The sequence below is a fragment of the Mixophyes fleayi genome, chromosome 6 (genome assembly GCF_038048845.1).
Source record: "Mixophyes fleayi isolate aMixFle1 chromosome 6, aMixFle1.hap1, whole genome shotgun sequence".
NCBI lineage: Eukaryota > Metazoa > Chordata > Amphibia > Anura > Limnodynastidae > Mixophyes > Mixophyes fleayi.
In genome coordinates this window covers 141,378,141-141,439,088 of record NC_134407.1, presented here as the reverse complement: position 1 = coordinate 141,439,088, position 60,948 = coordinate 141,378,141, and the positions used below count along the sequence as shown (strand labels likewise).

Genomic DNA, 60,948 nt, shown 5'->3' with positions numbered 1-60,948 from the left:
TTCCCTCTATATCCCCCATTGCAGCAATGACCATGCATGCTCTGATTTGTATCACTTGGGGCTAGATTTACTAAACGGCGGATTTGAAAAAGTGGAGATATTGCCTATAGCAACCAATCAGATTCTAGGTTTCATTTTGCAGAATGCACTAAATAAATGAAAGCTAGAATCTGGTTGGTTGCTATAGGCAACATCTCCACTTTTTCAAACCCGCAGTTTAGTAAATATACTCCTTGGAGTCTGACAATTCCATGTAATTGCTTTTCAATACTCTTCCAAGTGTTTTGTTTTGTTATATATGCCTGGTTCCTTGATTTGTTCTGTTATCTTTCATTTTTATTTTGTAAAACCTAATAAAAACTGTTTACTCAAAAAATAAATAATTGCATCTACTTATGTAGGTACATTTGCACCATACTTGCCCACTTTTAAAACCTCCCCTCCGGGAGATCCCGGTGATCAGTGCAGGAGAGGCATGGAGACGACTCTGCATCACCATGCCCCCACCCATTGCTATGAAATGCCGATAATCCCGACACTGCCAAGCGGGGGGTACCCGGGAGGATGCCTACTCTTCCGGGAGTCCAGGAGGACTCCCTGAATTTCCTTTTAGTACAGAGCTCAGGGTGTGATATGGGGGCTCTTCATGCATGGGGGTTCTGCCTTGGAGGGGGTCTCATCTCTGACCCCTGTATAGACAGCAACCCCTGCATCTATAGTAGTTCTGCTGCTGGCCCCTAGTTCATTTCTTGAAGCACAAGAAATGAACTGGAAACCCCACTGTAAAGATGAAAAAACTCAAATAAGGGAACCTTATAATGTCCTGCTGCATGATCTCAGTTCTGTCTGTTCCCTTTAGTGGTTTAAGGCATCTAAAGACAAGACAACTATGTATAGGTGAGAGGTCCATTGTTTTTCAATTCTCTAGTCTTATGATTCTTTGTTCCATCTAAAGGCTACTCCCTCTCTACAGCTACGAAACACGTTATAGAGATTTCAAATCACTTGAATGAAAAGAGTGCCATCTTGTGGGGATTTTTTTCTTTTTAGATGACTACAACTAGCGATATTAATCATACATTTTTAATACTTAATCCACTTCAAACCTGGATCTCAAGACTAAAACATCTATACGAATAAAGTCTCTGCACATTTATTACTTATTACTAGCTTATAAATTTATTTAATTAATAATAGGAGAATAGTAATAAAATTGCTGCAATACAACATTTCTAAAAATGTCTAACAAAGCATCATGTCCCCAACAAAAAGGTACAAATGTTTGTGTACCAAGCGCTCAACTTGTCCTTACTGGTATTATGAAAAAAGCTCCCTAATATTCTGCCTGAAACTACTGTAGCTCACAGACTAGAGATACCACCTTTCTGAATGCATGACCATGGCAGTCTAATTAGTACAGTCTTTTATTCTACAACTTACAAATAATGGGCCTGATTCATCAAGGCATGCAAACTGAGCGCAACCTGCATTTAGTAAAAAGCACACGAATTTCAGCTTTGCACATGCCCAAATTCATCAAGGCACAAATATGTGTGCTGTTGAAATTTAGTGTAAGCCTGCTGAGCACTTCTACAGAAAATACTGCACAATATGTCCAAAAGCACCCACAGAAAAAAAACAACAAAATATATATATATTATGAAATTCATGAAATACATTTATTAGGATGCTGCTAATGTCTCACATGTAATAGCATGCATACAAGACTGTCATCACTAGTGATCAGGACTTAGACTAGGCCTGTAGCTGGAGCAAGAGATACGGCAGAAAAACATGTAACGCTTATAACTTTGATTCGCACATGGCTCCATGTGTTTGAGTTTGGCACACCCCTACTGTACACTGACTATGGCAAAATGCCTCTCCCCCGCCCTGTTCACTCCGCAAAATCGTAGGCTGTAGTAAGTGTCCTCTGCGTTCGAAGACAGAGCAGACAGGGCTACGTTTACTGGCTTATGATTTGTGACTGGCAGTGTGATTTAGTGAGCAATACGCTCAAAATCTGCAGATACGTGCCTTGATGAATCAGGCTCACTGAGGACAGAGAGGGTTATTTACTAACATTGCATTTAAATGCAAATTTGCACTAAAGCATGCCAACTAATTAAAAAGAGCTTATATCTGACTAGGGATAGACAATGAAAGATAATGTCTGACTGGTCACTTTGGCTTTAGTGCAAATTTACACCAAATTGCAATGTTAGCAAATAGCCCTCAGAGGCTGCAGGCACTAGTTCTGGCTGGTAAATAGCTGCCTTCTGTTCCCTGGTTTCTTGGACACTCCCAGGTTTTACAGATTTGTTCCTGTAAATGTTATTCCCTTGAAATATCCATATTTACAATATAGACCAACCACACAGTACAATTCCTTTTACACTGTACATAAGATATAATTTCCATGACTTATTTATATTCTCTGGGTTTTATTAAATTAATATTTACTGATGCCGGCATCGTTTCTTTCGGTGGGGTAATAGGCCAGGTTCTATGTTGGCGAGGGCCTTGCGTAAGCAACAAGCTAAGGCGTATATTGCCTCGATTAAGGATGGGAAGGACCGAGACTGTAAGCTGACCTCGGACATAGCCAGTGCTTTCCACACTTACTACACCAAATTGTATAACCTTGAGACCCAGGTGGGCTGCGCGGACGGCTACACTCATTCAGCTCAGATCTCGACATATCTAAAGGAGGTAGGTTTTCCTACTCTTTCAAGGGTGGACAGTAACATGCTAGAACAGCCTTTCACTGAGGGGGAGCTGAGGGAGGCAATTAAATCTACACCTGGGGGCAAGAGCCCAGGCCCTGATGGCTTTACCATTGCTTACTACAAGACTTTTAAAGACAAGTTGATACCACTGATGGTGTCGGCCTTTAATGCAATTTCCAGAGATGTTTTTTTCTCCTCCCAGAGTTTGGAAGCGCACATAACTGTGATCCCTAAGGAAGGAAAGGACCCCTCTTAATGCGCAAGCTATAGGCCTATCTATTTGCTTAATGTGGATCTTAAGCTGTATGCGAAACTTATTGCAAATAGATTAAAAAATACTACTCCCAGAGACTGTTCACTCAGATCAAGTTGGTTTTGTCCCAGGTCGAGAGGCACGGGACAACACCACCAAGGTGATAGATCTGATTCATCTGGCCTCTCAATCAGTAACACCGTCAATGCTTTTGTCCACTGATGCAGAGAAGGCTTTTGATCGCGTAAGTTTGCCTTTCATGAAAGGGATCCTCGAGCACCTGGGACTACGTCCGGTTGGTCTGCACAGAATCCTGGCACTGTATCGACAACCTACGGCTCGGATTAAAATAAACGGAGATTTGTCTGAGCCAGTCGTGATGAACAACGGCACTAGACAGGGCTGCCCGCTCTCTCCACTTATTTTTGTGTTGTGTATGAAGGCGTTGGCAAGAGCTATCAGGGCCAACCCAAATATCTCGGGTCTACAGGTTGGAGAGAAAGAACATAAACTTGCATTATTCGCAGACGATCTTCTAGCCATTATCTCCAATCCAGTTGTTTCTTTACCCAATTTGGTTAGTGAGTTTCAAAAGTTTGGCGTGTTATCTAATTTTAAAATTAACTATAGTAAATCTGTGGCTTTGAACATTAAGACCCCAGCCACAGTGGTAGAGGGGCTGAAACTCGCCTTCCCCTTCATTTGGCACCCATCTCAATTAAAATATCTAGAGGTGATAATTCCTAGTGACCTCACATGCCTTTATGACCTCAATTTCAGACCACTTTTGGGTAGGATTCAAACAGACTTAAGGGAGTGGCAGAGTAAGAACTTTACTTGGATGGGTCGGGTCAATATAATCAAAATGAATGTCCTTCCCCGTCTCTTATATCTCATACAGACCTTACCAATTCATGTTCCGAACTCTTGGTTTCAGTGCATCTAACGAACGGTGCGCGATTTTGTATGGTGTGGGAGACGCCCTAGATTTAAGCATGAGATACTATTTAGACGTAGACACTTGGGGGGCTTGCAACTCCCGCACTTCTCTTCTAACTATGATGCAGCAGTATTGGTCAGAATAATGGAGATGTCTGGTCAGGTTGGTTCGAAACAATGGGTGGAAATCGAGTCATCTTCTCTGGAATCCCCTGCTGCCACATTGCTCTGGCTATCCAGTATTCCAAAGATTACTCATCCTACTTTAGGTCCCACATTAGCGAAATGGGCTAAGCTTAGATCTCTCTCCTGTATCTCCTCTCCAATCTCCCCACTAACCCCATTATGTAATAACCCAATGTTCCCTCCGGGGACTACCCCGCTAGCTTTTAAATAGTGGTCTCAGGCAAGGATCCAGCGTGTCGGCCAGTTGGTGAGTGCTCCTTTACATAGATCAAATCCAAATGGGAGTTGCCCAATGCAGAGATCTGGAGATACTTACAGATTAAGCACTTTCTATCACAGGGCCTCCCAAAACAACACACTTCTAGGAGTTTAACGGTTTTTGAATCTCTGTGTCTCAGGTCACCCTGCCTTGCACATTCCCTCTCAACTATATATAAGCTTTTGGTAGAACATCTATTCGTGTCCCCTCTGAAATTTACAACAGAGTGGGAGAGAGATCTAGGAGTTGAGTTACAAGAGGCCGACTGGTCCAAGATTTTTTGGGCATCTCACGCTTGTTCTCCCAATGTTTCAATTCTAGAAACTCACAATAAGGTAATTACCAGGTGCTACAGATGCCCGGCTCATCTGGCCAGGGTCTTCCGTGGGGTGCCCGACACTTGTTGGAGATGTAACCGGGGTGTTGGTTCTCTTCTGCATATCTGGTGGGACTGCCCCATGCTGCAAACGTTTTGGTCCCGGGTGGTGAGCATCACGCGGAAGCTGCTGGGTAAAGACATACCCAACACTCCGGTGTTCTGGCTGTTAAATAAAGTTGATATGCCCCTATCACTTTTTAAAAAATCTCTCTTAAAATTTATTATCTCAGCAGCAAAGGCAGTAATTCTAGTGAAATGAAGATCTACCATGCCTCCGAGTATTCGGTACTGGTCTAATAGATTGGAACACTATAGGCTCATGGATGAGATGCACCTGTCAACCACAGACTCGTTTGAAATGTATTATGCTATCTGGGGCCCATGGCTAAACCTTTTAGACTCTCCTGAGTCCCCGATCTCAAATTTGACTGATTGAGTGGTTTTGTTCCCACTTTTGCACCCGAAGATTGGCTTGGTTGGGTGGTCCATCTGGATTTGTGTTGTACCAGGCAGATTCACAACCTACTAGAGCTTTAAACTAAATTGAAGTGTTAAGTGAGGATTTTTGCTACACCCCCTCCCCCCAAATGTGGTTTCCCCTTTCCCTTTGTCTTTGTCTGTATGTTATTTGTAATATTGTTACTAGTAGATTTGTGTATGGTATGGCATATCTCTTTTACAGGTCTTTGAGTGCATTTTTGGACTGGAGCCAGGATGTCATTCTTTCAGTTTCAATAGCCTACCATGCAAATTTGTTGATTGTGCATCTATAACCTGTCTGTGTCTACAAAAACCCAATAAAAATTTAATTTAAAAAAATAAATTAATTAATATTTACTTGAGGAAGTGCACAAACATTAAATTAAAATCAAGTTAGCAAATATATCAAGTACATTATAGTGCAGTAAGATTCAGCTAGACCATTGGTGGGCAACAGATGGCCTTGGTGCCACCAGAGGATCCCAGCTCCTTCATCTGTCAAGCACAGCTCTGAACAATTCTCTGCTTGATGCACATGCATGTGGTTGCAATTTGTGGCAAGTGGGGGTCGGGGGGCATGTAGATGGACTGAAGGGCATGAAGTGGCATCTTGTGACAAGTTGGGAGGTCTGAGTGGCATGTGGAAGGTCCGAGTGGCATGCTGAGCATTTTGTAGCAAGTGGAGACTACGTGGTATAGGGGGTCACTTTGGGAGAAGGTGAGGTCTAAGTGGCACGTAGGGGCATTTTGGACCTCATGCTGCATCAGCCACCCGGATCATGGGGAGGTAAATTAAGGACCACTACGGGAGAATCCACCACCCCTCTGGGGTACACATCGAACCACAGTGGGGACTCTTTGAAAAGTAAGTCTGTGCAGTGCACTGCATTAAACGAAGAACAATGACTTTGTACTATTAAAGTTTGAATTTTTTTTTATCTGTATCATCGACCAGATTGCTGGATTGATTATGACATATGTTCTCTGAGCTTTCACTCGAATAGTAACATTGGCACATCCTTTTGAACTGTAACTGAACTTTGGATCAGTGTCCTACACTAAGGACTTGCTCTTTTATAAATGAACACTATATTTGGCCAGGATCCATTTTCGAATATTAAGGTTATGACTGTTTGACCTTGTTTATATGTGTTGTTATTGTATTTTTAACCTGTTAATTTATAAACATTTTATCAATTTACATACCATAGTGTATACTATTATCTTTTCACTTTGGGAAATATTACTTTCTTTCTAGTGTTTTTGGGAGACTTTCTGGAATTCACTCCCTCCCTATTCTTTTCCCTTATGGCAGCAGAATATCTCATATCCTATATAGAGCTGCGCTGATCATGCTACTATTTGTTTTTTACCATTGGGAGAAGGGAAGGTCTAAGTGGCTTGTGGGGAAATTTTGGGAAAAGGGTGGTCTAAATAGCATGTGGGGGGATTTTGAGATGAGTGACTGGTTGATGTGGAGGTGCTAAGGGCAGGTCCTTGAGGTTTATCAGTATCATCACTGACCTAGATAGTATTTTACACGTGTGTACGTGACGTGCTTAAATGGACATGCCCAGCTGCAATGTGTCACTGGAAATTATATTGACAACTATGACAATCCAAGCACTTGTGCAGTTTAAAACATAGTGATACATGGACATCACTGATCTGAAAATAATTACAAAGGGCTACCACCAATTTGTATATATTTTATGAATTGTATCACTATTCAGCATAAAGAAATGAAAAATGGAACCTGAGTATGTTCTTGCATGGTGTCGGACAGCTATAAATGTGATTATCAGTGTTTTTTTGTGTTTTCTTACCCTATATCCATTTAAAGAATGCATACATCCACTGCACAGTATAGAAACCTAGAACTTATACCTAAAAATTAGAGACTATGCCTCCGTTAAGGTCCACCATATAACTTATATGGTAGTACCAATAAACAGAAACCTCAAGTGTCTGGTATTATCCTGCCAAGCAGCACAGTATATAATTAGCACATAGTAGTAGTAATATACCCAGTTGTAATATTATATGCATATTAGTACTAATATTGCCAGTAATATGCTTATCAGTAGAAATATGGCCAATATGCATATCAATAGTAATACAGTCAGTAATAGTGTGTATGTTTAAGTCTGTCTGCAGACTTATTGTCTGTTGCCCTTCTCTACGATGAGAGAGGAGGAACATGGAACTAGCGTAGGGCTAGTGTAGCCCATGTACGTAAGAGCAATCCACGCACCTTACGTAGCATGCACAGGTGGAAGTGCAGATAGTAAAATGAGCACTAGTGCCGCTAGCCTTAGCGCCTCAGAGCGTGGGAATTTCCCAGTCTATAAATATTAATGCAATACCGTGAATATTATGAACAATTATTACTTTTTAATCCCTGGAATTCCTAGCACACCATCAGGAGAGTCCTCCCTGCATGATATGAATTAAGTGAGAAGTTAATAAGGGTTGTATGTGGGGGTGTTTTTACACTGCATCTGTGGAGAGTTTTTTCCAGCAGGTCCCGGCAAGCTGAGAGAGAGTACAAGGTCCTCTGCTGCTATACTTTTTTTCTAGGAAAACTAATAAACTCCTTTGGATTTCAGTATCATCTCTATGCGGATTACCCATATGTAACTATCCTTTCTTGATCTCTTGACATGTCTTGGATGTCCTCTCACCAACTCAAACTCAATCTTTTCATAACAGTTAATAATATTCCCATCCACCAACAGAAGTTACCTGCCTGACATTTCTATTTCTGTTGACAACATGACAATAAATCCTTTTCCACAAGCTCGCTGCCTAGGTGTGATTCTGTCAGAACTCTTCTTTGTTCCCCACATCTATATCTACATCCTGTTACATACATCTGAAAAACATTTCCATAATACGCACATATCTCACACAAGATGCATAAGCTTTAATGCATGCAGTCATCATCTCCTGTATTGACTATTGCAATACCATCCTTATTGGTCTTCCCCGAATCAGACTCTCACCCTTACAAACTGTTTTGTATGTAGTGGCTAGATTGATTTTCCTTGCAAATCGTTCTTTCACTGTTGAGTCGCTCTATCAGTCTCTAAATTGGTTCCCTGTGTATTACCTAATCCAATATAAAATATGGCTGCCATTCTTGCTTACAGGACTTTTTCGAGCTGCATCCACTTTGTGGAATGTCCTTCCTAGCACAATAAGACTTTCCTCTTCAAACCTTCAATCATTCACTGAAAACACAACTTTTCTTGCAAGCTTATAAAATTACTCAACCACCATCTTAACCTCCCTAGGGTAATCTATTACCACCCTTTTCACAGTTCACACAAGACAACAACTCTATGACCCCCTGACCAACACTGCTGTCTGACTATATCATATAGCCCACTAAGCACTTTTAACCATCGCAATCTGGCTGGACCAAAATGCAATATGTAACACTTTTGTATCAAACTCCCATTGTTCAATAGATTGTAAGCTTGCGAGCAGGGCCTTCTTACTGCTCTGTATATCTGTATTACCCAATATAGTTTTATTACTGTGTTTGTTCCCAATTGTGAAGCGCTGAGGAATATGCTGGCGCTATATAAATAAATGTTAATGATAATGAATGGTTTAGGACTCCTTGGGCCGGAGAAATATATCAAGATTGCGAATGGTAGCAGGGAGTTAGGACCTCATGATTACACAAAGGTAGCAGAATGTCAGTAACTCAGTACTGCAGACGGAAAGGAGAGTGTCAGGAACTCAGGACTGGAAATCACATGTGTACATCGATAGCACAGTGTCTGGAAATCACGATTTCACACAGATATCAGTGTCAGGAAATCACGACTGCACATGTATAGCAGAGTATCAGGAACTCACAATTTCACACAGACAGCAGGATACCAGGAACTTAGGATTGCACACTAGTAACAGAATGCTATGAACTCAGGATTGAAAACTTGGTAACAAGGTGCCAGAAACCCACGATAGCAGGAACACAAATAAAATGAGGACCAAATCACAGGAACGATAAATGTGTGACAGCATAAGTTCACCAATGATCTGGCCAACATTGCAAGGATAGGCAGAGTTCTGAAGACAAAAGAAGAAAGACTGGAAAATGCCTGTAGTAAGTGGGATTCAGATAGGGTTTTTAGTCACAGCATAAAAGATGTTGCAAATGTACTAGAGGAAATACATAAGTTAAAGGGAAATATTAAAAAACTAGAATATAGACTGGAATTTACCAAGCTGTCTTTATAATGAACAAAGATAATCTTCGCCCGGCAGACACCTAGAGGCCTGATTTTGGACTGCCATGCATTACTGCATAAGCTGAGCAAGTGCCTGTTGACACCTGCTAAAGAGAAAGCACTTGGTCCGTTGATAGGATTTCATTTTACTTTAACAGTGTGTATAGTAACACACTAAAAGCTGCACACCTCCAAATGGATATGTGAAATAGTGGGGGTAAGCAGTACACACATTGTAAAAATATATTTTATTACACAAATTTACATTTTATTACATAAATAAAACACCTGCCAACTTGACTCCTTTTCACAGCATGAATGGCAATAAATTGTGCAGTGGTAAAGATAGTGGGTCCGATTCATCAAGGAAAGGAAAGCAAAAAAATGAGTAGCTTTGCACCTTGGCAAAACCATGTTGCATTGGAGGTGGAGGCAATATTAAAATGTGATCACAGATCTATAGTTGGGGTAAAGCCTATATCAACTTTAAATTTCATTGTAAAAATAAAGCTATTGAAAAAACTACATGAAAAAACAGCCAGTATTTATCTTTTGTGCAAAATAATAAACTAATTTGCACCCCTTGCATTGTAACATGGTTTTGTCCAGGAGAAAATTTACTCAGCTTTTTAACTTTTTTTTACAATCCTTAATGAATAAGGTCCAAAGTATTTAAAGCTGCAATCCCATAAAAAAAAAAAAAATTTTTAATATAAATCACTGTCGCAGGCTTTAAGTATCTTGGTATTTGTCACTTTTCCTGGGTTTGTTTCTTCAGGGTGCTTTTAATGATTTATAATACTGTAGTGTCATGTACTACCATGGCAACCACAATCACATGGCACATGTAGTGAGCAGAGAGGCTTTGGAACACCTCTTTGAGCTCTGTCTGCTACAAAATCCACCCCCACCCCCGTCTACCTTCACATGACATGCTGAGATCTGTGAACATGTGGGTGCCTGATAACCACACTTTAGACTTTATAGAGAGAATTTGAAAAGGAGATAAAGATCTGTAGAAAGCTAAGATAAACAAATATCAGTTGCATGTTTAAACAGTACTTAAATTGCTATGTAAAGGAAAAAAATAAACCCATGAGAAATTGCTGCTTTAAATATCTATTAATTTGTCCCTAGAGCTGCCCCCTGGCCGGTATTTTACTGACTTAATCGGTAAAACTAGGACTCAATAATTGGGCAGAAACATAATATATAAAATGGTCAGTATATTTTTCCCCCAAAAAAAGTAACCATACCCTTTCCCATGCTTGGTGCAGAGTGCAGGGGTTGTGACCATGTACTTCACATCATCGCTGTGATTTGCGGCATAATATAGTGTTAAATATGATTTTTTGTTAAGGCCTCATAAGGCCTTTGTTCAGCAATTTATTGTAACTTGCATAGAAATATTATTTGCTAAAAGAGATTATTAATTTTTCTGCTGATTTGCAGTTTTACAAGATGTAAGCCCATGGCCTTGAGGCTAAGATGACATAGAGAACACCTGAAGAATATATCAAGATATGAGAACAATAAGTAGCTTCATGTTCAGCTCGTAGTGTGGGAGCTGTGCCCTTGTGGCATATAGGAGATAAACCTCCAGCTCCCCTTGAGATAAGAACAAGACTCATCTGTCCGTAGAAGGGGGAGAAAGTAAACACCTCAAGAATACATGAGAAAGTTATACAGTAACGCTTCTCATAGACTAATGGTATAGACCAGTGGTTCCCAAACTTTTGCAGTTCGCGGCACCCTTAGAGTCTCCAAATTTTTTCAAGGCACCCCTCCAAAATAATTACTGAGCAGTCCTGTTTTAGAAGTAGTTGGGTCAAAAAATTGTAATAAGTATCTAGGTCACGACAGAAATACTTATTTAGTTGTATGCAAAAATGCCCCTCTGCATCCAGACACTCTGCCCCCTCTGCAACCAGGCACACTGCCCCCTCTGCAACCAGGCACACTGCCCCCTCTGCAACCAGGCACACTGCCCCCTCTGCATCCAGGCACACTGCCCTCTCTCACGTTGCCCCCTCTGCCCTCTGTCCCCTCCTCTGCCCTCTGTCACCCTCCTCTGCCCTCTCTCACGCTGTCACCCTCCTCCTCTGCCCTCTGTCCTCCTCCTCTGCCAACTGTCCCCCTCCTCTGCTCTCTGTCCCCCTCCTCTGCCATCTGCCCTCCTCCTCTGCTCTCTGTCCTCCTCCTCTGCCCCCCTCCTCTGCCATCTGACCCCCTCCTCTGCCATCTGACCCCTCCTCTGCTCTCTGTCCCCCTCCTCTGCCATCTGTCCCCCTCCTCTGCCATCTGACCCCCTCCTCTGCCATCTGTCCCCTCCTCTGCCATATGCCCTCCTCCTCTGCCATTTGACCCCCTCCTCTGCCATCTGCCCCCTCCTCTGCCCTCTGTCCCCCTCCTCTGCCATCTGTCCCCCTCCCCTCTGCCATATGCCCTCCTCCTCTGCTCTCTGTCCCCCTCCTCTGCCATCTGCCCTCCTCCTCTGCTCTCTGTCCCCCTCCTCTGACATCTGCCCCCCTTCTCTGCCATCTGTTCCCCTCCTCTGCTCTCTGTCCCCCTCCTCTGCTATCTGCCCTCCTCCTCTGCTCTCTGTCCTCCTCCTCTGCCCTCTGACCCCCTCCTCTGCCATCTGACCCCTCCTCTGCTCTCTGTCCCCCTCCTCTGTCATCTGTCCTCCTCCTCTGCTCTCTGTCCCCCTCCTCTGCCATATGCCCTCCTCCTCTGCTCTCTGTCCCCCTCCTCTGCCATCTGCCCTCCTCCTCCTCTGCTCTCTGTCCCCCTCCTCTGCCATCTGCCCTCTTCCTCTGCTCTCTGTCCCCCTCCTCTGCCATCTGTCCCCCTCCTCTGCCATCTGCCCCCCTCCTCTGCCATCTGCCCTCCTCCTCTGCCATCTGCCCTCCTCCTCTGCTCTCTGTCCCCCACCTCTGCCCCGCGCCAGCTATAGAAAAAAAGAAAGCAAACAGAAACTTACCAATCCGCGCGGCGCTAGGACCCTGCAGCCTCCTCTCATGCGCAGCTGTCACTGACGTCGATATTCAGTGACAGCTGCGGGAGAGAGGAGGCTGCAGGGTCCTAGCGCCGCGCGGATTGGTAAGTTTCTGTTTGCTTTCTTTTTTCTAGGGCTGGCCCGTGGCACCCCAGTGACAGCGCCGCGGCACCCCTGGGTGCCGCGGCGCACACTTTGGGAACCGCCGGTATAGACTATGCTTATGATGTAGGATTCATTTATTCAGTAGGCTATAAAAACTTGTATCTTTGTATCAATAAATCAGAGAATATTCCTTGCATACAGAACTTGGTCTGTCAATTCTCTCCAGCTGATTGAAGCGCTTCCACATATACTTGACACCACAGGCAAACTTGGATCAGAATTTTAGATCTAACAACAGCAAGGGACAGGGCCAAGATAACATGAAACATTGTGGATTGCGTACTTAAGCCCCACCACCACCCACTTAACTATGGAAGTGGACATGATGCAGGGGTTGCTCTGCTTTCCCGAAGGACCTCCTAGAAATTCGAGTCTCACGGACATTCCAGAAGAGTAGGCAACTATGCCCTTCCCTTACATTCAACACTGGCACCACAGGTGCTGCCATTTTCTAAGCGCACCGTAAGGGTGGTGCCAACAGGCGAGATTCAAAATGTTGTCAGTGGTGAGTGTGCAGTGAAAGCGGTACCTGGTTGGATCACTGTGGCTTTCAACACACACTCACCATTGCGCGGGGGCTTAGCCCAAGGAGGGGCCAGAAAACACGAATATCTGCTGCATTAGATGACAAGTCCATTTTTACTTTTGACATTCTTTATTCTAATTCAGACCAGGATACTGTATGCACAATTAAATATATACAGAAGCAGACTTTTATAACACCTTGAAAAGGAGTAAGGTTGGCAGGTCCATACAGAACAGCCTCAGGTTATTATTAAAATATAGATATGTTAGCATAAGCAGGTACCCGAGCTGCGGGATGTAAATGCCGAATTTCCGCTGTACCTGTTGGACTGTGACAAAGAGCCAGTTGCCCTGGGAACGTTGTGTGCAGTGTCCCTGTTTCCGGGGGAAGGTAATCTCGCTACACACAAAGATGGCAGCGAGGCAAGAGGAAGCGGTGCGTGAGTTTGTGTTGGTGACCGGCGCGGAGGAGGAGCGTGCTTCTTTCTTTCTGGAATCCGCGGGCTGGGACCTTCAGGTACAGGGGGCCAGATGCGGTGAGGCCGGGGACACCGGGGGCTGGTCAGCGCGGTCTGCCCGGGAAGGAGAATGCACAGTCATCCCGGCTGTCCCACCCGTGATACATCCACAGCCCCTCCCTTAGCCTCCACATGACACTGGGGTATTTCCACATTCCTTCATTCATCCCGGTATTTTAGAGCCAGCCTGTCATTTACCTTATACTATGTAGCAGAGCTAGGTAACCCGTGGAACAGTTGCTATTGTGGAACTATAAGTCCCAGCATGTTCGGACAGCTCTACAACAGCTGATATACCATAGGCTGTCTAACCGTGCGTCTAGTTGTTTAACTCCTCACAGGACTAATGTGAACACACTCCTCCTCATTCATCACACTTACTATTACTCATTTCTGCTGAACCCTCCCTTCACTTACCACTAACTTGTACCTCATCCAAGTCCTAAACACAGTGCTGTCCAACAAGATACCAAACCTAGATCTTAGGACCAACCTGCTGCCAGACCAAGTGCCCTGCATCATGCTGAATATCCCACCCAAAAGTCACTGATGATTTGAGGAAATTGAGATCAAACAAAACCAAGAACCTTTTACATGTCTGAAATGCAAAACAACCCACCCCCAGAATATAGCTCTCTAACCTTTCAGATCCCAAACACAGTCTCCCACATCAAAAAGCATTTCCCTGTCTTTTTTTACACCTACCTGCTGTCTTTTCCTGGCTGTTTGCCACCTGTCACACAAACACCACACCCATAGTCACTTGTAAATTCTATATTCCCTGTTACTGCTAGACTTAAAGTCTTAGAGCCTGCATATGTTACATCAGCAGAAGTGTTTGTATTTCTGTTTTTTGACGCTTGGTGTAATTGTAGATTATGTTGGGTATTGCATTTTAATGTGCGTATTATGGTGGGGCCATTGTAATTGTACTTGCACACTTCTAAGTCCCCATGCATTTTTTGCTCTGTGTGCCTGGTTTCTTCTCATTACTAGAACTGTCAGGTTGCTATGCAGTAGCATGGATTGTACCTCCCTCAGTTTGACTAGCAATTGATGAAAAGCCCCCATGTAAAATGCACTTTGCACAGTGATAAGGTTACAGTGCAATCTAGTGATTAGCAATGTGATTGTTGTACTAAGGGATGGCAGTTGAAAGCACGTAACTAACCCCTGTGCCTGAGTGCCAAGTATAATTCTTACCCAGGTCCTTCCACATATTACAACAGAATAAACTTAATCTTCTTAAAAGAAGCCCTTCACGTTTACTGTATTCTTTGTTTAGTTAGCTCTGGCAAGTTACTACGAGGATGGAGGCGATGATGAAGACATAGTGACACTACCGCAGCCTCCTTCGGGATCTACTTCTCGTGGCTCTGGGCCCAGGTAAGAGTTGGACAGGAACACCTTGCGTAGTGTCGGATTTTGCATAGGACCTTCTTTTTAAATGGATTTTGTCATTCTGCTTACTTGAGGTTTGTGATGATCTCCACATGTGAAATTCTTTGCCATATCTTGGGCTGATTTACTGCCAGAAACGGGGTTTATTATCATTCATGCCAGTTAATGCCCTATTGTTACTTCTTGCAAAATTGATAGTTGTTTAAAGAGGACCTGTCAGCTTGAGGAAAGTTATTTATTTATTTTAATCATGTCTGCTCTAATGACTTAGAGCTAGAGTTACTAAACTGCGGGTTTGAAAAAGTGGAGATGTTGCCTATAGCAACCAATCAGATTCTAGCTGTCATTTTGTAGAATGTACTAAACAAATAACAGCTAGAATCTGATTGGTTGCCATAGGCAACATCTCCACATTTTCAAACCTGCCGTTTAGTAAATCTAGCCCCTAGTGTGGTTGTAATAATAGTGGAAGCTGTTTTCCCACAATCCCTTATGTCCCAGCAGTGAGCATCTCCATATTGGTTACATACCAGCTGAGCAGCTAATGTATAGTAATAATTATTTACCTGCTCGGACCTATCCGCTCTGCCTCCATGGACAAACTCTTGCATATGCCCATGTAAATCTGTAAAAGGTGCTAGTATCACTCTCCCAAGTAAATAATTTTTTTGTTTATGGGAAGTGACAGGCTGTGGCATCACAGAGGATCCATTCAGTACTTGGTAGAAAGCAGGGAATACAAGCATATTGGCGTTCTTTTTGTTTATTTGCCTTTCTTTGCATTATTTACTCTTTTATCACTGGGTTAAGGGTTAAAATAAATATTAGCTGCTGACTGGTCCTCTTTAATGACCGATTAGGAATAAATAACATATCTTTTTGGGGCTCCCAGATAAATAAACAGTGGTATAGTGTGCATCACCAAAGTTGACTGATCTTTCTGACTTTACCTTCCTGTTTTTCTCAGTGATCACAGAGTGACATCTTTCAGAGACTTGGTGCATGCACAGGAAGAAGAGGAAGAGGAGGAAGAAGGACAAAGGTCAGATTTAACTTTTTGTTTTTCATTGTAATTAGCTATGGAAGATAGAAGAGGATGATATGAAATACAGAGTACTAGAAGAAGGGTTGTATGTTGAAGACTAGAGAATGGGATGGATGCATATTTTTTTATTATCATTATTATTATGGTACCATACCACAAAACTCTGCAGTGCTATACAGTGGGGGAATAGATCATAGTACATAAAGTATAGGCAAAATGTCAAATAAGCCAAGGCAAAATATAGAACGTTCAAGAAGCGTAAGCGCAGTATTGCAAGAAATTAACCATAATACTGTACACAAGAATTAATAGATGAGTAGTCTTGGCAAGATTCGTACAAAACTTGTAAGATGGTTGATATGATTCACAGGTGGACAAAGTTGTAGCAGACAAGAAGATAGGTTGAGAGCAGCGTGCCTTGCTTGTGAGAACTAACAATCTAATGGGGAGGGACAGATTGTTAACCCATTTAGGTATGTCAGATCTACGATGACTCCAGCTTACCCGATACACTAACACACATTTAGCCCCGCTTACTAAACCGGGTACCAGGCATATGACAGAGGTCTTGGGTAAGAGACCTGTGGTCCAGTCAATTAGGGCAAGGGTTTAGATACAATTTTAATTTTATGTACGTCTCAAAAAAAATAGAATAGCTCATTATGTAAGAAAAACTGTTTATTAATGTTACATTTTAAAAGTCCTACACGATTTCAGACCCTCAGAGCTTTATTTAGAGCTGTAATGAGTCTTTGTGCAGGGTTGTTTAGAGAAGTGACCTTTTGTGGTTGCATTACTGCTTTATTAATAATCCAATGCACTATTCTGCGGTCTGATAAAGGTTACTAATTATTACTGATATATCTTGAGGGCACTGATACCGTTGCATAATGGCACTCCCTATGTACATATTTGGTGCAGGTGCTTGTAAAAAAAAATTTTTTGAACAAATAAAGGAATGGTATTTTTTAATATGCTATGATGGCTGTTGGTTTTATCTCTCTGTTTCTAAAGAACACCTGTCATTAACCAAACAGCTTGTTAAAGGAGAGGTCATTTTATCAAAATCTGGGGAAGAAATGTTTTTTTTGCATTTCGTCATGAATATTGGTGACCACCCAACCCAGAATAATAGTTTACAGATTACACAATGTCCCCTTATCTCAGTTTATCTGTTTTAAAAATAGACTGTAAGCTGTCAGGAACTGTTTATTTGTTGCTATAATATTTATTCATTTGAAATATCAATGTTGGGGGTTCAGAAGAGCAAATAAGGGAAGGGATAGGGGCAGATTCACAGTGAAAAAAATAAAACATGAACATATCAAGTGCAAAGAGCTGTAAGAAGAGTCCACATTATTGAATATAAACTAATAATATTGGTAATAACAGCTACATTTTAGGTGTACAGTGCTTAAACCCTCTGTTGGGCCACCTGGATATTTCACCTAAAGGCCCTATAAGAAGAGCCTGTGGAGAGGGAGAAGCAGTGTCTCCATTTTATAGCAGAATCAACCCCAGATTTATTTTTTTCAGGAAAATTGGGGGGTTTTCGTAATTAATCACATACCCATTTCAGCTCCTTCCCACTGAATGGGATCTGTGGAGTAGTGCTAGAGAGGAGTCCTGTGGAATAAGGGTCCCTGTTAACTTTGACATCAATTGGAATGTTGTAGAACAAAGTGGGGTGATCTTTGGGCAGTACCAAAAATAAAAGGTAACCCAACTTTATTTATACAGTTTCTCCAACAAAAGGGAAGGAGGGTAGGAAACATCCTGTGTAATTTTAAGTGGATCAAGGTACGCTCTTCTATAGTGTTTTGTCTTGGTCTCCACATGGTTGGAGCAATTAGCTAACATCATTCCTCCATCTACATGGAGATGCCCAATTCTTCTTCGTAGTGGGTTATACAAGAATGCTTGATTTCAGAGAGACTGTTCAGAAACATGTACCATCTCAAGATTGAACCTTTACGAGGAGGTTTGAAAATGAATGCATCAATGAGTGGAAAAGATAAGGTGGGTGTAAGCTGGCTAGGGTGAATAGCAGTTGCTATTTATTGTCCGGTTTGGAAGAATTTATAGAAATCTTTATTACGTAGTTGAAAGTATATCCTCTGCTCTGAGAAATGTTTCATAATAGAGCCGGAATATAGATCACTGGTTGCAAATACCAGCCTCCACTCACTCCTTCAGGATCAAATCAAGCATCCAATGGAAGCATTCTGGGAGGAAACAGAACAGTATTTTTCCCCGTTACAGTGGCATCCCTGGCCTTAAACTATAATTGACAATAGTGAAATTGTCATGTCGGAACAAGCATAGGTTTTTGGGAAGACCTAAGTCTCCTGGTGTCTGCCTTTTTAAATAGTTTGGTTATTTTCTATAAGGGAAGGGAGGAGGGGGGTGATTCTATCACCAGTCAAGTTAGCATATATCTTTAAACCCATGTGAAGTAATTCAATGACCCTAGAATTTTGGCGTAAGTAAAATGGTCACAATCTGAGCCTCCAAAATTCCCAAAGGAAAAGAGGAGATGGACAGGCAGTCATTATGGTGGCTCAGTGGTTAGCACTTTTGCCTCACAACACTGGGGTCATGAGTTAAATTCTGAACCATGGCCTTATCTGTGTGGAGTTTGTATGTTCTCCCCGTGTTTGTGTGGGTTTCCTCAGGGTACTCCGGTTTCCTCCCACACTCCAAAAACATACTGGTAGGTTAATTGGCTGCTATCAAAATTGACCCTAGTCTCTGTCTGTCTATATTAGGGAATTTAGACTGTAAGCTCCAATGGGGCAGGGACTAATGTGAGTGAGTTCTCTGTACAGCGCTGCGGAATTAGTGACGCTATATAAATAGCTGATGATGATGAAGGGAAGATACTTTTTATTTTACTATAAATGTTATGGCTACGTCGTTGATAAATGATGAGCTCAGCAGTGAATTTACTGCTACACTGTTTAATAGACAATAAAGTCTCCTATGCAGAAGCATAAGAAAAATACGAGTTCTCTGTACAGCGCTGCTGAATTAGTGGCGCTATATAAATGATGATTATAGAGCCCAGCTGGTCTGTGATCTTTGGCATGGGCTTGTGAAGGTGTTGGAGGTGCCAACCGATAATGAGGCTTCACAGGGGGTAAAGATTTAAAAGCTGGTATGACTTCAGCTCATGAACAAGGGCCACTGACTGAGCATAATATGGATGGAGATATACGTAACAATTGAAAAGCTTCTTGAAACTTACTGATACCACTGCGGTGGTCCTCTCGCAGGTTTCACAAGGAAAGGAAATGGCAAAAAGTTGGCTTTATTTGTGTGGTTAGTCTCGCCAACGCCCCCTAGAGTCATGGATTGATTGGATGCAGGAACCGGCTTGTTGATTGTCTGTCTTATACATACTTTATGCCTCCTTGCTCCTCTCTACAATGTCCAAAGAATTATATAATGTCCTGCACAGAGCTAGGATATACCTCAGAATATACAGAAATCACAGTCTACATATATGAGGGGGTGCTCCCTACCATAATAGAGCATAACAAGGAATAAGAGAAAGAAGGGATTGGAAGCACTCCTATCCACATGGAAAGGAAATTCAATAATCACCATTAAATAGTTCAGGGCAAGAAGCCTTTATTAATAAATGAAAAACATATCCATCTAGATGATGGTATACAACCTCATTGGTAAAAAAGTGAAATATTTAAAAAACAGATAGAATATGGTGAAAAAAAGATAGAGCAATGTGTGTTAAAATTAGGGATAGTGGAGCCAGGTAATATGAAATTATATGTCTCTAGGTGTCCATATCTGATAGTAGGACAGAGTGGAAACATATATAATAACCTGATATAAGCGCCCCAGATGACCGTGGCAGACACCTAAGAATGCCTGATTAAAGTATATATAAAGCGCTCCTGCCAGGGATATCCTACATTGACAACCCCATGTTAAATAATGAATAGTAGTGATTGGCAAAATCACAAGTGAAAAAATATATATCACAAGTCTGTATATGCCATAGAGTTATATCAAAGGTCCCTTATTAATAACACCATTGATATAATACCATCAATGTGAATGTATGGACTAGTATTACATATGCCCTGAATTCCCTAGTTAAGTATATATCAGGCGCCTAATAAATACCGAGCAACAAGCACACAGTCAGAAAAATCTCAGAGCGCTAGCGGCACCACCGCTCGCTGGCTCCACTTCCGGGTATGACGTCACTGTTGACGTCAGTTACCCATAACCTCAACGTACGTTTCACTTTTAGAACAAGCTTTATCAAGAGGAGCCGATTGTAGCAAAAGACAGGTCTTTTATCACGAGGACATCCAATCAGATGTCTAGAAGATGACTGACATATAAAATAGCCAATGATTGTATCAATATGGAATGATCCTATTATATCTATACAGCGTTTCACATTATCCAGTCTAAATTAGACAAAGACTTATATTAAAACAACTATATTACTATCGCTAAACTACAAATAGGATTGGTAAGTTAATATATGATATTAGATCATGGGAGAGTTTATTAGAAATGTAGGGAGTAATAGAACTCTATATTTGTATTGATGAGAATTATTAATTGTATATTAGCCAAATATTGGGAAAAATCCCAAAGTTCTTAAGGGCTAAAAAATGATAAACTAATGAATTTGAAAAATAATTTAATAAAGAAGGAATTATGGATATCAATGAACAAAAATATGGTCACCATAGACAATAAATATAGTGTGTTAGCATTATAGTATGTAAAAGATAAAGGTAAGTATGGATCTTGGGAATATTAATATATAATAGACACACTATATCAAATATTTATCATGAAATTAGATTCATGATATATGTGTATGATAATCCACTATTAAGATAGATATTGAAAATATAATATATATAATATATAACTGGTTCTCAGAAAGCAAATAGATTCATATGAATTCAGGTATCCTAATAAATAAAGTTTAGTCTCGTACCTGAAAATGCACATACAATAGTTGAAAAATATATAAATATTAAATAATATGTAAAGAATGGAGATGAGTATTACAATATCAGTATATGCAAATCACATTAAAAAGATGTAAACTGATAAACGAGCCCCATCAGCATTTTACTGACCAGATTAGATATAATACCATGTTTGATTTATAAAGTTGGATATTATAATTATTCGATGAACATGTAAGGTTCAAGGTTAAAAATAGAAGGAGCAGAATATAAGTATAAGCAAGACATAGAGGGGATATACACATATACTTCTCAAAAAAGAGAGAGAGAGAGAGAGAGAGAAAAAGTTCTATAGGTCGATATAATGGGTGCCTAGGGAACCTGAATGTTATATTGGTTACCCTAAAAAGCAAGCATAATTGGTATATTCATTCAAACCGTGAGGTATAAGGGAGTCAAAAAGGAAAATCCATCTGCTTTCTCTCTGAAGTAGTTGTCTGTTCATATCCCCTCCCCTTATGCCCAAATGTATCTGTTCTATTGCAAAGGCTTGTAATCCATAAGCATTGCCACCATGTTCCTTCAGGAAATGCCTGGCTACTGAGGTAAGTTGTTTAAATTTATCTCTGTCAGATTTGGCATTCCTTATAGTTCCTACGTGTTCGAGAATGCGTGTTTTCATAATTCTGCTAGTCATGCCAATGTAGTATTTATTGCACGGACATTTAAGGGCATAGATGACACCCTTAGAATTGCAATTAAGAAATTTATCTATTTTATGATTATCTCCAAATTTGTCCTTAAAATCCCTAGTTTTAATCATATAGTCACAACCTTTACAATTACCACATTTGAAAAATCCTTGGGTAATAGAAGATGTCTTCTTGATGTTACTGAAGTGACTATCAACTAGCTTATCTCTTAAGTTCTTAGATCTACGCCAGGTTAGATTAACATTGTCGTCCAAGACTGATTTAAGAATATCATTATTCAATAAAATTGACCAATGTTTCTGTATTATCTGACGAATATCTCTCCATTCTTGACAAAAATTGCCAATAAATCGAATCTTGTTGGACTGAGGTTTTGATAGTTTCGGATATAAAAGATGGTCCCGATCTTTAATTTTTGCTTCATAAAAAGCTCTTTTTATAATTCGTTTACTATAACCTCTCTCAGATAGTCTCTTTCGAAGTTCATCTGATCTTATTACAAAATCGTGCATATCAGTACAATTGCGTCTAATACGCAAGAATTCACCTTTGGGTATGTTTTTCACAACTGGTGGATAGTGAGAGCTCGTGTTATGCAATATACTGTTTGTAGCAGTTTGCTTTCTGTACAAATCCGTTTCTATCCTACCTCCCAGTCCTTTTTTAATTGTGATGTCAAGGAAATTAATTCTTTCCAAACTCATCTCATAGGTTAATTTTAGATTATTGTCATTAGTATTAAGTGTTGTGATGAATTCCTCGAAATCTAAGTTGTTACCGTTCCACAGAATGAAAATGTCGTCTATATAACGGACCCACATGATGATGTGATCAGAAAATCTTTTAAGATTGTCATTAAAGACAGTCTCTTTTTCCCATTGTCCTAGATAGAGATTAGCAAACGTTGGTGCGCATGCCGCGCCCATTGCGGTTCCCCGCGTTTGTAGATAGAAGCGATCCTCAAAAACAAAGAAATTTTTAGTTAGAATGAATCTTAACAGGTCAAGTAAAAAATTGCTGAATAATAAATCTTGATTGTCCTGTAGAAAATATCTCACCGCCTGTATACCTGTATCATGGCCAATGCTAGTATAGAGACCTTCTACATCACATGCTATCAACCAGGTATCAGAGTCAATTGAAATACCATCCAACAACTTTAAAACATCAGTAGTATCCCTTACGTATGAGGGTAGGCAGTTAACATATTTTCTTAAATGTGTATCCAAAAAAATACTGGCTTGTTCCGTTAAACTGCCCATCCCAGATACAATGGGTCTGCCTGGTGGTACCTTTTTATTTTTGTGAATTTTGGGCAGGAGATATATGGTAGCAGTTTTAGGATTATTGACCTGTAAGAATTCATATTCACATTTGTTGATAATATGTGACTCCAACGCATTCTTAATGATGGTGTTATATATTTTGTGGAAATCATCCAAGGGGTTGGAAAAAAGGCGGCGATAACAATTAGTGTCATTTAGTTGGCGATACATCTCACGTTTGTACATATCGACTGGCCAAATGACAACATTGCCACCTTTATCCGATGGTTTTATAACCACATCACTCCAAAGTTCCATTTCTTTCAAACATAAGTATTCTTCTTTGGTTATATTTTTGTTGATAAAATGTGGACCACTAGTCTTTAATTTATCAAGATCTTGTGATACAAGTTTTTCAAAAACTGATATTTCTGGGCAGACAATATCTTTAGGGAAAAAGGTAGATTTTTTCTTACAAATTGGTCTTTCAATAGTGGTAGGAATATGTACTTCTAAATTCTGTTCATCCATAAGTTGTTCTAAAATTTGAATTCCTTCCATATCCTCTCTGCTGTCAAGACAAGGAATAAGTTCTGTCTCATTGTCACTATGATAAGTTGAATCTAATTTATTTTTATTATAGTACAGAGACAGCTTCAATTTCCGGGTAAAAAGATGTAAATCTTTTTCCCAACAGAAACGATCAAAGATAGACGCTGGGGAAAAGGAAAGACCTCGTCGCAAAAGACTTAAATGTGATTCCATTAGGACCTTATTTGATAGATTGATAATCTGAAGGGATTGGTCACTCATTTGCCCCTCCATTGTCTCTGATTGAATTTGCGATTTTCCTTCCAACCCCAACGACTTCTGTCCCTTAGGTTTCTTCCTGCCTCGCCTGATTGCCTTACGCCTGATCCTCCCTCCTTTTCCATTCTGTGAGGATTCTCTAAAAAACGACCTCTATTGGGGAAGGGTTCTCTATCTCTATTATCGGATCTACTGTTATTAGTTTCATTGTCCGATATATCCAATTCTGATGAATCATAACTGTCAGTATGGTCTTTTTTACTTCGATTATAAGTTTTTTTATTCCATTTAAAGATGGTACCTTCTGCATAATCCTTGCGATCTCGGGCAAATTTACTCTTCTTTTTGTCTATCAAAATTTTTTCAAATTGTTCAAGATCACCTTTGTATTTAGTATAGATCATTTGAAAATTACTATCATTCTCAAAGTTCTTAAGTTTTGAACTAATTAGTTCTATCTCTTTTGAGTACATGTCTAAGGTGAGTGTATCATGTTTAAGAGTTACCTGCATCAGATCTCTAGAACATTTTAATAGGATACTCTCCCATTCGGTCTTAAGCTCTAAAGTCGCCAACTGATAAGCAGGGTATACTTTTGGTCTAAGTCCTCGTGGTGTTAGTGAATGTTTTAAATAATTCTGTGTGGTGGTTAGATTCCACCATGTCCTACTTTGTTTGAATAATAAATTTTTTAAAATATCTAAGTCATCATTCCAAGTATTCACATTGTGACTTGTATATTCAGTACCCTTATCAGGAAATATCAGATCAATATTATCATTCCATTTGTCACATCTACTATTAAGATCTGCTTGGAGATTAAAACTCGCCATTATTTGGATTAGAGATACAAAAATTGGCAAACTGATTGTCCCCAGTTGTAGTTGTTCAGGGATATGTTTAGAAGAAAATATATAGAATGATGCTCGTGCTGGACATAAGAAGCTGAGAAGGAACCTCAGTAATAATTGGAAGCTCAAAGAATTATATAATGTCCTGCACAGAGCTAGGATATACCTCAGAATATACAGAAATCACAGTCTACATATATGAGGGGGTGCTCCCTACCATAATAGAGCATAACAAGGAATAAGAGAAAGAAGGGATTGGAAGCACTCCTATCCACATGGAAAGGAAATTCAATAATCACCATTAAATAGTTCAGGGCAAGAAGCCTTTATTAATAAATGAAAAACATATCCATCTAGATGATGGTATACAACCTCATTGGTAAAAAAGTGAAATATTTAAAAAACAGATAGAATATGGTGAAAAAAAGATAGAGCAATGTGTGTTAAAATTAGGGATAGTGGAGCCAGGTAATATGAAATTATATGTCTCTAGGTGTCCATATCTGATAGTAGGACAGAGTGGAAACATATATAATAACCTGATATAAGCGCCCCAGATGACCGTGGCAGACACCTAAGAATGCCTGATTAAAGTATATATAAAGCGCTCCTGCCAGGGATATCCTACATTGACAACCCCATGTTAAATAATGAATAGTAGTGATTGGCAAAATCACAAGTGAAAAAATATATATCACAAGTCTGTATATGCCATAGAGTTATATCAAAGGTCCCTTATTAATAACACCATTGATATAATACCATCAATGTGAATGTATGGACTAGTATTACATATGCCCTGAATTCCCTAGTTAAGTATATATCAGGCGCCTAATAAATACCGAGCAACAAGCACACAGTCAGAAAAATCTCAGAGCGCTAGCGGCACCACCGCTCGCTGGCTCCACTTCCGGGTATGACGTCACTGTTGACGTCAGTTACCCATAACCTCAACGTACGTTTCACTTTTAGAACAAGCTTTATCAAGAGGAGCCGATTGTAGCAAAAGACAGGTCTTTTATCACGAGGACATCCAATCAGATGTCTAGAAGATGACTGACATATAAAATAGCCAATGATTGTATCAATATGGAATGATCCTATTATATCTATACAGCGTTTCACATTATCCAGTCTAAATTAGACAAAGACTTATATTAAAACAACTATATTACTATCGCTAAACTACAAATAGGATTGGTAAGTTAATATATGATATTAGATCATGGGAGAGTTTATTAGAAATGTAGGGAGTAATAGAACTCTATATTTGTATTGATGAGAATTATTAATTGTATATTAGCCAAATATTGGGAAAAATCCCAAAGTTCTTAAGGGCTAAAAAATGATAAACTAATGAATTTGAAAAATAATTTAATAAAGAAGGAATTATGGATATCAATGAACAAAAATATGGTCACCATAGACAATAAATATAGTGTGTTAGCATTATAGTATGTAAAAGATAAAGGTAAGTATGGATCTTGGGAATATTAATATATAATAGACACACTATATCAAATATTTATCATGAAATTAGATTCATGATATATGTGTATGATAATCCACTATTAAGATAGATATTGAAAATATAATATATATAATATATAACTGGTTCTCAGAAAGCAAATAGATTCATATGAATTCAGGTATCCTAATAAATAAAGTTTAGTCTCGTACCTGAAAATGCACATACAATAGTTGAAAAATATATAAATATTAAATAATATGTAAAGAATGGAGATGAGTATTACAATATCAGTATATGCAAATCACATTAAAAAGATGTAAACTGATAAACGAGCCCCATCAGCATTTTACTGACCAGATTAGATATAATACCATGTTTGATTTATAAAGTTGGATATTATAATTATTCGATGAACATGTAAGGTTCAAGGTTAAAAATAGAAGGAGCAGAATATAAGTATAAGCAAGACATAGAGGGGATATACACATATACTTCTCAAAAAAGAGAGAGAGAGAGAGAGAGAGAAAAAGTTCTATAGGTCGATATAATGGGTGCCTAGGGAACCTGAATGTTATATTGGTTACCCTAAAAATGGTGATTATTGAATTTCCTTTCCATGTGGATAGGAGTGCTTCCAATCCCTTCTTTCTCTTATTCCTTGTTCCTCTCTACAATGTGCAAGTTTAATTGAAGGACATTTACATCTGGGCAGCTGTCAGATTGCCATCCCTCACTTATTCTACTCAGTTACTTGGAACTCTTCCCAGCTGGGTTAATCTTTTGTTGCTGCTGCATTGTTTTACTTTGTCGCTTAAGAGGTATTGCTTGATGTTTTGGAGGGGGGGGGGTTGTTTTTTTTTGTTTGTTTGTTTTATAACCCGGAAGTCATTTTGATAGCTATGCCTCTTGTACCCATATTATTGTCGAAGAAGCCAGGCACTGTGGAGCGAAGGAGTGATTTTTGCTCAGGGATTATGTTTTTAAAGTCCCTGAATTATCTGAGCTTTTCTGAATCGCAGTGTTGAGAGTTATGTTTGTGGCTGAATTTAATCTGGCCTGACTACGGTGTAGAGGTTCAGCATTTTCTTCATTATTAACCTTTTTATCTACTTGGTGAAAGTAGTTTTTGGCTCAAACAATATAACAACGCCATCATATCTGTGAAGTGACCCTCTAGGAGCTCTACAATACCTGCTCGCTGCTTCTAGCAGGATTTGAATGCTAAGCGTCTCTTATTTGGTAATTTATGCTCTTGAGCATTAATAGAATGTGTTGTGTAAGACGTATATATGTACTAAAGTATGGGTTGAGATACAAATCATATGTTCAGCATCAAGTAGTATATATAGGATGGTAATACTGGAAAACCTGTGCTTCTTGTGGGGGAATATCATTATTAATAATTTATAAAGTACTTACTATTGTCTAATGAAGGCCTTGGAAAGCAAGCTACTCAAGAGGGGCTTAGACCACTCCAAGAGGGCTAAAATGTGAGAGATTTAGACTAGGGTCAGTGTGCATGGTTTCCTTAAACATTGCTTTGGGCTCTGTATAGCACATAATGTTGGTAGCTCATCACGGACCACTTGTGGGGTATACACAGTGGGTGCTAAATTAGAAGATGGGAGGGACAGAGTGCTCACTGCTTCTTTGCCATCTTCCAGCCTCTGTAAGCACATGGTGCAAGGCTGGAAGAATTGTTCCACCATAACTGCAGCTTTAGATTTCTTCCCTGCTGACTCACTTTATATGGGAGTCTGGCTAGGTAACATCCTTGTTTAAGATACTTCAATAGTTTAAATGCCGCGGAGTCATGATACCATACAGTGTTGCAGTTGGCTCCGCCCCTGTTCGGTTATTTTGCAATGCACACAGATCTGATCAGAAGTGCAATCATTGTGAAGAGCTCTGCTGAGCAATTTATGGAGGGAGTCCCCAGTATTCCAGACAATAGATCCTTGGAGCAGGGATTTACCTATACAAACAGATAATGGAAGGGTACCCAGATTTCATTAAAAACTTATAACCAAGAGATCTTGAGGAAATGCTATGTAGAAAAATGGCAGAGATCCATAATTGTAATATGACAAGTCTTTTATTGTTAATCCATTTTTATAAATATTTCAAAAGGCCTAATTCAGCATCTCAAATGCTTAAATTAATTTGCACTTGCATTGTAATGAGTACAATTCATGCGCTGATGGAAGCACCATGCATTTTTGTTCAGGAACAGTTCCTCCTTAATCTATTGACCATAATGATAAAAATGTAATTTGCACATTGAATGCCACTGTCTGTTATATGGATTATTATTCAGAATTGAATTCATCAGTCTGTTGTTGGTTGTTAGACTTCGTCACCTCCAGTTTCTATTTCTCCTTATTCCACTGTCCTGCTAACCAGTTTCGGCGTTCTGCGCCATCTTCAAGGCGGAGTTCTTCAAGATGTCATTATCTAGATCCCATACCTGTACATGTTGCCAAAATCTGTTACAATACTTTTCATCTGTTGATGATTGATCCCATGTACATGCTGCACAGTCTTTTGCTCATGTGGTTTTGGTTCTGCAGGTTTTATGCTGGGGGCTCAGAGAGGAGTGGGCAGCAGATCGTTGGTCCTCCAAAAAAAAGGAGTCCTAATGAGCTGGTGGAAGAGCTATTCAAAGGAGCCAAGGAACATGGAGCCGTTGCTGTGGAAAAAGCAGCCAAGAGCCCAGGAGAAAGTAGCAAAGCATCGGTGAGGGAAGGGAATGCTTAGGAGTGCGAAACTAAATGGAAGGCAGGAGCATTATGAATGCAAACATTTGGGGGTTATGTGGTTAGAAAGAAGTGGAAAATTGGGGGTTATCGTGCCTTAGTGAAACCCTTCAAGACCAGGTTATTTTATGTCTCTATGTGACCAGACTGTTTGAAATGTTGATATTGTTTCTGGGAGAATTTTTTTTATTTTTTTTCATCATTTTTTCCCCCCCCCTTAGATTAACTCCTTCCCCCAAGTATTAGATGAACAGGGGTCTTATGCCCCTTGTACCAAACCTTAAAATAACTAACTTGATGTACGTAATGTTATCTATGGTGCGTTCAGGACATACTTATCTGGCTGCACATTAGATTTGGGATAGCCTAGGTCAAATGATAGTTGCTATGCATTGAAAAATGATTTTAAAGTGGACCCGTCGCTTGCATGTGGCGGGTGCAGCCATTTTGCAGGCTGAATCAATATTCATGAGAATGCAGCCAATCAATTCACTACAAGCCAGTACCTCATAAATATCAGTCAGGCTTCATAACTTTTAGTCAGCAGTGCCTCACTGATGGTTTCTCCTTGCAAATTGATAAGTTGAATACTGGATCAGTCCACAAAATGTCTACCTCCACTGTGTGCAGGTGACGGGCCTATTTTAACTTGTGTTTTTTGCAGCCTTTTGCAGGAGGAGGATACCGGTTGGGGGCTGCCCCAGAGGAAGAATCTGCATATGTGGTTGGAGCTCGCAGACAACACCAAGGCCAGGATGTGAGTACCTGCTGCTACTACTGAGGTTTCTGTATCTGAATACATTTCAGTTAATACATTTGTCTAGTCAAACACATAGAAGAAACACTAACAGAATGAAAGAAACTGCCATTCACTCACACACTGGTACTCGTCAAGTATATATTTCTGAGAGGTTGTGCTTTGTGAATTGCTCTGGTTTAACATTCATTGGTGTTAGCTGATGGATTAGCAGTGGGATATTTATGGAGAGATAAACTTTAGGCCAAGTGGAGTGTGGTTATCTGTATTGATTTACTGCTAAAGCCGGTCATGAATAACATGATATTTTTAAAGAGCCTCCTAGGTTGCCCGTGGTCCCACAAGCATACACTACTTGTTCGCACTGCTAAACAGTGGGTTAACTTGTGGCTACTTAAGACATCATCAGGCAATCGTAGGAAAATATAGTTAGACCAAGTGATTACACTTTGCTTACTGTGTGACGTCAACATCACGAGGAATTGTAGCATAACTTCTCCTAATGATGGAGAATTACCATAATAAGGAGATTGGAACTGGATTTAAAATAGGTTTATTTACCAGTTGGCAGAGAACAAAGAATACGTACATAATTGCTTAGAACATAATAGCTCCTCCTTCATTTCCTTGTCATGAATAACAAAACCGTTTATCATATTCTTTTTCTGCTGGCTATACATAGAGGTTATAAAGTCTGTTTTTCACAAACATATATAGCATTTGAATTCTTAAAGGACAAAGAATGAGTTTAGTATGTATATAAATGCTAGGCTTCTACTGGAATCACTGGTCAGGAAGATCTCATTACGACCACCTCTGAGCGCTACAGGTTGCCCCCATTCTGCCTGTTGTCCATTTTTTAATTTTTTTTTTTCCTTGGCATTATAAATGCTATGCTATTTGTATTTCTTCACTGTCATACTGAATCTCTGGTCCCTGCAGGTCCACGTGGTGCTAAAGCTGTGGAAGAATGGCTACAGCTTAGATGACAGTGAACTGCGCAGCTATCAAGACCCTGGCAATGCACAGTTCTTGGAAGCCATACGCAGAGGGTATGAGGATGGTGATTGAGTTTTCTAGAGATATGATCAGTTGTCTGGAAGTGTTATCCCCGTTCTGGATATCATGGGTTTATCGGTGTTCTCTTCAGTAGACTTGCATGTTGGGTCTCATAGTCCATTTAATTTGCTTTCCTTGCAACTCTGTTTTCTTTTTTTTTCTACAATGTAAATACAGCGAGATTCCGGCTGAGCTGCGCAGACTAGCCCAGGGTGGTCAGGTGAACCTAGATATGGAAGACCACCGTGATGAGGATTTTGTGAAACCTAAAGCTAGCTTCAAAGCCTTCACAGGAGAGGGGCAGAAACTGGGCAGGTAAGCAGATGGGAGGGTTATTTCTGTACCACAGATCATATAAGAACCTCTTGGGCCTATTCTTATCCAATCTATTTCTTATCTGTTGTCAGCACGGCTCCATGTGTCCTTGGTCCTGCCTCTCTGTCCCAGCAGGCAGAAAACGAGGCCAGAGCCAGCTCTTCAGTCACTGTCAGTAACTCCGAGCCAATCACCAGTATCCAGATCCGTTTGGCAGATGGAGGGAGACTTGTTCAAAAGTTCAATCACAGTCACAGGTATGAATTGTATGTTGAAGGAATGTGACAACTTTGTACCTTCAGAAAAGAAGCAGTTTACACCCTGGTCCTATATTTGAAAATAACTAAGACTCTTACAGACCAGCCTTTTTGGCAAATGTCCCTATATTGCAATCTTCACAGATAAATATTAGAGTGGTGCTTGATGAATACAACTGGGGAAAACATGCGAAAAACACTTGCTGTATGAGGTCTCTCTTCCCCTCTCTTTCTCTCTCTCTCTCCCCCCCTCCTGTATAGTGTCCCATTTTACATAGGTATTGGTGATCGGCATTATTGTACCAGTGAAAAATATAAACCAGTATTCCTCCGTTACCTTTTGCACTTTACCAAGCACAAGTGGAGTCATTAGAGAGATCACTCATTGTGTTTACTTGTTTCAGGCTTTGTTACACCTTGGTCATAAGCATGTTGGGGTGGTGGAACTAAATTAGTTACTTTGTTCTGTATTCTCTCTAGGATCCGTGATATCCGTCTGTATATTGCAAGTGCCAGACCCGCTATGGCTGCCACCAGCTTTGTGCTAATGACTACTTTTCCGAACAAGGAGTTGACTGATGAGAATCAGACTCTGAAAGAAGCTAACCTTCTAAATGCCGTCATCGTGCAGCGGTTAATATGATGTCCCCCTCCCCTGGCTTTCTATACAGCTCTTCCCCGCTGTTCTACTCTCTGCTGTGAATTGGAGCCATTCTGTCTTGTAGTCCTGGGTTCTCAATGCTTCGGGTGGACTTCTAACACTCTCTAGACGTATATTTTGCAGGATTTGTAACAAGCGTTGGACTTAAAAGTGAAATAAATAGGAAAGAAAAATAATTTCACCACTGTGTAGTATGTACATGTGAATGCACAGACCTGACATAAGTCACGTGTCTGACAAATATAAAATTGTCTTCAATGTCTGATGTTGTGGTGGTGATATTGGGTTGTTGTGGTGATATTGGGTTGTTGTAGAGACCGGAGAAAAATTCTTAAGGGTTTTCGGAAAGGAAAACTTACACTTTTAAATATAGCTAATATTTTAGTTTGAATTGTTGTAGGACAATAGTGGGCACCAGGCAGTGTTTAAAGGTTCACTGTTGATATTCTAAGCAGGAACATTTGGATGTGAAAGTTCCAGCATGGTTCCTACACATACTGTTGCAGGGGTCATCTATGGTCTGATGGACATAATTTTTAACTGTCACCAGCATGATCAGCCAGTTAAGGGTTGACATACTGCTTGCTTAGGTGCACATTCAAAGAGACCTTTGTGAACCCATTCTTCTCAACCAATGTAATGTGCAAACCATTCTCAGAGTGAGGCAATATTTCAGCATCCCGTCCACCACTTTTCTGAAGGTAAAGTTCGTTTTGAGTGGGGGGTTTTTTTGTTTGTTTTTTTTAATTTGTCAGACTGGGTCTGTTTTACCAATATATTGGATATTTGTCCCCTCTCCATAACCGATGAATTGGCATTTATAACCTTTTCCAAATGTGCTTTCTTTTTGCTATTGCTTAAGACAAAACAACAAAGGACACCTGGTATAGGAGATATATCCCCACACTGCAAGGGCAGTGCAAGTACAGAGATAAGCATGTGATTGGAGACAATGGGTCATATTAAAAGAAAATGTCTAATTAAGTGCCTTTAATAGACAGTCTGACATGGTGGGTATGGGAATAGTAATTCATAAAGACTTGCAAACTCCGTGCCATCACCAGTAGCACCATGTCTGGAAGGCTATTTATGTGTTGGCAGCACTTGCAGTTACAAATTCTGGGCTATTTAGGCTCATTTCCCAAGTTTCCAAGCAAGTGAAAGGTACAAGTCATGGGACTAGTTATGGAAAAGTATTTTTCTCTTTCATCCAGTCTGGGGGACACTGCTTACCATGGGTTGTGGAGGGGAGCTTGGGAGTTAGCACCTAGCTAGTTAACTTTAGCACTGTTGACAGACCCCTCCCCTCTACAATCCCCCTGCCTCTTCCTGTTCCTCTCAGTTTTTTCTAGGTGCCCAAAGCAGTTGGGCTGCTATTTTAGTTGCTAGTGTTAATTTATATTTAATTTTTATTATATTTTTTTTCTTAACTTTTCATTTTTTAATTACAGGGACTGGTATTTTGAAGGCAGACCTGGGAGTGTGTTCTATCATAGAGAGCACACTCCCAGACCCGCAGCACAAACACGGCTCTGTCAGATGAGAGCCGAGGGCTCTCACTGGCACAGCCTTGGGTGTCTGAAACAGAGTGACAAGTGGTATCACAGACCGTTGTCACTCTCAGAGCCTCCCCGATAACCGGCGCTGCCACTGCAGGCATAGAGCGCCGGTTATCGGATCTCCAGCTGGCCGCCATCTTGGATCAGACCTCCGGAGTTAAGACAGGCTGCAAGAAGGGGGCTATACCAAGATCCCCTCTCAGTAATAGGAGGGGGCATCGGGGTCAGAACCGCTGCAGGAGACCTCAATCTTTTTGAGGTCTCCATTACTCTATTTATTTATTTTTCTTAAAAAAATAAAAATGGAGACAGAATATGGAAGAGGGGGAGTTAAAATTATATAGAACTCCCCTGCTCTTCAATTTACGGGCAGTATTCCGGTCTTCTGGAGCATAAGAAGAAGCCCGGGAACAGAGACTGCCTTGTGGGAGCAAGCATCAGGACATGGCTGGTGGACTTCTCTCCTGTTGGCCTTTTGGCTAAGTATTCTTTTTTCTTATTAAGCATTTATAAAAACTGTATTGCTTTACTGACAAAGTGGGGATAGTAATTTATTATCGTACTCTTTACTTGCCAAAACAAAAATAACATTGTTTATTTAAAGGAACAAGTGCAACTTTTACTGTAGATTAGTTAATTACTTGTTTTTTCTCTCTCTGTCTCCTTCAAGTCAATGGTGTGCTTGTGACGCTTTCCTTTGTAAAATGTTAGATAAAGGGAAAGGTCCTATGGAAAAATATTTTACCTGCTATAGATGCAAGGTTAACTTACCACAGTCAGTTTACTCTTTAGCTCAGCTTCTTACTAAATCTACTTAGTTATTGACAAGCTCAGCAACACTTTCTTCTATATTGGATAAAGTGGGGGGTCCTGCTGCGGGGAACGGCTGTAGCAGGCCCTTCTCTTTTTCATAACGGATCAGACACATGTCTCGACAAGCTAGACCAGTTTCTGAATCCCCATATTTGGCCCCTACTAAAAGAAATCTGTGTAGATCCGCAAATTCTTTTCTGAGGAAGGGGAAACAAAATTTGATCCTGATCAGGTTCACTTGTCTAATCAGGTAGAAACCGCCAGATATCAGGCCATTGATGATTGCTATTAACGGTAAGGCAGGCCTTGGACCTCCCAGAGTCAGAGGATCCTAGTCCTATAAACAGAAGTCTTGTTAAGAAGGCCAGAAGAAAGGTTATTTGTTTTCCTCCTTTGGTGGAATTGAACAATGTCGCTGAGGGAATATAGAAACAACCTGATTTAAAGGTTTCTATTCCAGAAGATTCTCTTCCTTATATCCATTACAGGAAGAGGATCTGACTCACGGGGAAGGAATCCCTAGGGTGGATACTCCTGTAGCCCGTATAGCCCCCCATACTACCTTGCCGTTCCGGGACACTGCAACACTGCAGAACAGACTAACGGCAGAATTGAAGCTCCGCAAAAATCTATATTGTAGCAGCGAGTTCTTCCTCTAGACCCACATTTGCTTCGGCTAGGGTCCCTAGAGCCATGGAAGCATGGGCAGAGCAGCTGGCTGAGGCCTTGCAGAACTCATAATTGCTTCCCCGGGCTTTACATTTTGAAAGAGGTGTCTGGGTATCTTTACGAGGCAGCTCAGAGCACAGAGTCTGTGTCTTCCTCTATTCAGGCTTCGAAAATTTCAGCAAGAAGAATCTTATGGCTGAAATCCTGGAAGCCTGATTCTGAATCTAAGAAATCCCTAGAAACCATTCCTTTTTCAGCATCAAGTTGGTTCAGCCCGGAATTACAGGGTTTGATTTCTCAGTAAACGGGTGCCAGGAGAACACCTTTTTGCCAGTGAATGTGGGTAGAGCCCGCCTCCTGCGTTTCAGCTCCTTTAGGCAGTCCTTTTGGGGGACCTCCTTTCCTAGGGGCCAGTCATCCTGCGTCAGACCACTCAAATTCTAGAAGCTTCTCAGTCAGAGGTAGATCCTCTTTCTCAGCTTCATGTCAGGCCTCCAAGGTTCAGGAGAAGCCTGCACCCTGACTGCCATTCTGCCCACCAGGAGGTGTCGAGAGAGGGGGGGGGGGGCGCCTGTCTCTTTTCTAGAGCTGTGGACAGCGTCTTCTCGGGATCCCTGGATTCGGTGCAGTATAACTAGGGGGTACAGGATAGATCTCTTGGGTCCTGTTCCACATTGTCTCTTTGTAACCCTGCTAGCTCGAGTTCCACAAAGTAGACCGGTAATACAGAATTGGGTCGCCTCTCTTCTTTCAGCATGAGTTATTTGCAGGGTCCCAGTAATCCAGAAAGGGAAAAGCTTTATTCAAACCCTTTTTCTTGTCAAGAAGCCGGACGGTTCCTTTCGACCCATCTTAAATCTAAAGAACCTAAATATGCACTTAAAAGTGGGTAAAATTCGGATGGAGTCCCTGAGGTCAGTAATAAACGGATTGAAAAGGAATCCGTTTATGGCCTCCATAGACATAGAGAACGCATACCTCCACGCTCCTGTCTGGAACGGTCATCAGTCTCTCCTGAGATTCAGAGTGGGGCCTTTCACTATCAGTTTAGGGCTCTTCCCTTCGGCCTCTCCTTGGCTCCATGGGATTTTCATTAAAGATTATGTCGGTAATGGCAGCTTGTCTTCACTCAAGGGGAGTTCAGGGCGTGCCTTACTTAGACGATCCTTTCATAAGATCCGCCTCAGAGATTTGCTTGCAAAAGCACATGTCCTCCACCATAGCTTTCCTCAAGAGCCATGGGTGGTTAATACACTCAAGGAAATCCCAGGTGATTCCGCGCCAATGCAGGATCTTTCTGGGACTCGGCATGGACACCAAACATACAGAAAGTGTTTCTGCCAAAAGAGAAGATCAGGTCGGTTCAGAGGATAACATCTCAGGTCTTGTCCTCTCCCAGTCCTTCAATACACTTGTGCATGCGTCTCCAAGAAAAGATGTTGGCCTCCTTCGTAACGGTCCCCTTCGGTCGTGCTTATTCCCGGTGCTTTTAGTGGGACCTCTTGACAGGAGGGTCGGGATCCCACCTACATTTGGATCACCAGAAGATTTCTCTGTCTCCGGATGCGAGAAATTCACAGACACCAGCCTGAAGGGTTGGGGCTCTATCCCTTCATCTCCGGCTCCAGGGTCAGTCCAGGAGTCCTCTCTATCCATCAACTCATTAGAGTTGAAGGCAATCCTTTGGCCCTTTGGGGGGCCTGAACCTTTCTCCAGGGTCATCTACTCAGAGTTCAGTCCATCATGCCATAGGTCAACAGACAAGGAGGAACGAGAAGAGCAACGGCAATGTGGGCATCAGCTCAGATATTCGTTTGGCTGGAACAATGTGTTCCAGTAATCTCGGCTGTGTGCATTTCAGGAATAAAGAACTGGGAGGCCGATTATTTCAGTCGCAATGCGATGATGCCAGGGGAGTAGTCCCTCCATCCGGAAGCTTTTCAGTCTCTGATTCAGAGGTGGGGTCTACCGGATATAGATATCATGGCCTCCATACACATCAGGAAGTTTCCCAGGTTTTGCGCAATTCCCATATTTCCTTGAGTACTCAGACGAGTGAGGCAGGGCGGTCTGTCGGTAATTCTGATAGCACCTGCATGGCCGTAGCGCGTGTGTGACGCGTACATAATCTTTATGGCAGTAGGGCAAGAACTTTGTCTTACGCACTGACAAGATCTTCTCCTTCGGGTCCTTTTCATCAAAAGGATTTACCTCGGCTGAATTTAACCGCATGGCTGTTGTAGCCAGGCTCTGGAGGGCTAGGGGTTTTTCCCCCAGAGTAGTGAACACTCTGCTGCGACCTTGTAAGCCTGTTCGGCTCACAACTATCGTCGCATTTGGCAATCCTATGTCACAAGGGTGTGACAATAGGTCCTGTCATACGTCCTCTTTTCGTCTTATCCGAATTCTGGCCTTTCTTCAGGATTGTCTTGAGGCAGGTCTCTGCTTAGGTTCCTTAAAGGTATAGGTATCTGCCTTTCAGTCTCTTTCCACCTGAAGTTAGTAGATATGCCAGGCATCAGGACGTTTCTTCAGGGGGTCTTGCATATCTAGCCTCCTTTCACTTCTCCTACAGCACCATGGGATCTTTACCTGGTGCTTCATATGCTTACAGGGCTTTCTTTGAATCCTTAATTTCGGCATATTAGGTCTCTAACCTGCAAGGTCATGTTTCTCTTAGCCATTGCTTCCGCTCGTAAAAGTTCAGAGTTGGGATCTCTGTCCTGTCGACAACCATAATTGATGCTACATGAGGACAGAGCGGTATTCAGAACTCTCCCTTCCTTTGTTCCGAAGGGTGTTTCAGCTTTTCATTTGAACCAGAAAATTGTGGTTTCGGTCTTTCGGACAGCTTCTCAGTCTGATCAGGTGTATACGGATATATTATATGTGGTTAGGGCTCTCCGCATTTATGTTAGAGAGCTTCCCAAATTCGGCCAGCCTCTAAGCCTTTGAATTGCGAGATGGATTAGGGCAACAATTACACAGGTTTACATCAAGGCTAACCATCCTGTATCAGAGAGATTTACGGCCCATTCCACCCGGTCGGTGGGGGCGTCTTGGGCAGTGAGAAGTGGGGCTTCTGCGGACCAAACTGTGTAGAGAGCCACCTTGGTCTTCTGTCCATACTTTTACAAAATTCTATTAGTTTAATGTGTTTGCGTCTTCGGATGCAAATTTTGCCCGTACTTCTCTACGGGCCGGGCTTTCAGAGCGGTCCCACCCTTAGGGGGCTGCTTTAGGATGTCCCCATGGTAAGCAGTGTCCCCCAGACTGGATGAAAGAGAAAAGAGGTTTTTTGTACTTGCGTTAAATCCGTTTCTCTGATTCCGTCTGGGGGACACTGCGATCCCTCCCTTCTGCTTTTCCTCTGTATGCTCTTGGTTGATTGACCTTTTCTCCTTGGGGCTTTTTAATTAACTGAGAGGAACAGGAAGAGGCAGGGGGATTGTAGAGGGGAGGGGTCTGTCAGCAGTGCTAAAAGTTAACTAGCTAGGTGCCAACTCCGAGCTCCCCTCCACAACCCATGGTAAGCAGTGTCCCCAGACGGAATCGGAGAAACGGATTTAACGTAAGTACAAAAATCCTCTTTTTAATATAGGCAAATTATGTTTACCTAATAATTTAACTTCCTTGAAAAACGCAGCTGAGTAGAGACAGGAAAAAAGTTGACATTTCTTTTTATTCATATTCCAGCGGAGTAAGATAACCACACATATGTAAATCAATAAAAAATGATGTTAACTAAGTTTGAGTAGGTCCCAGGTGCAGCCACATAGGAAACCTAGTTGGTAGAAGTTATAGCTCCCATAAAATCATCTCTATCAAAGTCCTCCCAGCATAACTGGAATTTGTTCAAGATTCTGAATTTTCATCTAAATGATTTATGGAACATAATATTTATTTAATGGGATGATTCACCATTCAAAACTATTTGAGGGTTTCCCATTAAAAGTCTAAGGGCCTGATTCATTATGGATCTTAAATGAAGAGGTATCTTATTTCAGTCTCCTGGACAAAACCATGTTACAATGCAAGGGGCTGCAAACTAGTTTTCTGTTTTGCATATAAGTTAAATACTGCTTTTTCATGTAGCACACAAATACTTGATAGCTTATTTGTACACTGAAATTTAAAGTTGATATTTGTGTGCTACATGAAAAAACAGTCAGAATTTAACTTATGTGCAAAACAGAAAACTAGTTTGCACCCCCTTGCATTGTAACATGGTTTTGTCCAGGAGGCTGAAATAAGATACTAGATTTGTACCAGATGGTGTGTTCACTCGCTTTTCTTTAAGCATAGAAGACTCAAACTAATCCATCTTTAAGACAAACAATTTTCTCCTAAAAATATATAAAGTTGGCATGGTGTCCTGGATCCACACCTGTAACATGCTTTTGGTGGCAAATGCTGAAATAATTAATAAAAGTTTTTTTGCTGTCCTTGATCACCTTAAGTGCCCAATATGCCCACTCCGGTGTTAGGGGTACTTAATTTAATCAAATGATGGGGGCACACTGTTGCACCTGTCTCCAAAACCGTTTACCATATGAGCATTCCCCATGAAGTTGTAAAAGGCAGCTTGGCTAGCGTGGCATTTAGGGCATCTACTGGATTTCGAAAGATCAATAGTAAATATGGTGTGGAGACAAGTAACCCTGATGGAAGATGTTCTAAAACATTTCTCTGTACGTGCTGAAAGAAAGGTGACCGTGTTTGTTTTATGAATTGTCCCTATAGAAAGTAAGGGAAGATTTCTAAACAATTGGATAATCTAGATATTAGCAAATTCAAAGGACCATCGCAATCTCTTATAATAAACTGAGGTGGCGTTTCTACCATACCTTCCTTGTCTTTTAGTGACTTCCCAAGCTAAAAAAATATTTTGAGGGAAATATAGGGGCTGCCATGGAGCTCCTCAAAGAAATGAAATTATCAAGTAACCACTATGGGCCTGATGCTGAGTTAGGAGCAAAGCAAATGAGTAACTTTGCACCTGCGCAAAACCATGTTGCATTAGTGGGGGAGATAAATTTAAAATTTATGGACAGATTTATAGTTGGGCATCTCGTAGATCAACTTTAGTTTCATTGTAAAAAATAAAATTATTGGTGTGCTAGATGAAAAAACAGCCAGTACTTGTGTACAAAAAAAAGAAACCAATATGTATTCCTTTCATTGTAACGTGGTTTGTCCAGGTGCAAATTTGCTCCTTTTTTTGCTTTACTCCTAACTCGGCATCAGGCCCTATGTGCCTATTTTCTTTTCAGACTCTGTGGCGGCACACATAAATTAGATGTACCCAAGTAAACAAATATGGCTAGAATCAAACAAGTAATCAATCAATGGCTGATCAATTCATACACATAGAAGAGATTTTACTGATCAGCTTCTGATCCTTCCAAACCAAGGGGGGCCTAATTCAGAGTGAGATGTACACCAGTTTGCATAGTGTGTTTTGCAAAATTTGCACTGCGCATGCAAGTGAAAATACTTAGGCCTCCTTACACATGAAGTTGTGTGATTGGAAAGGGAAGGGGTGTTCTAACATAGGAAATGTATATGCATGTTTGAGCAATTGCGTACTGATTCAAACTGGGCCGTAGTCGTAGATACGACTGAAAAAAGTTTTTATTTACGAGTGGTCAGGATGATAATAAACACTCGAACTAGAAAACGTCTTGTAATTAGAGGTTTGCGAATGATTCTCAGAAGCTTATCGAGAATTTAGTAGTAATTCGGCCATAAATTAGGATTTGCCAAGCTTGTTGTAGCAAAGATAAAAAATAAAATAAAATTTGTGTACACGTGTCCCAAAGTTTTTCCTGCTGTATTAGTTAGGTTATTTACATTTAACCGATGTTTCATGGCAATTGTGCTTGTAACACGTTCCACTTGCGAACATTTGACAAAAACCTTTTCTTTTATGGAAGTGTCCGAGGGGTGTGTATTATTATTATCAAGCAGATGCATCTGCTACTCATCCAGACCAGGGCGCATTTTCGACTCTGAATGCAGCATCCGTACACATACACTTGCATGCAGCTTTTTCAAACTCAACTAATGCTAATACTTGTGGTCCACTTTGACTCAAGCACTGAGTGTCTTCAGAAGTCATGACATCTAGAGGATAGTGCCTGGAGAATATATGAAGTGATGGCTATCCTGCTGCTTTGCAAATATCTATTGCTGAAGCCTGTGGAATGTGCCCTCAATATTTTTAGCACCTCACATCATTTCCTCTTAGAAGCCTGTGAAATAATTTATCTAATCCTTATTTGAAACATGTTTTTGTAAGGAGTTTTACCTTACTTGGACTTTCAGGAAGTGAAACGTTTGACAATTTGAACTTCCAAGTCTTTGTTAGGGCATTCATTACCTCCTGTTTTTGAGTCATTGTATCGGGAGTAGAATCTTATTACTTTGAAGTATTTCAACAAAAAGAGAAGCTCGGGGTCCCCAAGATATCGGTCGTGTTCAAATACCACTGTTCCGTGCCTATTCACCTAAATGGATGTGGTACCAACTGAGAATCTCCTTGTTGTCCTTTCTTACTACATTAAGTGCCAAGAGGGATTTTAGATTGTTTTCTGCCCATGATATGATTCCTGATATTTCCGCCATCATGTGCTTGAAGGCTACCAGCGTTCCAATTATCTGAAAATATTTTTAGATGTCTATGTTGCAATTGATGCACAAAGCTTTGTATTGAACACCCCACTTGCTCCAAGGTAATTTGCATGTAGTCGCTTTTCTTTAATGTTGGATCACCAGTCCAGAGACCTGATGTTCTGTGTAAGCTTGATCCAAGGATTCTGGCTTGTGATCTCATTGTTTGAGTACCTCTAGTTGTAGATTTCTCATGTGCCAGCTTGCCCATGGCAGAATAATTGTGGTTATGGTTGACAAAAATATTCCTAAGAGCCTGAAACATCCACTCACAGAACTCTTTGGTTGAGATTGGATTAGATAAGCCAGTTGTGGAATCTTTTGCCGTATCTATATTCCCAGGAACTGCAGCTGTTGAGACAGCACAAGATCACAATTGGTGAAATTTATGATCCAGCCATGTTCATGTACAATTTAAATTACCTTGAATGTCTTGGTTGTGGCACTGTGTTGTGATTTTCCAATTACAGAATATGGTACAGATCTGGCAACACTGCAATGCTGGAAGCAGCCATCACAACCACTAGAACATTTGTGAATGTTCTGTGAGAAGTTGAGAGGCCAAATGGTAGAAACCTAAACTGGAAATGGTGTCCCATGCTGAAGAATCTGAGGAAACAACAATGTTGAGGCGCAATGGAATGTGAAGGTAAGAATTCTATAAATCGGGAAATCTACTGCTCTGAGAATAGTTTAAAGGCTCCATGTGGAAATGTCTTTTTTTTTTTACAAACTGATTGAATCATCTGAAATCTAGAACAGTTTGAAATTCTCCTGACTGCTTCCAAACCACAAAAGGTTTGGAGTACAAGTCTGTTCCCCTCTGACTGGTAGGTACCTGTTCCTTCAAAAGTGTTTGTAGACTGCAGCATAATGCTTTCATTTGCACCAGAAATTGTGGGCTTTGTGATTTTACAAAAACATTTTTGGGCCACTCTCCTAAATTCTATTTCTGTCTTCCTTGAACTGTTGAATTGAAGAAATTGAAAATATTTAGCATATCCAATTTTTTGCCAAACAGAAAACAAACTGCTGAGCTCTTGTTCTTAGACTGGGCCAGAGGGCTTTTCGGGCCACCATTGTTAAAGAGTATGCAATCAACGGCTAGACATTCATTTGGTCATCTCTTGGAAAGCTGCCTATATTATCAGGTCAACAGTATTATATGGTTAGGGATATTATTGTCGACCTAATGATACTGTCTACCTAACAATTCAGAGTTGAGGCACTTTTTCTTCAATATAGCGAATACCAGCAGTCTTATTTTTTTCTTACTGGAAATATAACATATTTCAGACAATTTATAAATTCATAGATTAGAAGGATTCCATATAGACACCATGTGATTTGTAATGAGTAAACACCAACAAAGCAGGATCTGTGTATCTTTTATCACACCTTGACCCCAGAGGACAAATGCTTACAGTGTTTCCAATCAATATGGGCCTTCAGATAAACATCAGATTATGTCTCCTCCTTCCTTCACTGAAAAGCTGTCTTTACCTCCATTTGAGATACAAAATAGCAAACAGGAGAGATTTAGGAGCATACTCAATTGTTTGTTTTCCACGCCGCGGAAAAACTATTACCGTTAATACGGTAATAGTTAGCTGGATTTCAGCTCGCTGCTCAGGGAGCTGCGAGCTGAAATCCAGCGACAAAATTACCGTATTAGCGGTTTTTACGCGCAGTAACGGTAATAGTGTGACAAGCGCGAGATTTTCGGCGTTTCCGCCAACAATTGAATATGCCCCACAGTGTATTAGCTTTTTTACTTTTTACTTTAATAATGAATAATTAAAAACAATCAATCGCTCATAAAATTGAAATAAAATCCATCCACAATCAAATAAAACAGGGACTTGTACCAGATTGTCACAGAAAACAGGCATAGATGTTTAAGTCCAAATCTGTTGCAAATTAAGACTGCTTGTATTCGCTATATTGAAGAAAAAGTGCCTCAACTCTGATGTGTTTAAAGATTGGCGCCTAATGTATGTACACCATTGATGTGTTTTTTATTTTGTTTGAATGAGAAGAGAGTGAACCCTCTTCAAGTGTGTACATATTGGGAAGCAGATCTTAGAAGCGCTGATAATATTTAATCTTCAGTTGTGTTATACCTAACAATTGTTGACCTAATAATACTGTTGATGCTCTTGTCGACTTTCGTCTTTTTTGCTATGGTATTGACCATATAAATGTCAATTATGTAACTGTCGAACATATGTATCACATCCTTTTAAAAGCTACACTTCTAGCTGAAAGTGTTACAGTATTCAGTGATGCCTGACACAGAAGTTGATACACTTTCTCAAAGGATATTTGTCCCAGATTCCTCTTATTGTTCTCTTCAGTATCAAATGATCTTGCCCCACATAAAACTATAGATTAGTCTGAAGACAATTCCTGTACATTATCCCAGTCTATGGGGTATATTTACTAAACTGCGGATTTGAAAAGGTGGAGATGTTGCCTATAGCAACCAATCAAATTCTAGTTGTCATTTTAGTACATTCTACAAAATGACAGCTAGAATTTGACTGGTTGCTATAGGCAACATCTCCACCTTTTCAAACCCGCCGTTTAGTAAATATACCACTATGTGTAAGTGAAATGTTGTCCTTTTAACACCTTGAGTTGTCTGAAGCTACTCTTAAGAAACATAAATGCTTCCTTATCCAATACATTCTATATACTGGTCTGGGAGTTACACCAAACATAAGGCTTTCATGTAATCATTTGGATTATCCAATAACAAGCTCCACAAACACGATTATGTAATTTAACAGACTTCTTTCCTTCCACAGTCTCTGTAAGATTACTGAGAAAGAAAAAAATGGCTTACCTCCCTTGGCTTTTTGGGGCAGGTTCCAGCTCCATGGTGAAAGGAAAAAAGGGCGCTTCTTTAAATTAATGAAATGTGTACAAGTGTATAAAATCATTTGAAACGGCAGCCAAGGACAAATAGGACCAATGTGCAAGTGCAAATAAAATGTTGTCCGGCGCTCAGAAACAAACAGAATTTAAAAATCACTGTGTCAGCATAAACATAAAGGAGAATTTTGTGCACAATATAGCTATATTGGGGTTAAGCTCACCTGCCGGACGTCAAGGCATCTCCTGTAGGTGAGTCCCTAAGCTAGTGATACAAATTTACATTCAGGGTGTTCCATTTAAAACCTTCCCCTGAACCTCCATCTTATAAAGCCTGCAGCACCTTTGTAGGGAGTGGTCAACTCCCAAAAAACTAGAAAATGGTGAAAGGAAAAAAGGGCTCCATAGTGCAGACTTTGTCCATGAACCAAAGATGCAAAAGTGTGCAGAGTTGTTCCTTGAGCATCAAATATGGACCTTCCCGCATTTACTATCTTCTGGTAGTAGAGAAGTGCCTTGGGGAGCCACCCCTTGTCCTGCTGGGCTAATTTGTATAGAAGAGACACTGGCACTTTTCAAGTCCTCTCTGGGGGGAAAAAAAAGTAATCCATGTCCTGTATAGATTAAAAAAAACCTGACGACTATGCCATTACCTTATTCGGCTTTTAACAGGCTGGTAAAAGACAAGACAAAAAAGGAAAGGTGGACTCTCACTGCCGTTCAGAGGATGTCAACTTTTTACCTGTCTATACTGCACTGATTAAAGATTAACCCATTTCTGTGGGCTGCCATAGAGTCATCAAGGAAATTAAATGAAAAGGGAAAGAGAGTGATGAATGAATGAATGGTAAAACATAGTCCAGAAATGTGATGGATATATAGTGAAGTATAAATGAGTTTATGCAGGACACAATATTCTCTTCCAACTCTGTTTGGTCCTGGAATTGTGCTGTCGTTTCACACCTGTAAAACTCAGTGCCCATACCGCATGTTGTATTAAACTGAAGCCCTGTTGCCATCCCCAGAACAATTGTACAAGTTATAAGATAACATGCTGTCATTCTGTGCTGGACTGAAACGGACTGTCCAGGTATGTAAAATGTAATGTAATTTAGGATCATCAAGAACTAGGAGAGGGCAGTATTGTCATAGGATAGCAATGTAACACAATAATATAACATGATTTGGTATGGTCGCCACAAATCGGAACACGAGCTGCTCACTACATTCAATGCAAGGAGCAAATGTCTATCTGCATATATAGACAAATTCATAAATAAGCATTTTGGTTAAAAAAAAAAAAATCAGTAAGTGCAACAGGTAAACAATAACACATGAATGCTACCGATAGAAATTTAGAATTTAAATATCTGCCACACTTATTGTTTTCAGTCGAGACCTGGAGTGCCATCCATCTTGAGATGTGAGCTGTTAAAGGAAACATGCACACATTTTTTTTCTAATCAAGCTGCAATTGCTAAACAATGGTAAGTCCTTAGAGCAGTTGCTCCCAAACGTTCTCAGTTTGAGGTACCTTTAGGGTCTTCATAATTTTTTCAAGGAATCACTAAGGCAAAATAATTACCAAGTAGTCCTCCACTTTGCTTACCCAGCTTAGCAGCCCTGCCTGCAGCACTCCTGTGAGATTGCTGTGGCGCAGTTTGGAAACCGTTGTCTTAGAGGGTTAAACATAACTGCATGTGGGGGGACGACAGAAAAGCTTTGGTTGGTCTTGTAAAGCACTTGTAATTAAATCTGTAGAAATTGCATCTCTGTTTGTTTCATACTTGTAAGCATATGCTAATATAAACCCTCTACAAAATTTGTATACATAATAGTATTGGGATTGGCTGCCTACATGTTATTATTATTATCCTTTATTTGTTAGGCGCCACAAGAGTTCCGCAGCGCTGTACAATGCACAAACAATAGACAGTACAGGGTAAAATATTACTGAACAGTAAACAAAAATACCAAAACTTCGGAAGCTCCAAGCAGGCTGATGCAGAAAAGACGGAGCAGAAGATTAGGTAAGGACACAGGAGGGAAGAGGGCCCTGCTCGAATGAGCTTACATCCTAAGGGAGGGTGAACAAGACTCAGGTACAAAAGGGGCCAGATGATGTAAAGGAGAGAAGAGGGGACGGGAGGGGAGAGCGGGTTAGGAGGAAGGATGGTAGGCTTTGAGGAACAGGTGGGTTTTTAGTGCCTGTTTGAAGGAGCTTAGAGTGGGAGAGAGACGGACGGAGCGAGGGAGGTCATTCCAGTGAAGCGGGGCTGCTCCGGAGAAGTCTTGGATTCTGGAATGGGAAGAGGTGATTAGAGTGGAGGAGAGATGACGGTCATTGGCCGAGCGCAAGGAGCGGGCAGGAGTGTGAATGGAGAGGAGGTTGGAGATGTAGGGGGCATTAGACTGGGAGAGTGCCTTGTATGTGGTGGTCAGGAGTTTGAAGATGATTCTATAGGGGATGGGGAGCCAGTGTAGGGTAAGGCAGAGAGGGGAAGCAGAGGAGGAGCGGCGAGAGAGGAAGATGAGTCTGGCAGCCGCGTTCAGAATAGAGCGGAGGGGGGCGAGGTGGGGGAGGCCGGTGAGAAGGAGGTTGCAGTAGTCGAGGCGTGAGATAATGAGAGCGTGAATGATAGTTTTGGTTGCATCCTGAGAGAGGAAAGGTCTGATGCGGGCAACATGTAGAATGTATTCAGGCAGACAAGTAAATATACTTATTTATTTTGTTAATTCTTTACTCCAAGCATTATTATTTTTTATACTGTGATATTTTTTGGGTAGAATCTGGAATTGGGAGCTACAGTCTGAGATTTCAGTTGCATTTATCATCATCCTTATGGTGTGTTTTTTTTTTGTTTACCCTAAATGAAAAATGTAAGACAGTATGTAACCCGTTAGGCAACATTTTATATCTCGTAGTTACACAACAGCAGGAGATCCACAGGTTGACTACTTTTGATTTAACATAAGTGAGCACACTTGTGTGTTTGTATTACAAATTTATTCCTAACATAACAAAGGACTTCGTTAATATGGCCTCAAGTCACGTGTCCATTTGTAAACTAAATATTAGGTGGCCATTTTTCAAGTTGGAACCCCACCTGGGAACGTCATACTCCGCTATATGATATAAACAGTGGAAATAACAGAATTGCCAGTATTTAAAATGGTCGATAATTACGTCACATCCGCTGTTTAACGCTCAAAGCGTCTTTTTGGATATTGGAGTCGTGATGTCATCCGAGCATTTACCAATAGGGCGAAGGCATTTAGACGGCGTGCCGCCCTTGCATTACGTCACTACGTTTTCAGAGTATTCCGACGCGGAGGCGGCGGCGCATATTTTTTTTAGACTGTATCTGCCAGTATCGGTGAACGGGATGGGAGTAACCGTGGAATCCATATGTCCTGGCGACGGTAGTATTACTTCCATTTATACCTGCGACATAATGTCTAGGATTCGGCCGTAGCAGAGGCATGTGATATATTTTTCGTTATGACTGTGTTATAGTAATGGGGGTAGATAGGGCCGTGATACATATAATAGAGCTGCATGTGACCTATACGTTTTAATAATGGAGAGATTGGGTCGGGCGCAATCCATTTATATTTAGGATGTGATAATGGGGTTATGGAGACGGGATGGGAGCCGAGAGTTGATCAGCACAGTATCGTGTGTTAGCGGCCGTCCATAGAGCCCTATTGTCTGTCTAGGGGACGGCCTGAGTCCACCAGCTTTCTCTTGGTTTCAGGTAACGTGAAGGCTTATGTTCTATTTGGATGCACATTTGTTTAAGGAGAAGTTATTTAAACGGATTTATCCATAAATAGATGTAAAATGTAGTTATGGGGAACTAGATTGAACATGGGGCCAGTAATAGGTTTTAGCAACATTAATACCCTATAGAAGGGACTTATTTAATCAATCTGTTTAGTGATATTAATTGAGCTCTCTTAACCTTGCACCACCGTTGTTAACTGAGGGTACCTGCGTCTATTCAATGACTAGTATCCAGATATAGAATCTGCAGGTGTGTTCAATCCTATTATGCTGATAATGTCCCCATTCTTCCTCAGGACAGACATTCCCAAAGAAGGGCCAAAGAGTAGTGGTACATTATGATGGTAAGTGTAATGTTACATCCATATGAATTTCATCTAAATTTTATGTTCGCTGTGTTTTTGTTTTTTTTTGGCTAGGTTTAATGCTGTCGTTTCCTGTCCCTTCGAACAGGGAAATGTCATTTAAATGTAGAAAGTGAAACTGCTGAATGCAATTAAGAGGGCTAGAACCAGGGACTTAGGAGACAGAACAATGCTGTGAATTTTACAAAGGTATTACATTAGCACAGGTGGTGTGAATTGCCTAATTATGAAGACAGCTGCTCTGCTGCAAAGTAGTAACTTCCTGTCTGGTAAGCATCCTTTCCCTCCCTGTTGATACGTTGCTGTAATGCAAATATTCACACAGGAATACAGAACTTTACACACTGCACTACAGCACGGTTTACTGCACGGTTTACTGCACATGCATGACAAATGTTCATGTGTACACTCTCCTTACCTGCCTGTCTGCTTACACTCTACTTCCTCCAGTACTGCAAGCAGTAGCCATACTGATTTAACCCTTCCTGTGGTGGATATTGCAGTGAGCCTGCACCCTTGTTGTATTAAGCCCAACCTACATTTATAGTGCATGGCCATAGTATCGCTTCAAAAGGGGGTCTGGTTTTTGCATTAGTACTGAGCGAATGTGGTTTATAGAATCTGAGCTCTATAGTTAGTAATGGTGACCGTGATACACACCTCTACCTATTACACTATGTCCATTAGCATTGTACATACAATTAAAACCCATATGATATGTTACATGCAGATGTTTCTTCATTAGTACCCTATGCACAGCATTAGATTGTCATATTGCTCTGTGAGGGTTATTAATATTGCATTCAGATGAAGACTTACACTAAATCATGGCAACCAATCGACGATGAAAGCTAATGTCTGGTTATGTTATGGTTTAGTATAAATTTGCAAGTAAATACATAAACTTCATGGACTCTTATCAATACCAGGTGTTTCAAAATTAAATAACATTGGGGGGCATATTGAGTGTAAAACTCTGACAATCAGATTATACTTATGAAGGGCTGCAAATACTCAACTGGAAGAAAAGGGAATTAACAAACCTGTTATGTCTGTCTGTGTTTGTAAATTAGTAGACCAACCCTAAATTTAAATAAGAGAAAACACCAGAACTAGCCAAACTGCAACACTACATAAGTTTGATCTCTTCATACAGAAATAAACATGCACACATAGAACAGTGATGGGCAACAGGCGGCCCTTCACTTATTCAACTGCGGCCCCCAGCTCCTTCCCGCTTTATTGTCAGACTTGTTCGTTATAACTTGCAATACTTGTTTAAAATGCCTTCTGATATGTTATTACACATGTGTATTTCTTTAGTTAAATGTATTTTCAACTTATTGCGATTAAGGATAATGTGTGCCCCTTCTGAAGGCTAGAGGGCTGCCCATGAGGCCCTGAAATGTATTTGCTTGCCTATAACTCATATAGAGGATAATATTGCAGTTCTTTGCTTCTCACAGCAGATGATTTAGAAATAAACGTTGCCCAGGAGCAGTTACTTTGGTGACCATTTACTGTGATTTTTACAGGCCTGTGCCATGTTTTGTTTTTTAATTGGCTACCAGTGTGTGTGGCCATAAACGCAGCTAGTATCAATAAACCCTTGATACACATTTAAAATAACCCTCTCCACAAACTGTACAAGCTACTATTGTCCCACATGCCAGTATCCTTATACTGAAGGACACTATATATATTGCTGGCATGGCTTATAACTTCAAGTCTCATGTTACTAGCACCTCTGTACATGTTGCTGCTTGCTTATCAGAGTAGCTAATGTCTGTTACAAGTGCTTTTCCAGCACAGGATATCTGCCTGCCTTGTTTGTTCCGGAGTCTGGGCTGCATCCTGCCTCACTTCCTGTTGCATGAAGCTGCAAATCTTTTGTCCTGTAATTCTTGATTCTCTCACTAAACTATTATTCTTAGAGGTAAAGTTTGCATGGCAACTGAGGTGTGCCTAAATAACCCTACATGGATCTGATTTCTTTACCTCCGGTGTAAAGAAAGCGTGTAACTTGCACATTAAAGGACCCCTTCAATTAAAAAAAAAAGTTTTCTTGCATAAGAACTACTAATGATATTAACAAATTCCTTGACAGAACTGGACATGTTTGGCATTCTTTTTGTTTGCTATGCAGCCGAATAGAGGCTATTGTTATGTTAGTCTTTTCAGACTTGGGTGGCCGCTGTCTGTGTCATTCAATATTCAGTAGGCTTAAACAGTATGCGTACTGAGCACTAACCACACACAATCTAAACTTTCAAATATATTCAATTCCAATTCTGTCCTGAAATCTCCTATAATGTGACTAGCCCTGTAAAGATATATTCATCCATATTGTTGTGTAGTATTTCATTCAGGTGGGTTTGTTATATGAGCGTCCAATCTGACAGTGGACCTGTCATGTATTTTATTTATATATTATTCGAATATTAATGGTACAGCCTGTATGAAGCCTACACACACACACACACACACACCATTCTAGGCATTAATAATGCATTTAAGCACTAGTAAGATTAGCTGTTGGTGTGGTTTGTCCTCTGGGTTGTTGAGATTCGGTGGGTCTACGCTCATGTGATAATTCAGATCCAACAAGCCGTCTATTGCGAGTTTTTAGTTTGATGTTACACAAAGGTCTAAAAGGGTGATTTGTCAGTAAAATTTAAATTGACTTTAACCTAACTGTCGGAGCTACACACCACAGCAACTGATGTTTCTCCAGACAGAAGAGTCTGGGATATTTGTATATGCTGAGCAGCAGGCCGTTATTGCAGCTCTCTGCTGAGCAGGTTTGCTACTTGAATTGGAGAATCCATGTACCTTGAAGAGGAATTCCCAGAGCTCTACTTTAATCCCAGTATTCAAAATACTATACCTCAAATAACTGAAATCTTTACACGTAAAAGCACTGCTACTGTCAAAACTGTATTTGCTTAAGTATGCCTGGCATTTTAAAGTTATGTACCATATATGATTGTTTGTTCTCCTTCTCTGCCTATTTAGGGTATCTGCAAAATGGGAAGAAGTTTGACTCTTCTCGGGATAGAAACAAGCCTTTTTCTTTCGTTATTGGAAAGAATGAGGTGATCCGTGGCTGGGACGAAGGTGTTGCACAGGTGACTTTCATTTAGTTTTGCTTATACAATTTAGTAACACTTGAGTTATTGGCATATATTATATGGTGACCCATGACATGAGTCACTCCATGATGTCACTAGTTCCTAGTTGATTATTGGGCTGCATTTTTCATGACTATAGCTTTAGATTGCCAAATGGCTGCTTAGGCAGTGTGCAAGCTATGAATACAATTTCAGCATATTAACTGCAAACTTCACTGTCATCATGTTTTCCATTATACAGATCAGCGTGGGGCAAAAGGCACGTCTTACCTGCACCCCGGACTATGCATATGGCAGCACAGGACATCCTGGCATCATCCCTCCTAATTCCACACTTATTTTTGAAGTGGAGCTTATTCGATTGGATTGAGGGTCAGTTTGCCCTTCCCCCTTTTCATCCTTTTTAACTGTTCAATTTCTTTACTTGTCTGACTGTTGCCCCCGCTCCTTGTCTTTTAGGTGCTGTGAGCTGTCTGCCTACAGTGACTATGCTGCCATGTGAGCAGAGTGCAGAACACAGTGGACATGCCGCCTTACCCTAGCCTCCTGCACACTTATACATATTGCCTTTTTGTCTTTCTACCTGGGTGGCCTGGATTTTTCTGAGCAATCCCACCAAATATTTTGAGTGTTCAGGAGGCTGCAACCATACACCTATTCCACATCCAGTCAATAACATCACAGCTCTGTAAGAAGGATGGAGTTATGCTCTTACATTGACCACCTGCTGAGGATGCCAACCCAAATGTACTAGAGGAATAAAGATGGCACTCTGAGAGTCTGCTCTAGCTATCCCTGAGCTGTTTGCCTCCGCAGAGCCTGCATTCCCTAGATGACTGGTCCTCTCTGCGCCGCATGCAGCCCCAAGTGCACGCAATCCACATTAAACAGCTTTTCTCTTAACATGGAGGTCTCGTGTCTACTGTGACTTCACAATAAACAATCCTTTTGATCATGCTTAAGTAGTTGTGGTTCTACTAGACAAGTATTCATAAGGATGGTTGCGTGTTGGCAGTTGAAATTGACAACTTGTGTGATCAGGGGTGTCTGACACCCTGTGGATTTCCAGATGGTGGTGTTATGGCACTCGTCTTGTCTGGCAACACACAGATAATGTACATCTGTATGAGCTTCTTGCCACAATAGTTGTGCAAGATTAAAACAGAGAAACCTAAATATTATGGAAGGGTGTTTGTGATGCTTAGGACATGACTCAATAAGTTCTGCCTAACTGGTGGCCGGCAGTAAGCCCCTGCCTCCAACACTGCCCTCTGTAAAGCCAAGTGGTTTCACTCTCTCTTTTCAACAACCATTTCATTATTTAAAAACCCTGACATTGCAAATATAATCTATGCAGTTTCAATATGGAACATCTGTCCTCCGTATGTGAAGTTACTGTACTTCAATTTGCTGAAATTCTGATATTTTTTCTCCATTGTTCTCCACACCTGCAGATCATTTTTGTCCCTAAACTGCAGAACACTAACCAAGAGAGGGATTAAAAGTAACGGAAATGTGAGGAGCAGCAAATGGAGGCTGGCATACTGCCATGTTTGTGGGCAAAAGACAAAGGCTGTACATGAAGCTGATAATCTAGACAGGGCTGTATGAAGTGGGCATGAAACCTGCTGAGGCTGTTGATGTATGTGCTGGTCATGAACGGTTTTGAGAGCAAAAGGCTGCAGTTGGTGGGCATAGGAGTTAGATGACTTTTGTTTTTGATAATTTTATTTAGATTTCATTTTTTTTTAAAAAAATTGCAAAGAACAAAAAGGGATAGTCTAGGGTAAGGGAATATTAACCAAACTGGGCGGTGAACAACTCATTACAACACTGTCTAAAGAGCAATGCTTGCACTCATCAGCCTAGGCTGTCTTCAGACAGTTTCCTGGTCGTTGTCCTTCCTTCAAACATGGCTGTGTGTTAATCGTAAGAGTATTTTTCAGTTCTAGTGGTGGGGTTGAACAGGTTTTTGGTCATTACTGGAGACTCAAATGCCATTAATTTTATGACATAGATGGTTGGTTTATTAACTAAATTATCAGCTGGTATCTAATAGTAATGCATTCCCAAGCAAAGCCCAGGCCTGTGTACTTGGAGGAAGTCTCTAATGATTTGCAAGCACTCTAGTGCTATTGCATTGTACAAACTGATCAGCTTTGTATACTATTGGCACACAATGTGGGGCCAGGAGTCTGTCTAACTAAACTAGTTTTGGCCCTGTCACACTTGCATGCTATTATATAATTATCTGTCCACTTTCTTTATGATGATTTTAACTTAAATAGTATTTTTTATTGATTTTCTAAAGGATTAAGGGATATAGAAAGCAAAAAAAGAAGGGAAGGGCAAGGAATAAAAGGAAGGAGTACATAGTGGGAACACATGTTTAACACTACTTTATATCAAGGAGAAAACTAACGCATTTTGTCATCAAGGAAACACCATATTTACTGAGACTTGAGAACTTCTGATGGTGTAGATAGGGGGGCTCTATAAGTGAAAATGGGGGGGCTTGGGAGGCAAGGTTAAGGCGAGCAAGCGGAGCTCCCTCAGTAACATGTGCCAGCTATATCACTTCATAAGCAGCGATGTTGCTGTGGTAGAGTTATGCATGCCCACTGTTTCCATCTCATAACTATATTGAACTTTACTACTTTTTGAACAGATGACAGGGTTGGGGATGTCCAAGATTGTGCCATAGTCTCGTGAAGCTATAAATATATGACCAAAAACACATTTAGCATGTACTGTGGGGGATAATGGCGCAGGAGGGCAACACAGCTGCCAACAAAACTTCAACTGGGTGGGCCACATTTTATGAAGTCTGACGAATAAGGTATAACCTGTTAATTTTATCAGCATGTCTGTGTGGTTCACCCATTTGGACATGAGTTCAAAAGATAGCCATCCACTGTTCAGCAGAGAGATCTATATGTGGGTCTGCTTTCCATTGCATCTGTACCTTAGTTTTATGAGGGACAGAAGAAGGGGTGGTAAAGCTACACCTAAAAGATTTCGGTGGTAGACATTGCAGTGACTACCACCAACCCGGCACCATTTACCCTGACATGGATTACACGAACTTCTGAACCCAGACAGAGTGCCAAGTTCGACTGTTGAAAAAGCTGAACTTGCTCCAGTGCGATGAATGAAGATACCAGGACGCCTAAATGATGTCACTTTCAAGAGCGGCGGTAGTATTTCTGGTGTTAAAGGGATAATCCCAGGAGGCGCTGTCTGTAGAATGTGTTTTAGTAACGCTTCTACATTGTACCCAACCCAAGGATATAGCCTCTTTATTATCTCCTTTTGTCAGTATCGTGTATATTGGGGTCGGGGGTGGCAGGAGATTGAAACCCTGTCTAGAGAGTGAGGTTGGCTAAAGTCTTATTTGGCGATATTTATAGAAATCTTGGGCCGGAAGGCCAAACCTGTCATGGAGCTGCAGAGAAGAAAGTAGGCCTTGGTCATTAAAGAGAGCAGCAAGCTTGACTACACCTTGTGATCTCTGGAGATTGAGGTTGAGATCTGATATTATCTTGGGGCTATTGAGACATTTCTGGTAGGGACCAAAATGTCAGGATTGGGTGCTAGTACTTTATCCCAGATTATCTAAGAATCTTGTAGTCCGAGGTATCGGAATGCTGGGGGGGTCGCCAGGCTTTAGGGACCCAAAGTAGGTCTGCCAAGGGGAAATTTGAGTTGAGTGCTTGCTCTAGGTCGACCCATGGTTTTTGGAATGGGGGGCGAGGACCAATCTGAGTTGGGCAAGCAAGTGTCATGGTATTTAACCAAACCTGGGAGAGTTAAGCCACCCAATTGCTTAGATGGACACATCCGGGCTTACACGGGGGGAGGGGGTTTGTTCTTACATAAGTAGGTATTCATAATGGAACAAAGGTTTAGGTATGGCCACCGGTAAGGTATGAAATGGGTATATCAATTTTGGCAGCAGCGACATTACTTTGAAGACTGCAAGTCTACCCAACCAGCAGACCTCGTAGCATATACAAGCCTTTGTAAGAGTAAAAAGTTGTGGAGCTAGGGCCATACAATTGAGTTCCAGGGTTTTGTCCAGATCTGGGGAGATCTGCACACCCAGGTATGGAATAGCAGAAGTTTTCCATGAATAACGAAATTTGGCACGAAGTCGTCTTACCTTAGCTGGGGGAATGTTGATAGGTAAAGCATTCAATTTGGAAGTATTGAGATTATAGTAAGGCTTGACTATAGGAGTCCAATATTACATGTAGGGACAGCAATGAAGACTCCGGGTCAGTGACAAAAGGAAAACGTCATCCGCAAACAGAGATAGCTTATGCAAGGTACCATTCAGGGTGACGCCTGGGAATACATCGGAGCCTCTAATGGTTGCTGCCAAAGGTTCCAAAATAAAGAGGAGCAGGGAAAGGTGACAGCCCTGTCTGGTTCCATTTGTTATTGGAAATTTATCAGATAAGAATCCATTACTGAATACTTTGGCTGTGGGGTCAGAGTATAGTGCAGAAATAGCTTTTAGAAATCGACCCCTAAACCCAAACCATAGAAGGACACACTGCATGTAGCCCCAATGAAGTCCCTTAAGATAATTTAAAATTTCTCTGTTATGGCACCACTGAATGTGTTTTAAAAAATTTTTATTTTGCATGAGTGCATTAAATATACACCATAATTTCATTGCCTTGTTTCTAGGGATTCTTGAATAATGAGCAATAATCATATTCAAAGTTATAATATTATCAGTAATTGTAACTCCTCTATGTTTCTCTTTTCTTAAATACATTGGTTATTCTGCCCAAGCACATCAACTGAACAGTGCCTTTTGGTGGCCAAGTTGTTACAAGAATTTGTAGTGACTATGGAGCAGGCCTTTCTCAATGCAGTGTCCAGGCCTCAGCTTGAGGTTAGTACTAGACAGAGAACAGACACATATTCTCTTAGCTGAAGTATAGCTGATCACCACTATATTGCAAATAAAACTTATTTGCCCTTTAAAATATGCAGCACAATGAGTCAAGCAACCCTCTCTTATTAAACTGCACTGACCAGGAAAAAAGGATACAGCATGTTTAGGAAGGACAGTAAAAACGGAGGAGTGTGAGTATATTTAAAAAGCTGTTTTAAGACCTGCTGAGTGGGAGAATTTCTGAAACTAGGACAATGTAGAATCCTTATGGAGACAGATGCCAGAAAAATACTGATTCATGTATTATAGTATAAACAACCATAGTTAAATTCAATTATTACAAGTTAAAACAAAACTAGAGAAAAAAAAACAAGCCTGCGCTTGGTATATCCCATATTATATATGGTACCAGCTGCATGGCAATAAGCCCGCACTCGGTATATCCCATATTGTATATTGTATGCGGTACCAGCTGTGTTGCAATATAAATGCCCCTATATGTATACGAAACAAAAAAAAGACAGTGAGCAGCACTTATCCTTAACACCGCATCTGTGTGTAGCAAAATTAAAATTAGGTATTAGTTCATAGTTTGATCAAAAAAATTAAGCCTGCATCCCAGCGTCAAGTGCACCTCATTACATGCAGGTCCTACACTGACCTATATGCTTTAATCACCATTAAAAATTCAGCTAAAATCAGAATCACTCACCTCCCAGGTATAGGGGTTTACATCTACCAAGAGCTGGCTTGTGAGCCACACCAAAATAGAAAGGTCAGCAGTGTAACATATGGTCGTTCTCATGGGTGGTTTTAACTTTCCAAATACATAGTGGGACAATGCAACTAGCTAGGGGAGCTCTTCTGGGCTTGAATCTATCTAATACAACTTATATCTAATAGGAGAAGGCATGGTAACATTTGACATTTTAACATTTAAGTAGTAGAAAAGTATCAAAACGGGTAGGAAAGTATTTGCATAAAAGCACAGTGATGAAATGCAAAATTTAAAAACAAAGATTATAAATACAGTTGCAAATACCACATGGGAAAAAATGTGGCTAATTAAGAAAGTATTAAACAATGGTGAAAAAAGTGTTTAAATTCTTAAAACTGGTAGCAACTGAAAATTCATTATGAATGTGCAAGGAATTTAGCAAAATATGTAAAAATAATAAATTGGGCTAACAGAGATGGAAGATGAAAATCGATTGCAAAAGACAATCATCCAGCCACTAACAATCGTTGTGACAATTCTAGTTAAAGGTTTTTCTTTGTTCTCTTTTAAATGTAGTTTGCTAATACAACATGGCACCCGTGAGCTTTAATTTAAAAGATCCAGTGATACCTGGCCTTCTGAAGCACTGTTTAGTTTGATTGCAGACAGTAACAGACACTACCACCTTCTACTTCAAACTTTATCGTGTTACCTTCTCTGCAGGTGTTAGTACTCATGACTTAAACGCTTGCTGATTCAAGCTTGCTGATTCAAACTCAGATGAGAGAGTTTATTGCCGCTATTAGATCAGTGTTGGCTGACCTGTGACCAGGTGTTGTGAAACTACATGTCCCAGCATACCCTTCCAGCAATAAGCTGCTATCTATTGGCAAAACCTGCCTGGGAGTTGTAGTTTCACAACACCTGGAGTGTCACAGGTTAGCCAACACTGTATTAGATGCATGGTTGCAATGAACTGTATGATTTGTAGTTTCCAGTCACAATAAATGCTACTAATGATGTGATATCACTACAAATCCAGAAAATTGATACTTAGATAAATAGGTGCTCCTACATTTGGGAGTCTGAATAGTAATAGAACAATAAAAAATACAGATATTACTGGGGCAAATATTAGCCTAATTGCAAATATTATTTAAAGATGGAATTATCTTTTAAATATTATAGCTTAAAAGTGCATGTTCAGGGGGCTTGGCTAAGATACGATTATAACAGCAGGCACAAAACCAGAGCTCCATCACCCTGACAGGATTTACTGATCCGCATGGGGATATGCTGACCTCCAGCTGCAGCTGGTCTCATCTGGATTCAGAAGGGAGTAATCTGGCGCTCACTACCCTGACGGCAATGAACACGTAGCACCGACACAGGCGGAGCCGAGTGGCTACGGCCTGCCCCCTGCACCCAGTTCACCTCTACGCTAAACTGCCACATCCCCTCCATCAGGACACACTGGACAGAGGACCGGCCCGATCCAAGGCAATGGGGCCCGGGGGTTTGCCTCCAGCAGATTTTTACACCCCCAGCTGGAAGCTGGCATGTTCCCTTCTCCCAGCTCTGCCCACGTGATGCCATCTTTTTCACTGGCAGTTCTCCTCACAAAGATCCTCTATACCCGCACTGGCACTGCTAAAAAGGTGTCAGGAGGAATGAATTCGAGGAGCAGTGGCTGGCAGTGACATCCAGAGGTAGGGCTGCCTCAATACCCTATTGTTCATCCATGACCAGCATTGCAGTGGTCCTTGGAACCCAATAGTCTCCAGCCCCATCACCTCAGCCCTTCACTGCCCACCTGGCTCCTGGCTGCAGATGCCTGCATTACTGCCCCCTGACTGTCATTACAAGGTCATCTGAGCCCCTGAAATGACTGGCTTGAAGTGACTGGATGCAAACAGAACTGTTTCCTATCACGCGTTTGGCTGATTATTGGACTGACACACCCTTTGCTCACTCAGAGCTGCTGACCACCCTGCCATCCTCTGTTATTTCACTGAAATCATTTGGATTATACTGTCCACCTTCTTGAGACTCTGGGGCTTCCTGCCCCCTTGACCCTCCATGCTTGGCCATGACTCTGGGTCCCTGGGGCTTACCACAATAGCTAGGAAGCTCCTGACCACTGAGTGGTTGACTGTGACAAGGGCAACTAAATCCACTGCCCAGTTCCACCTCCTTGTCACGTGTCACGAAGCCTGAATTTGAAATAGACCTCGAAGCCCCGCTGTAGATAGACTTACCCCCAAAGAGGTGCGGAGTCTAACGTTAGAGAGGTATTCACCAGGGAACCTTGCAAGGGAATATGGACTTAGCTGCTCCCTAGCTGCAGGTCGCAAGACTGTAAGGGGGATTAGAGAAGGTTGAGATGGAACCGTTGAGTGGAGCAGGACTGCTGGACGATAAATGCAGAGGTTCAGGTGAATGGCAGTGAGGTCTTTAGAAAGCGTATAGCTGAGAACAGGACTGATTATGAGGCACGAGGTTCCTGCAACAATACTGCAGGTCTTCATTGTGGAACAGGTAAAACAGGATACCCATGGGCAGACGGGAGTCAGAGAGAACAGCATCCTAACAGGTAAGGAGACCTGAAGATCTGGCAACTTAGTAGAGAAGCAGGTGCTTTAAATAAACAGAGCTGAAAGGCAATTAGCCAATCAAGAGAAAGCAGAAAGTGTTGAAAAGACCAGGTGTGTGCATGCTTAGTTCAGACCAGCAAGTGTGAATGCAGGGAGTGAAAACCAAGGGAAACAGGCAAGAACAGTGACCAAAATGCAGGTTAGCTGGTGCAATGTGTGACAGTACCCCCCCCCCCCCTACCCTTTTAAAGGTGGGCACCGCACACCTAAGGCCTCGCTTTGTTGGGATACTTGGCATGAACTTTCTTGACCAAAGATGGAAAGATGGAGTGTGAACATCAGAAGCATCCACCCAGGACTGTTCCTCAGGTTCATATCCCTTCCAATCCACTAAATACTTGGTCTTGCTCTGAAAGGTTTTACAATCCAGGATCTGGGAAATCTCGAATTCTTCAGATTGCTGAACAGAAGGAGGAGGAGACGTATCGTTAGCAGAAGAAATCCGGTTAATGATTAGGGGCTTGAGGAGCGAAACATGAAAGGAATTTGAGATGCGGAGTGAGCTAGGAAGCTTGAGTTTGACAGATACTGGGTTGATGACCCCAAGAATTCTGAAGGGTCCAATGAATCGGGGGGCGAACTTCATGGAAAGGACTCGTAAGCGAATATTTTTTGTGAACAGCCACACACTGTCCCCAACCTTGTGGGGAGGAACCGCCTCATGTTTTTATCGACAAAACCGTTTATAATGGGAAGAAATCATCTTGAGACACTTAATCGTCTGGTTCCAAATAGCAAGAAAATCGCGATGGAGATCATTAGCAGCCAGAACCTGGCTGGGAGGGAAGGATGAGAAC

At 41.0% G+C, this 60,948-nt stretch overlaps 2 protein-coding genes across 2 annotated transcripts; both read left to right on the top strand.

Annotated features, from left to right (window-relative positions):
* Positions 1 to 13,527: 13,527 nt before the first annotated feature.
* NSFL1C (NSFL1 cofactor) lies at positions 13,528 to 32,259 on the top strand. Its single transcript, XM_075176598.1, has 9 exons — positions 13,528 to 13,674; positions 14,961 to 15,061; positions 16,044 to 16,118; positions 28,763 to 28,928; positions 29,613 to 29,705; positions 30,648 to 30,757; positions 30,942 to 31,079; positions 31,172 to 31,336; positions 31,817 to 32,259. Exons 1-9 carry the CDS (start codon positions 13,570 to 13,572, stop codon positions 31,977 to 31,979), a joined length of 1,116 nt encoding a protein of 371 aa, XP_075032699.1. The 5' UTR covers positions 13,528 to 13,569; the 3' UTR covers positions 31,980 to 32,259.
* Positions 32,260 to 47,811: 15,552 nt separating this feature from the next.
* Positions 47,812 to 52,827, top strand: FKBP1A (FKBP prolyl isomerase 1A). Its single transcript, XM_075176597.1, has 5 exons — positions 47,812 to 48,010; positions 48,671 to 48,718; positions 51,755 to 51,867; positions 52,112 to 52,242; positions 52,330 to 52,827. The coding sequence occupies exons 1-4, from the start codon at positions 47,827 to 47,829 to the stop codon at positions 52,238 to 52,240; spliced, it is 474 nt and encodes a 157-aa protein (XP_075032698.1). The 5' UTR covers positions 47,812 to 47,826; the 3' UTR covers positions 52,241 to 52,242; positions 52,330 to 52,827.
* The last annotated feature ends 8,121 nt before the right edge of the window (positions 52,828 to 60,948 follow it).

Bases quoted from the DNA above. Each gene is read 5' to 3' on its own strand.
- NSFL1C (XM_075176598.1), top strand. From the start codon at position 13,570: ATGGCAGCGAGGCAAGAGGAAGCGGTGCGTGAGTTTGTGTTGGTGACC. The intron at 28,929-29,612 runs GTGAGGGAAGGG...TGTTTTTTGCAG, and splicing joins GAGAAAGTAGCAAAGCATCG to CCTTTTGCAGGAGGAGGATA. The intron at 29,706-30,647 runs GTGAGTACCTGC...TGGTCCCTGCAG, and splicing joins GACAACACCAAGGCCAGGAT to GTCCACGTGGTGCTAAAGCT.
- FKBP1A (XM_075176597.1), top strand. From the start codon at position 47,827: ATGTCATCCGAGCATTTACCAATAGGGCGAAGGCATTTAGACGGCGTG. The intron at 48,011-48,670 runs GTAGTATTACTT...ATTCTTCCTCAG, and splicing joins ATCCATATGTCCTGGCGACG to GACAGACATTCCCAAAGAAG. The intron at 48,719-51,754 runs GTAAGTGTAATG...CTGCCTATTTAG, and splicing joins AGTAGTGGTACATTATGATG to GGTATCTGCAAAATGGGAAG.